The following is a 72089-nucleotide window of genomic DNA, read 5'->3' as shown; positions in this document are numbered from 1 at the left end:
AAGGGTGAATAAAGACAGTTTTGGTTTTCATACAACGGAGTGGACCATAACCGGCCGAAACCGTTGAGAACAATAAATTCGTGAATTAAAGTAGTGTCCAAAAATTGCAAAGTGGCAGGCATCTTTTACATATTTATGTTTATCTGGTATTCTGGCTACTCTTGCCAGCTTAATCGGTTGGGATGAAGAAATAAGACGATCACGAGGACGAATGTAAAGGTTGTAGGTTTACAGTACAGCTTGAATGCACCATATATACCACCTCCCTCCACATACAAAGCAACTCAACCTCGTAATAGTAATAAAATTCCCTTCCAAAGCCATTTGCAGCTAGCTCACCAAATCATGGCTTCTAAACCAGGAATTCTCACTGACTGGCCATGGACACCTCTTGGAAGCTTTAAGGTAAGATGATCTCCTTCCTCTTGCTTTTGATTATTTTGTATATTAATTTTCTCATGCATTTCCATGCACTTATATATGTATTGCTGTTGGATGGATTTTTATAGTACATAATCCTGGGTCCTTGGGTTATGGAGACCATACACTCGATTATGGTTAAGGATCCACAGGAATGGGACCTGACCAACTTTACGGTAATCCCATTCATGTTATGGAGAATGTTGCACAACCAGCTATGGATTAGTTTTTCTCGTTATCGAACTGCCAAAGGCACTAACAGAATTGTGGACAAGGGTATCGAATTTGACCAAGTCGACAGGGAAAAGAATTGGTAATATGAGTTACATTTGTTTCTGAAAATTAATTAATTTTAAAAAGTGGTTATTAACTATTAATCATGAATATTGCAGGGATGATCAAATATTGTTCAATGGAATCCTGTTTTTCTTGGCTAACAAATACGTCCCCGGGGCTTCACACTTACCACTATGGAGAACGGATGGTGTGATTATAACCATGTTGCTCCATGTCGGTCCTGTGGAGTTCCTTTACTACTGGTTTCATAGAGCTCTGCACCATCATTATCTTTACTCTCGTTACCATTCTCATCACCATTCCTCCATTGTCACTGAGCCTATCACTTGTAAGCACCTTTGACTCTTCTCTGCTCCATCCACTTCTTTATTATTAGTTTAACATGATACTGAAAGGCATAAATAGTAATGGACAGTCTGTGCTGTGTTGTTATTTTTTATTTAATTAATTTCTAAGTAGGAAGAACAGGATTACAAAATAATCCGATTAGAAAGGAGGGCACTGTCTTGTTGTCCCATTGGCGTTTGCTATATCATGTTTACTTATATCAAATAGAAATGCATTATTTAATGGCAGTGGGACCGACGAAGATTACTTAATTAATTTATTGAACTAGAACTGAAATTTAAAACGACATTTTGTTCAGTTTTGGGGCCAACAAACAGTTTAAACAATAATATACATAGAATCGTCACCAAATTTTATACTGCTTGGGCCATATATCACAAAATTAGTAAGTTGATTATATAATGTATAATTTTTGTTAAGAATAATAAAGAATAATAAGTGTACGTGTTGCAGCTGTGATACATCCATTTGCAGAACACATAGTATACTTTGCACTGTTCGCAATACCAATGTTGACAGTTGTGCTTACTGAAACTGGATCTATCATCGCTATTGCTGGCTACATCACTTACATCGACTTGATGAACAACATGGGGCATTGCAACTTCGAGCTTATCCCCAACTGGGTCTTCTCCATTTTCCCTCCTCTCAAGTACCTAATGTACACTCCATCGTAAGCCCCTCTCTCTCTCTCTCTTAAAAATCAAATTCCTTCTTTGGGATTATGACAACTGCAAGCACATGACATAACTAGTAAAAGAAAGGGACAAATTCACTACTTGCAAACCAACTAAAATAAGGGGCAAAAATTTATGACCCGAAAAGAAAGGTCTGACATGGTTGTGGCACGTGGGCCCTTCTGCTAGATGTATAATTTAACTTTCCTCATTCATTCTCTCGTAGCTTTTGTTCTTGTGTCTCACCCAACAAAGTTTGACTCACATGATATACAATGCGTAGAAAGTAGATATTTTATATTGTCTAATTAAGCCCGTAATTAGGAAATTTTACTACTACCTGGATACGTGTCAGCCATCTTTCCAACCATTTTGCACTTTGTGCAACTTGCACCTTGACAAATTAATTGTTTCAAAAATGATGAAGATGGCTTTCGCTGTAAGAGTATCTGTTCTCGTATTGAAAGCTTGTCTGCTTTTTCCAACAGAGGGTCTCAGTTCTCTACAGATATCTCATCCGCTTTTCGTTCTTGGGCTGCCTTTATTAATATTCCGCCCTCAACTTTTGAAATACGAGAAGAAAACTTAAATCACCAACATTATCTATTTTTCTGAAACAATTATTGTCTAATGATTGCGTTAAATGTTAAAAAATAATTTTTAAGATGTCTGATTGGTGTTATTGTGTTTTTTTTCACCTTGTATCATATTGATATACGCTTGTATCAATATTTTAAAATTTTTAGGTGATCATATTAATAGTCAGTACCCTTTTATTATATTAAAAATATTTTTTGGGTGCTGAAATAATAATAGTTGACATTATTTTTAAAATTTTAAAATTTTTAGATATTAATATATTGATGGCAGACACCTTTATACTAAATTAATTTTTTAAGTGTTAAAACATTGATAGTTGGCATGCTAATATCAGATTAAAATTTTTTTTAGATGTTACGATATGACTGACACCTCAATATTAAATTAAAAAAAAAATTTAGGTGCTTTTGAAAAGCTCAGCCGACCATTTAAAAAGCTAGGCTCGCATCTCAAGGCTTGATGCTGGCCATTTAAAGATTAGGCTCGCATCCTAAGGCCTGTAGGTCCAATCAAGTTTTTAATTTTTATTTGTTTCTTTAAATATTTCTTTATTTAGTTTTATTCTTTAAATATTCTTTTTAATTAAATTCTAATATTTTAAATTTAAATTTATTCCTTTATATTTATATTTTAATTAAATTCTATTGTTTATTTTAATTTTTTTTCTTTAAATATTTCTGTACTTAGTTTATTTCTTTAATTATTTTTAATTAAATTCTATTCTTTTAAACTTAAATTTATTCATTTAAATTATTTTTTAATTAAATTCGATTATCGACTATCAATGTCTCATCACCTAATTTTCTTTTTTTAAAATCTGGTATAAGGTTGTTCACTATCAGTGTCTTAATATAATTTTTTTTTAAATTTTAATAAAGGTGTCGACTATTAGTGTGCCACACCCTCAAAAAAAATATTTTTTTAATTTGATCAAGGGGGTGCTGGCCATCAGTGTGCTGCCATCCAACTTTTTTTATTCAAATACTGATATAAACGTATACTAACATGATACGAGATGAAAAAATACAAGGTTATTAGCCATCTAGTCCTCAGTATTCAAAAAAATATTTTTTTACCACCTGGTACAATCATACAATCAAAAAATTAGCTGATGCTGATTATTTATTACCCACAACTCAATTTTAGTATTCATTTTAAATTATTTAGATGATAATTTTTTAACTAGAATCATTTACATAATTAATTATTTTTTTAGGGTTATTTGAGTAAAAAATCAAATCTTTCAGGAATTCACCTCCGTCTTCCCGATAATAGTACTAATTGCCATTGACGCAGTTACATCATTAGACCCACAGAATGTCTTAAAAAGCTAAGCATGTATCACACAATAGTTTTTAAATATCTACTTGACATTAATAAATAATGAAAATTTAGACAGGTTTCACTCTACATCACACACAATTCATCTTTGGCCAGCCATTAATTAATGTTCCGTAATCAATTTTGTACTTGCCCTAAACTTTTGAAAATCCTGAGGAATTCAACTCCGGTTTGCCCTGATAATAGTACTAATTGCCATAGACGCAGTTACATCATTAGAGCCATAACATGTCTTAAAGCGAAGCATATATAGTATAGTAGTTTTTAAATTTCTACTTATTGCTTATAATTTGACGTTCAAATAAATAATGATAATTTGAACAGGTTTCATTCACTACATCACACACAGTTCAGAACCAACTACTCATTATTCATGCCATTTTATGATTATATCTATGATACAATGGATAAATCTTCGGATATCTTGTACGAAAATTCACTCAAAAGAAAAGAGGAAACGCCCAACGTGGTTCATCTAACGCACTTAACCACACCAGAATCCATCTATCATCTCCGCCTTGGATTTGCCTCCTTGGCCTCTAAACCTTACTCGTCAGCTTGGTACTTGTGGTTGCTCTGGCCTGTTACATTGTGGTCCATGGTGCTTACCAGGATTTATCGTCGAACTCTTGTTGTTGAAAGGAACCGCTTCCATCAGCTTAGATTACAAACATGGGCCATACCCAAGTACGGAATACAGGTAAGGAAGCTTTATTAACGCAACTGCTAGTTGGTGCAACCAAATACAAAACATGTAGACATGTATAGTGTTAATTGTTAACATTGCTGAAATTAATTTTCAGTACCGCTTGAAATGGCAAAAGGAATCCGTCAATAACATGATTGAGGAAGCTGTATTAGAGGCTGAGGAAAAAGGTGCTAGTGTGTTGAGTCTAGGCCTCATGAATCAGGCAAGTTTTTCCCCCTCTTCCCACGAATCAATCACCATGCTTGCGGGAAAATTACATTAAAAATAATTTTTTTAAAAAAGGTAAAAATAATTTTTAACGGAAAAGATAGAAGTATGATGCTAAAATGAACACAATGCAGGGTGAAGAGCTAAACAGGTACGGTGAGGTCTATGTGAAGAAGCATCCTCAGTTGAAAGTGAAGTTAGTGGATGGGAGTAGCTTGGCAGTTGCAGTTCTTCTAAATAGCATACCAAAGGGAACAACCCAAGTACTCCTTAGAGGCCACTTGACTAAAGTTGCTTTTGCAGTTGCCTTTGCCCTATGCCAAAAGGGCATTCAGGTACTATCCCATTCCATTGCTTACTCATTAATTAGCTAGCCACATAAACAGGCAGTGCTTAGCTCTCCAAAGTGTCAACTATGTCTAACTTTCCTCTAAGGAAATTTGAAGCTCTAACTCCATTGGGTTGTTTTCAGAATCATTTTCCTCTTTTACAGTATCATAATTTTTAATTTTAATTCATTGTAGGTCACTATATTGCGTGAGGATGAATATGAGAAGCTTGATAAGTCACTTGGAACCAAATCTGAGGGTAAGTTGGTTACCTCTAAGAGTTATAGCTCTTGCAAGGTAATAAAGTCTCATGCCTCTAGCCTAGTCCTTTGCAAATAAAAATAGTTGAAATGGCTAACAAGTGATGATGAATTATTGATATGTTGCAGGTATGGTTTGTGGGAGATGACTTGACCGAAGAAGAGCAAAGAAAGGCAAATAAAGGAACACTATTTATTCCCTTCTCGCAACTTCCACCAAAAAAATTGCGCAAGGACTGCTTCTATCACACAACACCAGCGATGCAGACTCCGACGGCCCTTGAGAATGTGGATTCTTGCGAGGTTGGCCTTGAAACTTACTTACATGCCCCATTATCTCTGAAATTAATTAAAAGTTCCAATTTTTTTTGTTCTACTTTGTTAAAATATATGTACCAAAGAGTGACAATATGAATGCATGTAATAGAACTGGTTGCCAAGGAGAGTGATGAGTGTATGGCGCATAGCTGGGATACTGCATGCTCTGGAAGGATGGGAAGAGCACGAATGTGGTTACACCATGTCTAACATTGACAAAGTTTGGGAAGCATGTCTCAAGCATGGATTTCAGCCTCTGAAGGTCCCAACTCAATCAAAGTCCTAGAAGATATTTGGCGATTTATCTAATTAATCTACTTGATAACTATGTTTTCTATGTATAAGCATTTACCTAAATAACATTATCCTTATCCTGGATTCATCATGCGACTCTATCGGGTCATAGGTTGCTCTCAGAGTGAAACTATTTACTATATATTATACTCTTTAAAATTTTAGGCTGTTTGTGGATTGTTGATTGTATAATTGCTTGCTTTGATTATGTTGATTTTGTTGGCCTTCCAACACGAATACTCGCCACAACAATACCTTGATTAATCTATATAAATATGATGTTTTAGGCCCTTAACGGGCTGACATAGTCCAATAGGGACAGGTATAAATTTGATGCTAAAATCGATTTACTTCTTTTATATAATATTGGAGTGGAAAATGAGAGTAATATAATTTTAATTCATGTCAAATAAGTATATGATAATTGTTCTATAGAAGTGAAAAAAAAAATCATCTTTGGTATTAACATTACTGCTCCCGAAGTTTAAGAAAGCACTCGTTGACATTTCAAGCTTGCCCTTCAATAAAAGACACACAAAAAGTATTATCATCCTAAAAAAAATTAGCTCACTGATTTCAAATAGAAATATAACTTTATACAGCATTGGAAATGATCTTTTATCGCATGTTATAGACGAAAACTCGAAACTGTATACTACATAAGAAACACAAGGAAAATTTACGTTACATTGGATACGCTGCCAATAAACCACATGCTTTACATTGTAGCCGAAAACAGTACAGGCCCAGATTTCTTCCTCGGCTTCGAAGATGTGCAGCTGCATCAGATGGAGCCTTGCAGGTTACAAACAGTCAAACATATTTGGACCGTTCAGCTTAAGACCAAGTGTGGGCTATCTTTTTGTATGAAATGGAAGTAGGGTTGTCATTGAACAAAAAATAAAAAACCGAAGGTAGAGCTATCGAAAGAAATCAATCCCTTGGAGGTGGAGATGAAATTAATTGTTTGAATCGAATCGGATCGGCTAATTGGACTGAAAATCGATTGGGATATCAGTTCAATTAGAGGGATTAGACCAATTGACCTATGAATCAGTACAAACCACCAATTGAATCAAGTCATAAAAATCAATTGAATAGACGATTGAATTGATCCTCTTTTTATTTTTATTTTATATTTATGATTTTTAATGATTTATTTAGTTAAACTAGGTGAACCGGTTGAATAAAAAATTGATGATTTGATCGATTTAACTATCGATCTGATTTTGGAAACATTGAGGAGAACAAACACCACACCTATTTGAAAATATTGCAATGGCAATTTTCCATTACTCAACCTTTGTATGGTATAAATAAATAAGGGGATAAATTTTAAAATTAGAAGTAAACTTTGATTCAATTTGTTATTCAATATTTAAACTTTGATTTGGTGAAATTTAACATATTAAATTTTGGTTGCGTTTTAAATGTATACATGAAACTTTGATTTTGATTTTATTTTACAAATTTAAAGAAATAAGTACATCAATTTATTTTTATATTAGATAAATATAATTATTTGCGTATGCAACATTTAAACTTAAATTGACATTATATGAATAATTTTGTCACTAATTTGTGAAAAGTTGAATCAAATCAAAGTTTTATGTATAAAATTGAACAAACCAAAGTGCATGTATGATATTGCATTTTAGATCAAAGTTAATGTGTAGTTTTGAGATTTATCTCATAAATAAAATATGGGTTGGGCTTTTATTTTATCATTTATACACAAATGAGACAAATATACATATATAGATAAAGACTCGTGGAAAAATGATAGGTGCTAAAAGTAACATGTTTTAGTCTCATGCTTAATGCATTTTTGGGTGATTATTCGATGTTAATGGTGAATTTTATGTTCATAATCCTTTAAATCCATGTTTTTATACTTAGGAGAGCATTTGGGAGCAAAAGGAGTAAAAAAGAGTGAAAACCGAAAAATCAGAGCAAGATATATGAGCCACACGGGTTGACCACTTCCACACTACCATGTAACAGGTCATGTCAATTTCACAAATTTGGACTCTAAACTACGAGAAAATGCGATTTTTAAGTTTTCTGGTAATTTTAAGACGTATATATGACAAAAATAAGAAGATATGAGAGGGTTGTCACAGAATAGTCAAGAAAATAACTCGAAAAACACCATTAAAGCTGATTTTGAAGCAGATTTCCATCGAGATTGAAGATTCCCAGTTGATTTCTCAAGAGATTATAATGAGTTTCTTTATTTCTTTCGAATATACTGCATCTTAGATGTTTTTACTTTCAAGCATGAACTAATTTTCTAAATACCTAAGGGAGACAAACCCTATGATGGATACTTGGATATTGTTCTCAATTATGTGTTTGATAAGTCGTAATTTATACATATTTTTATCCTATGCTTAGCGCATTTTTGGATGAATTATCATTAGATTTATGGAATTTGATGCTCTTGATCCTTTAATTTCATGTTTTATACTTAAATGAGCATACGAGAGTAAAAAGAGTGAGAAACGGGCCAAAAACGGAGAAAATGGGTTAACATGGGAAATCAACACGGCCTGGACTTCCTTACATGGGTAGACCACATGCCTGTGTCCTTTTAGCAGACTTTAACACGACCTGGACTTCCTCACACGGGTATACCACACGCTCGTGCCTATTTAACAGACTTTAACACTGTTTGAAGCACTTACACACGGGCGTGGCACACGGCCGTGTCCCTGTCTAGCCCAAGTCTAGTTCTATTCAGAAAAGGGCACTTTTGAGGGTTTGGAAACATTCTAAAGCCTATATTAACACCCTAGGAGAGGAGGAGAAAAACACACAGAGTAGGAGGCAAGAAATTACTCGAAGAAAGCCGATTGTTCCATCTCAGAAGTCGGATTCTCCTTCAAGACTGAAGATCTCCCTTCAATTTCCTTCAGGGGTTTTTGGGTTTTCTTTATGTTTTGTTATCATTATTCTTCTGAGATGTTTTCTTTTACACATATGAACTAAATCCCCTAAATACCTCAGGGGAATGAAACCTAAGACGGATCTTGTTACTATTTTCTGAATTGTATGATAAATACTTGATTTGTTCTTAATTATGTGTTCTTAATTCTTGTTTTAATATTCCAGGATATTGATTCAAGTATTGATATGCTTATTCAGAGGAGCAAAAGTCCCTGTCTAAGAGTAGATCTAGCATAATTAAGGAGAGTTGATTGCACCCCTAGACATAGGGCAACATAAATCTACCAGATTAGGGTCAAACCTAATAAGGGAATCCATAGATCAAGTTAATGTAACATTAGGGGTTTTAATTAGAAAGAGATTTCAATTAATCAACCTAGGTTTAGACGTTGTTAGTCTCGAGAGAGATAATAATATAAATTAGGGATTTCTACGGATCGAGTCAAGTGAATAAATCATCTGATTCAGAGTCAAATAACAAGTGAAGTCTAGTGGATTTTTCCTTGGGTATTGTCTAAATCAATCAGTTTTCCCTAAAGTATTTCCCCAATTTACTTCCGTGCATTCTTAGTTTAGTTAATTAGTTTAGATAAAGCAAATTCCCTTATTTTTAGGCTAGATAATAAAAAGAAGGTTAATACTAGTACTTTTAGTTCCTGTGGGTTCGACATTCCGGTCTTGCTATAAGTTATACTACTATTCGATAGGTATGCTTGCCTTTATCGTGATAATAGTTAGTTTTTAAATACGATCAATCATAAATATAAAACTTATCACGCACATCAGTGTTTTTAATTCTTAGTTTGATATTTCTAAATTATTGATCCATGTTTGATGTGCTGTTGTAACGTCCCAAAATTTGAGTTTTATTTTTCTAAGTCATGTCGTTGAATTTGTGTTTGCTTCTGTGGTTCTGTGTTCTATATGTTCACTTGAGATCTAAAGTTCGAGCTGCTTAAATTTTGGAGTTTTGTTAAGTTCCTTATTTGAACCCTTAGTTTAAATTCATTGTTTAAATTTAATTCGGTGACTTTTTGTGACAAGAATGAGTCTGTTGGTTAATTGGTTAAGCATATGCCTATTCTTTGATTCCATGTTCAAGTCATGGTGTATGCGACAAGGATTATATTTTTGCACTCTTCTACAAAAAAAAAAAGAAGAATTTAAATGCTCATTCCATTTACTGTTAACTTAGAAGTTTTTCCTTTTCCTTTTTCTTTTTCTTTTTATTTCTTATTCCTTTTCAAAGACTTGTTTTTCTTTTTGTGATTACGTTCTTAGTAAATTTTCTTTTTGGTTATGTCTGTCTTGTACAATTGCTGCATCAGATTGTGTCTTGCTTGTTCTGGTATGCTTTAAGGTAAGTTGCATTGTTAGTCTTTGTCGTACTGCATTATTGTGCGATTTAGGATTTTCCCAAAATCTCAAAGATTGTTAATCTTGTTATGCGTTGTATTCTGGTTTGCCAGAGGAGACTTAAGAGACATCTGATGCCTCCCGTTTTACTTAGGAATTGAGTGTGCATTGGGATTCCGTGGTAAGTAGACTCTCACTCGTTTCGTGTAGAGAGTTGAAGGTTTTGACAAAATTTGATCGTCAATGCTTGTGTGTTTTGCAAATGTAATGTTGAAGTGAGTGTTTGGAACTTATTTTAGGTTTGGAATTGCAATTGAGTGCTTCTACAATATCAAGAAACAAGTAGGTATCGAAACCTATTCTTTTTTTTGTGTTTTCCTCTATTAGAAATGGGGCTGTCGATGGTACATGGGTTACCACATGGGCTTGTGTGTAGCCCGTGTGGATCACACGATCATGTAAGAGCTTGTGTAGTGAACTATGTAACTCTTTGAATTCAAATTTGAGGTCACACGAGTACATCACACAGGTGTGTATTTGACCGTGTGTAAGAAGTAAGGTGCAAGGGTCACATCAGCCAGATACACGAGCGTGTATTGAGGTAATGTAACTCATTAAGTTAAGATTCAGAGTCACACGGGCAAGCCACACGGGCGTGTGTCCATACTGTGTGACTCACTAAGTTAGGATTGGAGTCATACGGGCAAGCCCCATGGGCATATGTCCAAGTCATGTAACTCCCTGAATTCAGATTTGGATTCACATCGGTAGGGGACACGGGCATGTGCCGAGCTGTGTGTAGTACATAAGCTAGTACAGGGCATGTGCCCAAGTCGTGTGACTTATTGATTTGTTAAATAGGGCACACAGGTGACCACACGGCCGTGTGTCAGGCCGTGTGGAGTGAGACAGGCCATCGTTCGGGCGTGTGAGCCCAAATCACCATTTTCGATAATGTTGTAATTATTATTTAGGGCGAGTTTAGATTACCAGTAAGATAGGTATCACTGTCTTGAACTGTATGATCTACTTTTTTGTGATTATAGACTGATTTCACTTATCAAACCACCAAAGATATTGTCTGATTTGGAAGTAAAACTGTAAACACTGCGATGTGTTACATCGACAATATGAGGTGTGTAGAGATGGATGAGTATTATATACCTATTGGTGTGTAGGGTGGGTAGAGATGGTGTGTAGTGGATGGAATAGGAAATTGCATTTGAATTTGTACTGTATGACATATGCACCTAATTGTATCTGTGTTGTACGTGTATGTAACAGCCCGTTTTTAGGGTTAATTAGAATAGTGATTTCGGGACCACAATCTAAAGTCAAAACATTTATTTTATTATTTTATTAAAGTTTACAATATGATAGAATGTTTGTGTGAAAATTTTGTAAAGAAATTTTAACGTTTGAATGCTTAATTTGAGAAAAATGACTAAATCGCGTAAAATACAAAGGTGCATTCTATATGTTAAATATGTTTAATTGCTATGGTTTATTAAACCAAAGGTCCTTATGTTGATATTAGACCATTGATAATGGATTTTGTCATAAATGGACATTTATTAAAGTGTTTTAATGAATTAATAGTAAGTTTAAAATAGTAATTTGGTTATTAATGAATAAATAAACAAAACAAAAGCCATTTCATCTTTAATTTCTCTTCATCTTAACCAAATAAAAAAAGAGAATAAAGCCATTGGAGAACATTAGGGTTCAGCACACTTTTGGCTTGATTAAGGTACGGTTTGAGCTCGATTTTTAATGATTTTTATGTTTTTGAGATTGTTGCTTTGTGTTCTAGCTAGCCCATGCCTAAATTTTTGAATTCGTCAATGATTTTGTGAAGTGACATTGATGATTTCTTGAGATTTTGAATGTTTGATAATGGAAAATGATTATTTGTTGATAGATTTAAATGTTTTGTAAAGTGATTTTTGACAAAAATCTCAAAAAGGGATTTAATTATGAAAAGTGTAAATTGAGTGGTTGAAATGTGACATAAATGTGAAATATGGGCTGCTATGGGTACTATGGTAATTCGGCTAAGCATGTGTTTTGTTAAATTTTGTAAATTTGGTGTATTTGTGAAATAGGGACTAAATTGTAAAAATGTGGAACTTTAGGAGCTAAAGTGTAAAAATGCCCAAATATGTGTTTGTGGACCGAATTGGATTTGATGAATAAATGAGTTAATTTTGAATGTATATAGATCAATAATGAAAAAAATCGAATTTAGATTGGGGAAAATCAAAGGTTATCAAATAGTCGATTCAATCCGTTTATCCCGAATACCAAGTAAGTTCATATGCAAATAAATGTCTTTAAATTGAATTATACATGTTTAATTGTCATTGAATTGCTATGAATGTTTAACGAATACTCACACACAAGCATCGATAGAGTTACGGCATCTGAAAGTCCTGTATAAACCTTAAGAATAGTATAGGGTACGAATGTCATGACATTAGGTTACCAAGATGTGATTACATGTAAGACCATGTCTGGGACATTGGCATTGTATTGTGATTACGTGTAAGACCATGTTTGTGACATTGGCATCGTTGATCGATTACGTGTAAGACCTTTTCTAGGATAGTGGCAACGATATGTGATGACATGTAAAACCATATCTGGGATATGGCATTGTACGAGCTATATGTGATTGCTGAGTATCTTTAATGATTTTGAAAGGTTCAACGGGCAAAGTCAAGTCGAGAAAGAATGTGTGAATGAGTTAACTGACTCAGGTACGTACGAGATTCATATGAGTATTAAAAAGGGAAGTATTTGATGACTTTACTTATGACATTAAATATGTGTACAAAGGGAAAGGCTTATGAAATTATATATGCATACTTAAAGTTTACCTATTGATAGAAATGATGTTGATTAATATGGTAACTTTATTTGTATATGATTTACTAAGCTTTATAGCTTACTTTGTGTTATTTTTCTATATTTATAGTGATTCGGAGGCTTGCTTGGGTTGGAAGTCATTGGAGATCTTATCACACTATCCAAATATGGTTTGGTGCTTATAAGCTTTGTGATAATGGTTATAAGCATGTATAGGTTTTTTGGTAAATTATTGAGTATAAGTTATGTTGGTGATTAATGCATATGTGCTTGAAATGTATTTAGCCATAAGATTTGACATGATGTATAAGTTGCCTTATGTTTTGGTATGGTTATATGGTTGCTTAATGTAACTAATTGCCATTTGGTAAACTAATGCTTAGAAGATGATATGTTGTGGCTTGATTTTGATATGATCAAAATGTGTGTTTTGCGACATGAAATAGATGATAATGTGATGAGTAAATGCATTTAGAAGTAATGTAAGATTTGATGATTTTGGCATAATGGATTGGTATGTTTTGAATATGAAATTTAGTAGTTGAAATGGTGGAGATTAGATGGCATGAATTGGTATATGAATTGACATGATTTAGCTGCCTATAAATGTATTAAAATGGTACCATTTTGATTTCTAGGTGAGCATGTGAAAAGGGTGACAAATTGTTTTTGCAAATAGCTTTTTTTTGTCCACACGGGCGTGTGTCTTAGCCGTGTGCGACACACGGTCATGTTACACGGCTGTGTGTCCCTTGGAGAATAATTAGAAATTCAAGTTAGTCTTGTGCACGGCCTAGACACACGGGCGTGTTTGGTGGCCGTGTGAGGCACACAGCCTTGGCACATAGGTGTGTGTGGCCATTTCAAAGGGTACACAGGCTAGACACACGAGCGTGTGGTCGACCGTGTGTCCCAAGTCATTAACCCCTCTAGATTTCACACGGCCTGGGACATGGGCGTGTACTTGGCCGTTCAGTGCAAGTTAGTATGTATGCCCTATTTTCACACGGGCGTGTCTGGTAATCGTGTAAGGCACACAAACTATTCACACGGGAGTGTGACCCATGAATGTATGAAAATTTTCTATGTTTTTGGAAAATTTTATATGTGATCAGTTTAGTCCCGAACCTCTTGTAAGCATGTTTAAAGGTCCCGTAGCCCTATTTAAGGGACATTGTGTATGTGAATGAATGTTATTTGATAATGAATGTTTATTGAGTTTTGAAATGTTAGTCAAATGTTGTGTTTGATCGGTAATACCTCTTAACCCTAATCCAGCGACAGACACGGGTTAGGGGTGTTACCGTGTATGTGTACTCATCTATTACATATCAGTACTGAGTGTATGGATCCATTTCAGGTTGTAGATCTGACTGAGGAAATTGAATTGTTAACTGAATAATCAATGATATCTGAGTTCTTACACATAGGCTAATTTGTTTATGTTAAGTTCTACAATGTAACACACTAACTACTTGAATGAATTTCAGGGAACTCTCAGGATTAAGCGGCCGACTGAAGTGGGACTTGATCATCTATCGTAACTAAATATGTGTGTGGACATATGGTTTAATTTAGTTTTTTTTTTAAACTTCTAAGATTTAACTATGTTTCAGATATTGGATACTTTTATAACTTAACAATGATGTAAGACTTATTTTAATTACAACTGTGTTCTGGTTAGATAATGTGGCATTCGAAGCTTAGCCTTCTTGTCTAAGTTGGGTTTAGGGTGTTACATTTAGTGGTATCAAAACCAGATGAATCAACATTCAAACAGTAAAATTGTATCTCTATTTAATACAAGATGTTTAAAATAAAGTATTTTATGGCATGAGCTAAATAACTAAGCCTAGTGAATGACCGAGTTTCCAACACCGTCTGTAAGTATTCCTTCTGATGTGTTGTGTGTATATTGTACAGTGATAACTGGTTTTTTGATTAATTTTTCAACCTGAAATAATCTTTTATTGTAACAGCCCGATTTTGGGCCTAGTCAGAACAGTGGTTTCGAAACCATAAATCAGAGGTTAATAAATTATTTTAATATTAGTTTATGTGTTATAGCATGATTATATGACTGCATGAAAATTTTGGTGAATTAATTTTAGCGTTTGTGAGCTTAATTGCGAAAAATGACTAAATCGCATAAAGGGCAAAAGTTTTGTTTTACTACCCAAATATGTTAAATAGCTAGAGAACCAAAATTGGAGGTCTTTAAAGTGCAAATAAGCCATTTGGTGAGTGATGGCCGGCCATAGGGAAAAAAAATTGAAAAGTCAAAGGTTGGCGGCATTAGGTGACTTTTTTGGTAATAAAATAAAATAAGGAAAACAATTGTCATCTTTTTCATTTCTTCTTCTTCAACCACCGAAAATGGCAGCAAACATGGGGGTTTTGAAGCTCAAATTTTCAGCAACTTAAATCCTTTGCTTGTAAGTGAAATTTGTGTTTGATTTTGTTGATTTTTGTATTTTTGGAACCCTTGTAGCTTAGTCTAGCTAATGGGGGATTATTTTGTAAAAGGGTTGAAAGTCTAGGGTTTTGCCATGTGAATATTTATGTTGTTTGTTGAATTTTTATGGAAGAAAATAAGTCATGGTTTTGTAATAAACAACTTTTGTGAAAGGATTTTCATGAAAAACACTTAAATGGACCTTTTTGTAAAGGTTGATAAAAATGTGATAAATATGTGAAATGAATGAAATCGTGGGCTACTATAGGCCTAAAATAAATTTGGCTAGGCTTGATTAATGAGGAAATTCAATAAAAATCGATTTACGAGCCTAGTGGTAAAATTGTAATTTTTGTGAAAGTCTAGGGGCAAAATGGTCATTTTGCCAAAGTATAAATTATGGAATGTATTGGTTAATATGATGATTAAAGTAGTGAATTTTATCACTATAGATCAATAAAACTGAGATTTGGGCTTAAATCGAAAAGTACGAGGTTATAGACTAAAATGAAGTAATTAGCCGAAATTGCATTTGAGGTAAGTTCATGTGATTAAATAAGCATGATATCCATGCTATTGTTAATATACTTGAAATCTATCTTGCTATGATTTGTATTGAATTATATGATAAAGTGATGCCTAATGTTAATAACATTTATGTGATGATTGAATACATTGGAAATTTGATGGAATCTGATATTCCATTGAAACGAGTAAGTTGCGCATAAATATTAATAACTTTATTGTTATTATGCATTGAATGATTAATTTTGCATAAAATGCTTGAATGGGGATATGAGACATGTATGATGAGACTTAATGAGATAAACTCTCGGTTGAACCGTAAGAATAGATTGAATATTCATGCCATGACATTTAGGTGACATGTGTGCTAGTGTAAGACCATGTCTGGGACATATTATCGGCATTGAGATGAGAGCTAGTGTAAGACCATGTCTGGAACATGGCATCGGCCTTGAGTTGTGAGCCAGTGTAAGACCATGCCTGGGACATGGCATCAGCTATGGGATGTGTCAGTGTAAGACCATGCCTGGGACATGGCATCGGCCTCGGTTACGGTATTTAGTGTAAGACCATGTTTGGGATATGGCATCAACTTGATGTATGAGCCAGTGTAAGACCATGTTTGGGGCATGGCATCGGTATCCTACCTATGTTTGGGGCCTATCAAAATCCTTTAGTATTTCGAACAGTTCAACGGAGAGATTTACAGTTTAAGCTTAATGAGAGAAGTTATGACCACGTAGTGAGTGGTACAGGTACCTACTTGAAACGTATGAGATGTAAGCTCAATATATGCTATATAAATCATATTGGATAGTGATAAGTAAGTTGTGCTTATGTCCATTTATGTATTATGAATGAACTATGAAATGTTATGAGCACGTTGAAAAGGTGTAGGTATGTACTCGAAGCTCAAATACTATTACGATCATGAAATGAATGCATCTTTGATAAGGATACAAATAAGTAAGCTATGCCTATGAGAATGAAATATTGATGACCTTGTGATTATGGCTCTATGCTTATGATGTACCAATATGTATTTTTTTTACTATGATATTTAAAATGGTTTGTAAAGGTGTTATAAGCTTAGTTACTATTATTTTACACTAAAATAGTTTTTGACAGCAGCAGCAGTCGAACTTTGAAAATACACCAAAAATAGTATAAAGTGAGTTAGAGACTGAATAAAATATTGAATTGAAGCTTATCGAGTCTACTTATAAAGGAAACGGTGTAAGAAAAAGAACTTCATATTATGAGATATTTGAATTTGTGTGAGACAGAGTCAGAATGATTTTGAAATCCCCTGTTCCAATTTGAGAAAATCATTAAAAATTGTACAAAAATAGTTATGGGTTATAATTAATATGATTAGAATTATTAATGAGGGTTATTTTAGGATAAATAGACAAGAACATCATCTGAGTCCCGTACTATGAGATAACTAATTTTTAGTGAAGAGGGGTCGGAACTGTCAAACAGCAAAACAGGAGTGACTTTAAAGAATAAAATGTACTTATTGCTAGACCAAAAATTTTGAAAAATTTTATTGTAAGAAAATATGTAAGTCTAGTTTCAGGGAAAATTAGATTATCTTAATTTGAAGTTCAGTAGCTCAAGATATAAATAATTTAATGGCTATGACTCGATAAAATAGCTTGACCTGAACATAGGTAAAAGTGCTAATATGGTTGTATTACCTTGAGAAGCAAGTTGATAAATTGCTTATTATTTTCATACGGTCTTACTAAGCTGTAAAGATTACTCCCTTCCTTTCCTTTTCTTTAGTGTTGTCAGGTTAGCTCTGGATTGGAGATCATCGGAGGCAGCATCACACTATCAAGCCATCATCTTTGTAATATTGATATATGTTAAACGTTTTAAGTGAGTGGCATGTATAGGGACTTATCTCTATGTGATGTGTTATTATGATGAGCCAAATGTATTGGCTTTTATTGAGTTATTTGTATATGTCCAAGAGGTGTGTCTCATTTTGATTATGGTTTGTGAACCTATCTATCTATACTATGTTCTAATGCTTGTGATGAGGTGGTGTGATTATGCTTGTTGGCCATATATGGTTGGCGTTAATGTTATGAATATGTCTTAATATGAGATGCTAAATCATTAAAATGATGTCATGATATGTGTCCTTAGTGTGTATAAAGATTTGAAGGATTAAGGTTAACATAAAGGCTTGGAAATAGCCTAACTGTTGAGCACACGAGTAGAGACACGGCCATGTAACTCAATCGTGTGGGGGAAACGACCTTAGCACATGGGTGAGTGACTTGGCCGTGTAACTCTAAATGTTTCCTGACGTCATAAACAGAGAGTTACACAGGTTGAAGACAGGGGCGTGTCCAAGCCACACGGCCAACCCACACGGGCATGTGACTCTCTAAAGTGTGAAAATTTTTTTTAGGTGTTGCAAAAGTTTCATAAGTTTACGGTTTGGTCCCGAACCACCCCAAATGCATTTTTTGGGCCCCATAGGCCCATATAAGGGACAGTAAGCATATGTATGAAAGTTTTTAAATAGAACTAAATTTTATGGTCGATTTTTACATTATTAATTGTATTGAAGTCAGGTAATGCCTCGTACCCTGTGCCGGCGTAAGACACGGGTAAGGGGTGTTACATTTATGCGAATATGGAATTGATTTGTGCGTTCTGACCTTACAGACACTAAAAAGTATGAGTTCATGAGGAAGTTGTGGACGAGGATCACGTGGGCGATAAGGGTGTTGTGAGAGAGCTCCAGTTGAGTCATCCTCATAGGTAGTATACCCAGTTTGGAGGCTAGCGAGATCATTAGTACTCCTACCACTGAGACAAGGTCTCAGACTACACCAATTGAGGATGACCCCATATTAAGGCAATGCTACAAGTTTTGGAGAGGGTCGCTGGGACCCATACTGTGCTTGGAGTTCGAGGGTCAGTTACTGAACAGCTCTGATTGAACGTCACTGAGTTGTTCAAGGGTTTTACTGGTGTTGCTCCTATGGTGGCTGAGTACTAGCTCGAAGCTACTGAGCGCATCATGGATGACATTGATTGTTCACCTGCACAAAAATTGAAAGGTGCAGTATCACTCTTTCGAGATGAGGCTTACCAGTGGTGGTTGATAGTCGAACAGGGTATTTAGTCCAAATTGATTACGTGGGATTACTTTAAGAATGCCTTTCAGGGTAAGTAAATCAGGACTAGTTACACTGAGGCTCGTAGATGTGAGTTTATGATTCTAGTTTAGGGGGAGAGGCTCGTAGCTGAATTCGAGTCTGAGTTTCTAAGGTTGAGTAGGCATGCACGAGCACTGGTTGTAATTGAGAAGGAAAAGTGCGTGCGGTTTGAGGATGGACTGCAATATGATCTACGTGTTCTGATAGCACTTCAGAGAGAGCGAGTGTTTGCGGTCTTAGTTGATAAAGCCAAAATTGTAGAGAAAGTCAAGCACATTGAGCGCGAGAGAAAAAATCGAGAGAGAACTCAGAGTAAGATAAAGAAAGATTCTGGTCCTTCAGGTTCTGTTCTGCGCCCCAAGAAATAGGCTAGAGTTGACGAACCTTTTAGGAATGAGGTGTCTATTTCCTCTAACGTGATTCCACATTGTACTGATTGCAGGAGACGCCATTTGGGTGAGTGCTGGAAAAATTTTGGGGCCTATTTCCGTTGTGGGCTGATAAAGCGCCGTGTTTGAGATTGTCCTCGTCTACCTGATCAAGTGCCAGCTTTGGCACCAGTTATGATTACGAGTTTTTTTAGCCTCCGAGGGGAACCCTACAACCATCTAGAGGTCGAGGTATTGGTAGGGGTGGTATTAGTTCTAGTAAGGGTCGGCAAGCACTAGACAGAGGTGCGACTCAGACTAAGGTTAGACAGCCAACACTTGTGTACGTAGCTAGACGCCATGAGGATAAGGGTGATGCCGATGTTATTGTGGGCACGTTCTTCATTTATTCTACACCATACTTTTCCTTAATTGATATATGTTCTGCTCATTCTTGCATAGTTAGTATTGTATCTATGAAACTGAACATCCTTGTTGAGTAAACTACTAGTAGAATTTCTGTTGTTAGTCCTCTAGGACAGCTTGTCTAGGTTAACAAGGTTTACCAATGGGAGCCGTTAGAGATTTAGGGGCTTATACTTTCAGCTAATTTAATGGAACTACCTTTTGGGGAGTTTAACCTGGTTCTGGGGACGGATTGGCTCGTTGAGCGTTGAGTCAGTCTTGATTGTGCTTCTAAGAGGGTAACTTTGAGGATAGAAGAGAATTGTGAGATAGTTGTGATAGGGGAACAATGAGATTACCTTACCAACATAATCTTAGCTCTTGAAGCTGAAAAATTGGTTCGAAAGGGGTGCGAGGCTTACCTTGTCTTTATCTCCAACTCTAATTTAGCTAAAGTATTTTTTGAAAAAATTCGGACGGTCTGGGACTTTCCGGATGTTTTTCTCGACGAGTTACTTGGTGTACCATTGAACCAAAAAGTCGAGTTTGGTATCGATTTGATACCTGAAACAATTTTGGTGTCGATTGAACCCTATCGTATGACACCAAATGAGCTTGCTGCTGAAAGCTTAACTTCAGGAGCTTCTCGATCGAGGATTTATTAGACCAAATGTGTCCTCGTGGGGAGCACTAGTGTTGTTTGTTAAAAATAAGGATGATACGATGCGAATGTGTATTAATTATCATCGGCTAAATAAGTTGACCTTCAAAAATAAGTATTCACTATCGAGAATCGATAATTTATTTAATCAATTCCATAGAGCTTCTGTGTTTTCCAAAATTGATCTCCATACGAGTTACCATCAACTTAAAGTTAAAGAGACAGATGTGTTGAAGACTTCTTTCAGGACTCGTTACAGATGTGTTATGTCTTTTGGGTTAACTAATGCTCTAGTGGCATTTATGGACTTAATGAATCGAGTATTGTAGCAGTATCTGGATAGATTTGTAGTTGTCTTCATCGAAAACATTTTGATATACTTTAAGATTGAAACTGAACATGACAAGCATCTTTGTATCGTACTTTAGATCCTCCGTGATAAGCAGCTTTATGCCAAGTTTGGTAAGTGTGAATTCTGGTTGTTTGAGGTTGTTTTTCTGGGGCATATTGTGATCGCTGGTGTAACAACCCGTTTCCAGTTAAATCAAAATAGTAGTTTTAGGACCACAAATCCGGAGTCAAAAAATTTAGTTCAATATTGTTTTATGGTTTATAGTATGAAGAAATATCGTATAAAAATTTCATTAAGAAATCTTACCGTTTACATGCCTAATTTGATAAAAAAGACTAAATTGCATAAAGTGTAAAGGTTGTGTTTTAATAGCTAAAGGTATTAAATAGCTATAGAATTTTAAATTGGGGGTCTTTATATAGTAAAAGAGAGACATGCATAAAAAATCATGCATATTTGGTAACATGTTAATTTGCATGACATTTTGTGTTTAATTCAGTTTATTTCTGAATTAATCCATGCTAAATTAGTGCTTTTATGTTTTAATCTTGTTAGGGACGCAATTGAGACACTAAAAGACAAATGCAAGCAGAAATGGACCAAATTGAAACACAATCAATGAAATGAGGCCAAATAAAAAATATGGAGAAAGCCAAGGACTCATCAGAATTTTTGACTATGTAAAAGCCAAAAAATAGAAAAAACTCTTATTTTATTTTTTATTTATTTTATTTAATTTTATGTTAAATTAGTTAAGGTTAAAATTAGTAAATTCTATGTATATAAAGAGGGCCTTAATGCATTTAGAAAAGACACCCCTTAATTCTACATTTTGACTTTAATTTGGAATTGAATAGAATTATTTTCTTTTTTCTTTCAATTTGGCATGAGAATTCTATTACTTTCATTTCAATTTCTTTGTTTTTTCAAAATTCGCCCAATTGTCTTCCAAGTCCTTTCATTCCTCAATTTCCTCCAGTATCATCAAACCACCTTTCATAACCTAAAAAGCATGATTAAATCCATGCTTCACTAAATTCCATTTTAGCTTTAGGCCGGTGTTCTTTCTAGTCGGGAATCATGAGATACGTATTCGTGTTAAAAATCCTTCCAATCGGTATTCATATGTTTCCTAAGTATCGGGATTGACAACTCATCCCTTAAGGTTAACTCGATCTCAAGTAAAAAAGTGCATGTTGGGTTAAAGTTGTGTTGTTGACAGTTGGAGAAACAAGTCGGCCGTGCTGTATTCGGATCTCCGAGAACAAATCAAGGAGGAAGTGATCGGGTTTAAATGAACCACGCAATTGAGGTTGTTAATTCGAGTTGGGTTCTTCAAAGCGTAAGGCTGTCGGAATCTTGAATCGGGAACACGTGTATCTCGGTTAGATAATCAGTAAGAGTTGGTTTGCAGGTTGTACTGAGACCAGCTACGAGAGGAAGAATTGGTGGTTAAGACGTTCTTAACTGCTATAACCAACTTATCATTTGGAGAAGAAGATTAATTTTCGAGGATTGATTCAAAAACCCAGGATCCACTGAATCTAGGGTTAAGGCTTATTATCTTTGATTACAAAATCCAAATTTAATTTCCAATTTAATTTCTAATTTATTTAATTATTTATTTATGTTGTTTCAATTATTTAGTTTCTAAACATTTCAAAACTCCCCTGATCTATTCGTTTATTTTTTCAATAGGTTCGTTTGGAGTTGTAACATCCCAAAATTAGGCCTAGTTGGAACAGTGGTTTCGGGACCACAAATCTGATGTCAAAATATTTATTTTATGATTATTATGAGGCCTAGAATATGAAATTAAGCATGTGTTAAAGTTTCATGAAGAAATTCTTAGTGTAAGGTGTCCAATTGGAAACTAGGGACCAAATTGAATAAATTGAAAAACTTCGATTTTAGAAGCAATTTATGTAAAATTTATTTAAGATTATTAATTAGAAGGTCTTAAAGAGTATTTTTCCCAATTTCTAAGTTTTTGGACAAAAATGGGCATGCATGAAAAATTTTGGAAGTTTAGTAAAGAATAACATTTTGGTCATTTGGTAATAAAATCAATAAAAAGGGGAAATGAAGGCAAAAATCAGCCATTCTTCTCCCTCTTGCTGCCGAAATTCCAAGGGACACCATATTTAGGGTTTCTTGACTTTCCAAGCTCAATAGTAAGTGACTCCTAGCCCCGTTTTTAATGTTCTTTGTATTTTTGAGATCCTTGAAACATGTTCTCTCCATTTCTACCTATATTTTAAGCTAGGGTTCATGTATGCAAAATGACCCATGTGTGAAATGTTTGTTCTTTGATGATTTATGGGGGAATATAAAAGTTAGATGTGTGTTAAATATCTTTTCCTAAGTGATTTTCATGAAAAGCCCCTAAAAGGACCTTTTCGTAAAAGGTACAAAATATGTGGTAGAAATGTGAAATAGAGGAAAATATGGGCTAGTATGAGTTTATAATACATTCGGCTAGGCTTGGGTAACTGAGGAATTGCATGTATTTCATTTTACGAGCCTAGGGACTAAGTTGTAAAATTTTAATATGTTAGGGGCAAAATGGTCATTTTCCTTGGGGGTGAATTTTAGGTTCGAAATAAATAGTATGAGGTTTTAATAATTTATTTTTACTGATACAGACCCTAAGAAACCGATTCCGAAGATCAATTGTAGAAAACGAAAGGTTTCGGAATAACTGAAATACGAAACCTAAGCAATTACTAAGTAAGTTCGAGTAACTCGAATGTAAACTATCTTTAAATACATTAAAGATGTATGTACATGTATGAATTATAATAGTAATATTTATTGTATGAAAATTCATGAATTATTAATGTTATGATGAAATGTCCCGGTTGAATAAAAAAGGATGTCTGATGGATTAATCAAAAATGAAATAATGGTATAAAGAATCTAGCCTGGACGAGTGATCCTATAGTGATCTAGCATCCCGAAGAATATGTGTGCTTTGACAGATTTAGCCCAGACAGGTAATCCAAATAGAATTTGGATTTAGCCTGGACTGGTAATTCAGACCTGAACTCGTAGGAGTATATGTCATTGTAGGGGATTTAGTTTGGACTGGTAATCCCGACATTACTCTGTGAGTTACGTTGTAGGGGATTTAGCCTGGACTGGTAATCCCACCATAAAAGTGAGGTTCATGGGAGTGCGTATTTAAAAGATCACTTGCATGATTTGATGGTAAATGAGATATCCATCGAGATTCCAAGAAATTCGACGGGATTAAAATGTTAAATGGGAATAGACATGTTTGAATTGATGAGCTCATCCATAAAGGCTGTTACATTGTACTGGCATGAGACTAACTTGATAGTTGAGTACATGTGATAGGAAATTTTACTATGAATGTTTGGCCTAAATGTCTTATGTGGTTGCATGCTAAATAACCGGTAAGTTTACTTTCCCGTTATCCTGACTTACTAAGCATGTTAATGCTAACCCCCTCTCTTTTCCCTATTTATAGAGCTCGTGGACTTGTGAAGATTGGAAGATGATCAGAGCATTATCAACACTATCAACTTGTCTTGCGTTGGTATATAGATACTTTATTTTGTTTCAATGGCACGTATAGGTTTTGGTTATTTTGTGATATATGTCATTGGTTGGCCTGTGTAAAGGCTTAAATATTAAACTTATTCTTTTTGTATATGGCCAAAAGACATGGCTCATTTTGTTGTAGGATATGACCTACTAAATATGCTTGTTTGTGGTTAAATGTTCTTTTGATGATTAAATGTGGTATATTATAAATAGACATATGAAATGTGGCCAAATCACTTGGGATGGTTAGGTCATAATTTGCAATGAGTTATAACAATGAGCCAAGTCTAAATGTGTTTTTGGATAAGATGGAAATCCTAAATACAAAGAGGATAAATTAGTATGTACATAACTGATGAGATGAGGTTAACATGCAATAGACCATTTATGGTAGTACTCGGACATATTTAGGCCATGTTAAACATCATTGAGGTTCACGAATATGAGTGGTTATAGAGGGTGACCATTGGCTTAGATTTGTAGCCTCCAAAGGGTCCACACGGATAGACACATGGGCGTGTGTCTAGGCTGCGTATGACACACGGTCAGCCCTATGGGCGTGTGGTATAGCCATGTATCCCCTGCACCTAAAATTTTTAGGGCAGAATGTATGGTAGTAAAAACACGGGTAGAGACACGGCCGTGTGTCTCAACCGTGTGAAGGACACGGCCTAGCACGCGGGCGCGTGTCTTGGCCGTGTTTCCCTAAACACATGATGATGTTATAAATAGAATACTCGATTTTTTGGGCACGGGCGACAACACGGGAGTGTCTAAGCCGTATGAAGGAAACGGGCCAGGGATACGGGCGTGTGCTTGGCCGTGTCAGAACCCTTGTAGGTTCAAAATAAGAAATAAATTCAATTAATTCCACACGGATAAGGGACACAGGTGTGTCCCAAAGCACACGGGCGTGTTCATTGTCTCCACACGGACGTGTAAGGCTTAACCTAGAAAATTTTCCAAAAACTTTCTTAAGTTCTCAGTTTAGTCCCAGACCATTCTCAATGTATGTCTTAGGCCTCGTAGGTCCATAATAGGGACATTATGAATATGATTGATTGGTTTTAATTTGGAACAAAATTTTATAGCCCGAAATTTTCCCGGAAATGTCATGTTCGTGTACAGTAATGCCTTGTACCTTGTTCCGGTCTCGGCTATGGGTAAGGGGCATTATAGGAGTCATGGGCACGACCTTTGGCACAGCCTTTGACACGACAAACATACTATTCACAAGATAAATGCATAAGTTAATTATAACATCCAATCCCTGTGTACTCGACCCTACTACCACTCTTTACTACTATTTAGAGTTATTTTGTAGGAATCATTTTTGGTGGTTTCGACGCCTATCAGAATTATATAAAAATGAGTTAAATTCATTCATATAGATCCTATCAGACCTCGTACAGATTTAGGTGGATGCAGAGAGAAAATATCTGATTATTCCCCTTCATATCAACGTAACTTTTCGAGGTAAGTTTGTGTAATTAAATTAAGTATTTATATGTTTTAAATTGAATTAATTGTTTTTATTTGTATAATTGCCATGTATAAATACCGATTGCATATTTGACGATTACCGAGTCCCGTTTGAACCTTAGGAATAGGATACAAATGACATGTCGTTAGGGTTATTGATTTAGTTTGGGTCCTGCATGTGTTGCAGGCACACCACAGCTCACATGAGCTTCTCGTTATTCAACTCGCATGAGCTTCCTGTTTATAGCTCATATGAGTATACAAGTACATGAATTGACGTATTACAGTTAAGTACACTTCGTGTGCTACTCGTGTATCCAACGATATTCTAAATGGTTCAATTGGCACAGTTCTGTTACGAGATTATATGAGTTTGATATGAACTATTACTGGTATTTACATGAAATACATGGAATATGATTATTTGATGAATTCAACCATGTGTGTTGGATTTTATATGTGATTTTCATGGCTAATATATTGTTGATAATATATTTAGGCTTTTGGCCAAATTGGTTGAGATATGCTTTGTTTACTTACCTATTTTTGTGGATAGACGATAAGTTAAATTCTGTGTTATACGAACTTACTGAGCTTAATGCTTACTCTGTGTCATTTTCCATGTTTTATAGTAATTCAAAAGCTCGTACAGGGTGAAAGCTGGTTGGAGCTATTTTGTACTATCCATCGGTCCTTTTTGGTACTTTGAGTAAATTAATTCTGGTTATAATGACATGTATAGATTAATTTGGCCAATGTGGGCATATAATTGTTTTGTTGAGATTAGCCACTTATATGACTTGTGTTTGGTATATTTTGATGTATATATATGTGTGGCTTACCATATTTGATGTGTGGTTAATATGGTAGAATGATGAAAAGTAAAATGTAACTTGAATATGCATATATGTATGTGGTTATTTAGGTAAGTTTGGATATTTGGTTGTATGTGATGATATTTCTTGTTTAAGACTTGATTAGGGCTTGTTTTGAATGTCTTGTTATGGCTTGTTGATGTGCAATTTGTTGTGTTTAGGTTGGTACCAAATTGGGTGAGAAATGTGGCTTGGAAAATGACCTATTCTTATCCATATGGACAGAGAAACAGGCGTGTGTCTCAATCGTGTGCAACACACGGCCAGGTCACACGGCCAGGTGACACGGCCGTGTGTCCCCTGTATCTTTTAAATTGCGCAAGTCAGTATGCTCAGACGGCCTAGCACATGGGTGTGTGGCTTTGCCGTATGGCCCAAGTTAGAGAGTTACACAAGCTGAGACACAGCCTTATGTCCTTATTTCGAATGCCTACACGGTCTGAGACAGGGGCGTGTCTCCTAACCGTGTGAGTTACACAGCTGTTTGACCACTATAGCTTTGAAAAATTTTAATGTTTTCTGAAAAATTATTTGAGTACCTGGTTTAGTCCCGACTTGTTTTTAATTCATATTTTGGGCCTCGAGGGCTCATACAAGGGACAAAATGTTTGATTTCGGTTGGTTTCTGACATGAATATTATGTGATGTGAAATATTTGAAATTTCTGTCTATTTGTTCTGTAAACTCCGGTAATGCTTCGAAACCTTATTCCAGGGATGGATACGGGTTAGGGGCGTTACAGCCAGTAGAATTCGGGTCAATCCCAAGAAAGTTGAAGCTTTAGTTAAGTGAAAATAATCGAAGAATGTATCTAAACTTCGGAGTTTCCTCGGTTTAGTAGGTTATTATCGAAGGTTTGTCGAGGGGTTGTCCCTGATAGTATCTCCCCTAACTAAGTTGCTGCGTAAGAATACACTGTTTAAGTGGTTTGAGGAGCATCAGTCGAGCTTTGAGAAGCTTAAGTCTATTCTAACCCAAGCTTCTATTTTAGTTTAGCCCGAGCCAGGTAAAGAGTTTGTGGTTTACAGTGATGTGTCACACGTCAGTTTGGGATGTGTACTGATGCAAGATGGTAAGGTAGTAGCTTATGCCTCTCGACAACTTAAGACACATGGGGGAAATCACCCTACTCACGATCTCGAGTTGGCCACAGTCGTGTTTGTTTTAAAGATCTGGAGACATTATCTATACGGTGAAAGGTGTATCATATACACTGATCACAAGAGTCTCAAATATCTGTTAACTCAGAAGGAGTTGAATCTTAGACAGTGTAGATGGGTTAAGTTGCTTAAGGACTATGACTGTACTATAAAGTACCATCCTGGCAAGGCTTAGGTGGTGGCCGACGCCTTAGCCAACGAACGATGTTTGAGTTACGAGTGTTGTTTGCCCGATTGAACTTGTTTGACGACGGGAGTCTACTACCTGAGTTACAAGTTAAACCAACTTGGATTGAAAAGATTCGAGTTAAACAGTTGGCTGACGAGTTTCTAACTCAGCGTTTACGTTAGGTTGAGTCTAGGGAAGCGTCTGGATTTGGTTTTAACAGTGACAGGGTTCTGTGCTTCAGAGGTCGGGTTTGTGTGCCTAAGGACCGCGGGTTACAATAGTCGATTCTGCAAGAAACGCATAATAGCCATTATGCTATGCATCCTGGTGGGAACAAATATACCATGATTTTTGAGAACTGTACTAGTGGCTTAGGTTGAAATGGGAAGTGACTACTTTCGTTTCTCATTGTCTGACATGTCAGAAAATTAAGGCTGAACATTAGTTACCTTCGGGGAACTATTCTGAAAAGACTAAAACCTCGAGCTCGAGGACGGAGTTATCTGATAAAAAGACCCATTTTTCATATAACTATTGCATTGAAACATCTTGAGTTTGAACCACTTGACAGATATATGCTGCACCAAAAACCAAAAAACACCGGATGGATAAAATGCTCGGGGATGAAAATGGGGAAATGTATACAATACTTGGGTTGAATTAGATACAATTTGAAGGATTTTGCGGGTTCATGGATCGGGGCTTAACAAAAGAACTTTATAAGTTTCCAAAAATTGAAGGATTAATATCAGCAATGCAGTTCATCCGACAATAAACCTAATTCGAATTAATTATAGAGCTATGACACAATCAAACCTGAACGAGCAAAATGTTGTATTGAATCATATAGTCTCTACTGGGGGTTATTACTCATTTTTGTACTTGCTGTTTTATTTTCCAATTAATTCTTCAATTAAGATAAAAAATTAATAGAATACTAAATAATAGTGGGGATTCTCTTATCCCATTCGAAAGGATTGTATCTCATAATTATCTATGACTATTCATGTCTTTAGTATGACCACTTGATAAAATGCAAAGGTTAAGATTCCCCTATGGAAGTGAGAGTGTGGGACAATGGTTTTGTTAACGAGTTGCTTCCGACGACCACCAAGAAAGATTCGCTATAGAAGCTAGCCAAAATTTATGTTCCGAGATTGTGATGTTACATGTAGTTCTAGTTTTGATTATATTAGATAGGGATCCACGTTTTACCTCCCAGTTCTAGAAGAAATTGCATGAGGTTTTGGGTACTAGACTGGACTTCAGTACTACATATCATCCTCAGTCCGATGGACAATTTGAGCTAGTTATTTAGATATTAGAGGATATGCTTCGGAGTTGTGTGATTGACTTCAGCGGCAGTTGGGAGGATCACCTGCCTCTAGCGGAATTTGCGTACAACAACAGTTACCAGTCTAGCATTCAGGTGGCACCTTACAAGGCCCTGTATGGCTGTAAGTGTTGTACCCCCTTGTGTTGGACTGAGTTAGGTGAACGACAGGTTTTGGGTCCTGAGTTGGTGTCTGAAACTGAGAATACGGTTAAACTAATCCAAGATCATTTGAAAGCTACTTCAGATTGATGGAAGTCATATGCTTACTTAAAAAGAAAGGATATTGAGTACTCTGTGGGCAAACAAGTGTTTTTGAAGGTGTCTTCGTGGAGAAAGGTCCTTCGGTTCGAATGGAAAGGCAAGTTAAGTCCGAGATTCATCGGACCTTATCGTATTTTGAAACGGGTGGGACTGGTTACATATCAACTTGAGCTACCCCCTGAACTTGATCGGATCTAAGACGTGTTTCATGTCTCAATGTTATAGAAATATCGATCCAACCCTTCTTGCATAGTTCCTATAATGGAAATAGAGGTGAGACCTGATCTGACTTTCGAGGAGGAACCGGTTCAGATTCTAGAGCGGGACATTAAAGTCATGTGAAGGAAGACTGTACCTCTGGTAAAAGTTTTATAGAGGAATCATGGTATCGATTAAGCCACCTAAGAACTTGAAGATTCAATACGCCAGCAATATCCGCATCTATTTGAATCAGGTAAAAATTTTGAGGCTAAAATTTTCTCTTAGGGGGAAAGAGTTGTAACGTCCCAAAATTTGAGTTTTATTTCTAATTCTCTTCATTGAATCAATATATTCATTACAAACATTTATTTCGTACCTTTATAAATCTTTACTTATCATAAGTAATTCCCTTTTTTCTATCAAATACTCAAATATCACTTTCATCACTGTCGGAACTAGCTCGGTTGCGGGCATCTCTATCTATTAGTAAAATAATTCTCATCAAGGTTTAGAGATATCACACTATTACAGGTTTTATATTGACATGTATTTTTAAACTTCACATATGCTACGTCCGGCCCGAGAACCGACTAAATCGTAGCTCTGATACCACTAAATATAACACCCCTACTCGTATCCGTCGCTAGAATAGAGTGCAAGGTATTATCGAGGAGTACAGAATATTTACAGATAATTTAAATCATTTATCATTCAAATACTGAGATTGATTACAAAAGTTCTTTTAATGGACCCTCGAGCTCCAAATCATGCATTAGGTTCGGGTCAAGACTAAATCAGAGTTGTATGAAATTTTTCACAAAATCCCGAAATTTGGCATGTGGCTCACATAGCCGTTTCTCTGGGGCGTGTTACTCTCTTACTTGCATCTATGAAGAAACTCGGGTCACACGGCCTTAGTACATGCCCGTGTTGCCAGGCCGTGTGTCACACACAGTTATGACACACACTCGTGTGTCTACCCGTGTGAACAAAAATTAGGCTATTTTCCAGCCATATTTCTCACTCAATTGATCCTTTATCTTCACTCACATTTAATACATACGAAAATCAATTAAGGATATTCAACTGAGCCTTACACTTAATGCCATTTGTTAGTCGTACACTTCATTTAAATAACAAGAAACGTATGTGGGCTCAATTCCCATTAAATTTCTTTTGTACTTATACTTTTTCACATTATATATTTGTATAACATATAACAATCATACCTCTGTATTTCATATACAGTTTCATAATAATTTGTCTTTGTTTCGAACTACTTCATATTTGAGTTTTACTCATCAAATCATTTGAAACATTATCTTTAGACATATAGTGTGTTTAAGGTGCACAATTCTATAATTATAAATGAACACATTTATCAAACATATTCCATGTTTTTATATATATCATAGTTTCATATTTTCATATATCAATTACCATCACTTCCTCGTATTTCAAACAAATACGTGTAACAATTCATAAATATGCAATTCACTAACTCTTCCTGCCAATCACGATTTAAATTGACAAATCACTTATTGAGCCCAATTTCAATATTCACTAAAATCTATCATATAAATTTGGATGTACTTATTCATCAATAAATTCCATGTACAAATATCATCATCTCATATTTCCACATACATTTACTTTCCACATTTATGAATTCAAATAACATATACAAGACATACCAATGTATTTCAAGTATGTTTTCATGATATTTCATTTCAAATTCAAATTATTCCATATTAGAACTTTTCTCATTAACTCATTTGGAATACCAATTCATACGGATAATACACTCAAGGTGTAGAAATATATAATCACAAATGAACTCATTCATCAACCAAGTTTTATGTTCATGTCTCATCAACTCGTATTTCCTTATGTCACATAATTCCATGTAATACTTACCAAACTTTGTCAAATTAGTGAACATCTTACGGAATTGGTCTGCACCGGTATGCACTAAATTTCACTGATAATCACTGATGCCATAGCATAGCTATGGTCTTTTCACTAGAATGCCATAGCTCAGCTATGGTCTTACCTCTTCACTATCATTATGCCATGGTGTAACCATGGACTTATCCGTCAATTCATCACTTTTTACTAAAACTCCATAGCCCAGCTATGGTTTTACATCTTATACACATATCACACCAATGCCATATCCCAGATATGGTCTTACATAGAAATCACTTGTCACTTGTAGCCGAAGCTACCATTATTCACTGATCAGGTAGCTGGAGCTACCATTTTTCACTGGTCAGGTAGCCGAAGCTACCACTTTTCACTGATCAGGTAGCCGAAGCTATCACTTTTAACTTGTCATTTGTCCTTGATTAGATAAGTGTAGTCGAAACTATCACTTATCACTTTCACTTGTTCTTGATCAGATAAGTGTAACCGAAGCTATCACTTATCACTTTCACTTATCCTTGATCAGATAAGTATAGCCGAAGCTATCTCTTATCACTTGTTGCCATGGTCCAACCATGGTCTTTTCCTTTAATTCATCTTGTCACTGAACTGAAGTGCTCAATTTGATCATTTATTCAATTTTCATGCTTTTACATTATTCACGATTTTATCATCAATACATATGAAATAACACATCATGAAATTCATAAAATTAACAAATGATCACTAAAATTTAGGCATATAAACTCACAAGTTCTATTTTTGTATTATAACGATAATCATAATTTCATAATAAATATTTCAAATAAAACATTATATCATTCAACACTTATCGTTTTTAATCGGGCATGTGATCAATTTATATACGAGTCATTCATATATTTTTCCTCCTCCTCCTCTCCGTCCACATCCTTAGTATAAATAACACACTTGTAAGTAACATTATCCATAATTTTCACTATTTACTTATGTGAATATTCAAGCTATCCATCTGTGTCATAGTCACTAAATTATTTTTATCTCGAATTACAGAACTCCAAATCAAGCTCCACTAATTTTCCTTGAAACTAGAGTCACATATCTTCTTACCATAAAATTTTTAGAATTTTTGGTTTAACCAATAAGTATAGTTTATTCTTTAAAGTCACCCATGTTCTGCTGTCTAACAGTTCTGACCCTTCTTCACTAAAAATTAATTATCTCCTTGTAAAGGATTTGAATGATGTTCTCATTTATTTATCTTGAAAATAGACTCATCTAGGATTCTAAACATATAAATTTAAGCCCCTAATTATTTTTATCCAATTTTTTTATGATTTTACAAAGTCAAAATAAGGGAACCCAAAATCATTCTGACCTTGTCTCAAAAATTTTATTGTATCGCATGATTTACAATTTCATTGCTTTCATCGTTTCTTTTATAAGAAACTAGACTCAATAATCTTTAATTTAATATTTTATTCATCCTCTAATTCGATTTCTAAAATTTTTGGTGATTTTTTAAATTTAGACTACTGCTGCTGTCCAAAACAGTTTTAGTGCAAAATGTTGATTTCCATTTTGCCCCAAATTTCACAGTTCATACAATTCAGTCCTTGCTCAATTAACCCCTTAATTGAGCTAATTTTTTCTCAATTAATACTTTATTCTATCATTTTAAAATACTTCATAACCCTTGAAAATTAGAACTTTAGCACTAGACCTTATCTCCAAACTCTTTCACAATTAAGTTCTAAAATCAATTTCCGTTAATTTTACTTGATAAAATCATCATATATCAAAATTAAAGCTTCAATTCTATGTTTATTCATCATATGCTTCCAGCACTCATCCATAAAAACTTTAAAAATTAGCCATGGAATCAAAAACTAATGAAATAGTAAGTTGGACCCAATTGTAAAAGTCCAAAAACATAGAAATTTCAAGGAGAAAATAAGAATTAAACTTACATGAAGCTAGAGTATGAAAACTAGCTTGAACCATCTTCCATGGCTATTTTTCAGCTGATGAATATGAAGAGAAATGAAGAGAATTCTAGATATTCTAATTTAAATGAAGAGAATTCTAGATATTCTAATTTAGTCCCATTTTTATTTAGCTAATTTTGGAAATTTTCTAATTTTGCCCTTATTTCACCAATTTCCTGATTTTTCTCAGCCATTGCCGCCCAAAATATCTCCTTTGGGCTTATTTTCAATTTAGGTCCTTCCTCATTTGATAATTGAGCTATTTAATTCTTTTAGCAACTTTTACACATTTTCCAATTTAGTCATTTTTATTTAATTAACCACCCAAACGTCAAAATTTTCTAACAAAATTTTAATACTACCTTATTGACACTCCGTAAATATTCATAAAAATATTTATGGCTCGTTTTATAATACCGAGATCTCGATACCTCTTTTTCTCAATTTTTTGACCAAATAAATCTTTATAAAACACAATTTACTATCTCAAAAATCTTTTAAAAACTACATTTGGCTCGTAAATATTAAATAATATAATATACGAGTTCATTTTTCAAATTTGATGGTCTCGAACCATTATTTCCGACATCGCTGAAATTCGGGCTATTACAAGTATTAATACCTATTGGTGTGTAGGGTGGTTGGAGATTTTGTGTAGTGGATAGAATAAGAAATTGCATATGAATCTGTATTGTATTACATGTGCACCTAATCATATCTGTGTTATACGTGTATCTATACTCATATGTTACATATCAGTACTAAGTGTATAGATCCATTTGAGGTTGTAGATCTGATTGAGGAAACTGAATTGTTATCTGAATAATCAATGATATCTAAATTGCTACTACTTGAATGAATTTTAGGGAACTCTCAGGATTAAGTGGCCAGCTGATGTGGGACTCGATCATCTATCAGAATTAAATATGTATGTGAACATATGGTTTAATTTAGTATTTTTAAACTTCTAGGATTTAACTATGTTTCAGATATTGGATACTTTTATAACTTAACAATAATGTAATACTCGCTTTAATTACGACTGTGTTCTGGTAAGATAGCACGATATTCTAAGCTTAGCCTTCCTGTCTAGGTTGGGTTTAGTGTGTTACAACTTAAATTAGAGAAGGAATAGACCCTGTTTAAGAGTAGATCTAGTGTAATTGAGTGGAGTTGCATGCAATCTTAGAAATAGGACGACATAAATCTATCGGATTAGAGTCAAATCTAATAGGGGAATCCATAGGTCGAGTTATTGCAATAATAAGAGTTTGAATTAGAAAGAAATTTCAATTAATCAACCTAAAATCAGTTGCTCTTACTCTCGAAAGAGTTATTAGCATAAATTAGAGATTTCTACAAATCAAGATACTAAGTGAATAAATTGCATAACTTAGATTGATAGTTACAAATGAAGTCTAAGTGAATTCTTTCTTGGGTATCGTTTCGCTTCTTAGTCATTATATGATCATTTTCCTGAATCGTTCTTTGTCGTGTTCGTTAGCAAGTAATTTAGTTAATTTTAGTTTGCAATCAATCTTTCAAATTTATCGGTTAAATAATCGAAAGATAGTAATTATTAGTACTTTTAGTCTTCGTGTGAATGATATCCTTGCTCATTGTAGTTGTACTATTAATTGATAGGTGCACTTGGATTAGTCAGATTTTTAGTTAGTTTCGTAGACATCAAGTTTTTGGCGCGCAGCTGGGTATTAAAATATTAGAAAAAACTTTATTTCTATTAATTTAGCCATTTTTATTTTTATTTTAAATTTAATCGTTACATATTATTTTTTTGTTTTATTCTTAAAGATTCTTTTATTTTATGACTAGAAGCAACCCGTCAGAACTAATAATTTTTTACAGTGAGATTGAAAGAACTACTCACAGAAATAGTAGAGAGGTTAGAGAAGCAAGCCCAGGTCAACAAATTTTAATAGACAATTAAGAGGAAAATGATATTACTATGGAGATGGAAGATAATCAAAATAACCAGGAACCTCCTACAGTTCCTACTCCTCGAACTATGTATGATTATGTTAAGCCTACTTTGATTGGGGCTGAATCGAGTATCGTCAGACTGACTATTGCTGCAAATAATTTTGACTTAGTAGTATGTTCAGTTTGATAGGTTATGCTCATTTGGCTAACTTTTTAGAGATTTACGACACATTCAAGATTAATGGCGTTACTGATGATGTCATACACTTATGGTTGTTCCTATTCTCTTTGAGAATCAAGGCAAAACAGTGGTTGAATTTATTTCCACAGGGTTCTATCACGACTTGGGATCAGATGACTGAGAAGTTTCTATTGAAGTAATTCCCTCCGGATAAAACAACTAAGTTGAGGAACGATATATCTTCTTTTTTCTCAAATTGAGTTGAAGACATTATATGATGCATGATGGAGATATAAAAATCTTTTGAGAAGGTGCCTTAATCATGGGTTACCTTTATGGTTACAAGTTTAAACCTTTTACAAGGGTTTGAATCCCTCGACTAGGTAACTAGTTGATGCAACAATAGGAGAAATATATTAAATAATAAAACACCTGAGGTAGCTTAAGAGTTTATTGAGGAGATGACACTAAATAACTATCAATAGAAAGTCATGAGAACAAAACTGATTAAAGCAATTGGTGTTTTTAATATAGATGCAGTTGTTATGTTGGCGAGTCAGGTGGAAGAACTAAGTAAATAGATTGATGGTTTAAGTTGCAATAACACGATGAATCCAATAATGCAATGTGATGCAATTAGAGCGGGGATAATCAATCCGGAATGTTTACCCTTCGGTTCTAACATGGAGCATGAGCAAGCCAACTTTATAGGTAATAATTCTAGACCTCAAAATAACACTTATAACAATAACTATAATCCGGGATGAATGAATCATCCAAATTTATCTTGGGGTGGTCAAGGTAATTAAAGGTTACAACCCCCTTCAAGTTTTCAACAACCTTATCAGCAAGAAAATAAGAAGCCAAGCCTTGAGGAGATGTTAGCTAAATTTATTTCGGTGTCCAAAACTAGATTCCAGAATACTAAGATAGCTCTAAAAAATCAACAAGCATCGATTCAAAGGCTTGAAAATTAGATGGGACAGCGTGCTAAACTAGTTTTGGAGAGACATCAAGGAAGCTTACCTAGCAACACTTAAACCAACCCAAAAGAGAAAATCCACACAATCACTGTTCGAAGTGTGGAAGGGATAGTCAAGTTAGAAAAGAAGCTGAATTTAAAAGCTGTTAAGAAAAATGATAGGGTTGAGGAAAGTAAAAAAGAGCATAATCTGGTGGTTAGAGAATACAAACCACAAATTTAATATCTAACAGCATTGAAGAAGGATCACATAAATAAACAATATGGTAAATTTCTTAAACTTTTGAAAAAATTGCATATTAACTTACCTTTTGTTAAAGCCCTTTCGCAGATGTCAAAGTATGCAAAATTTTTAAAGGAGCTGTTAAAAAATAAAAGGAAGTTAGACTACTTGTCAACTGTGGAGCTCAATGAGAATTGCTCGGCCATTCTCTGAAACAAACTACCTGATTGCAATCGTAACCAACTAAAAATTTGACAAAGGCAAATGCACCTATCATTTAATATTATAGCTACAGTGAGCAAAGATATCGTCCCTATGAAGACTAAAAGTACTAGTAATTATCATCTTCCTATTATTTAACTGATAAGTTGGAGTGATTGATTAAAACTAAAATTAATTAAGGTAATTAACTAAACAACACAACAAAGAACAAATTGGAAAATAATCGAGTAAACAAACAAGAAGCGAAACAATACCAAGAAAAGAAATCCCTAAATTATGCAATTATTCACCTAGTCTTCATCTGTCATTATCAATCTATATTAAGCAATTTCTCCACATAGTATCTTGATCCGTAGAAATTGCTAAATTATGCTAATATCTCTTTTCAAGACTAAGAGCAACTGACTCTAGGTTGATTAATTGAAATTTCTTTCTAATTAAAATCTATACTATCACATTAACTTGATCTATGGATTCCCCTATCAGATTTGATTCTAATCTGGTAGATTTATGTTGTCCTATTTCTAAGATTGCGTGCAACCCCACTCAATTATGTTAGATCTACTCTTAAATAGGGTATATTCCTCTGATTCAAGCACATCAAACATAGATTAATAATCTAGAAATACCAAACCAAAAATTAAGCACACATAATTGAGAACATGATCCAAGTTTTTATTGCATAAAACATAAATCAAAAGCCAGAATTTATCATAGGGTTCATCTCCCCTAGGTATTTTGAAAATTAGTTCATAATTGCAAATAAAGGCATCATAAAGACAATATAGCCACAAGAAATAAAGAACTCATAATAAACTTCAAAGAAATCAAAAGGAGGTCTTTAATATTGATGGAAATCTACTTTAGAGTTGGCTTTAATGGTGTTTTCTGAGTTGATTTCTTGAATATTCGTTGACGGCTTACTCCCTTCTTCTTATATTAGGTATATATAGGTCTTAGAATGCTAGAAAAACCTAAAAATTGTGTTTTTTTTTGCGTGTTTGGAGTGTGATTCGTGAAATCCACACGATCTGGCACATAGCCGTGTGGCAGCCTATATGGCTTACACGATGGTGTGCCCAGCCCGTATGCCTCCTGAAACTTGCTTCGATTTTTTTATTTTCACTCATTTTTCTCCCAAATGCTATCCTTAGTATACAAACATGCATTTAAAGGACTAGGAGCATAAAATTCACCATTTTACATAGAATAAACATCCAAAAACGCATTAAGAATGAGGCTAAAACATGTTACTTTTGATATTTATCAAATATCCCCACACTTAAGCAAATTCTTGTTCTTAAGCAAAATTCTCAACCACATTCAAGTTAACTTTCTCAATTTTTCATTTTCATCAACAATGCTTCAAGATAATTCGTAAAATCAAGCATTCGAAATTCAACTGAAAGGGCACTAAAGACTCAAGCAGTCTAAGCTAAAATTTTTAAAGCACAAAAGCATAGGTGTCTCCCCTTATCTAAATAATTACCTTAAATTCAAAATCAACAGGAATTGATATCCTCACTAAATATTCACTCAAAGCACTCAAAGTGTTTGATTTTCAAATAATATGCACTCAACAGTCGAATGAGAAATGCTAATACCATAAGCTTGCTTGAAAATCAAATCCCTACCACTGTAAAATGAGATGGCACACTAATCAAGAGGTTTTTAAAGGGTTGTAACGGGGTTTAGGTTAAGGATATGAAAAAGTCCAGAAAATTCGGTTATAATCGAGATCGAATTAATAAGTTACCAAACTAAAAAAAATCAGTTGCTAAATTAAAAGAAATATCAAACTAACTATTCAAGCTCAATCAAATATTTTTTTTTCATTTTTCAATTTTTTCCATTTCATTTTTTTAGAGAACAAAAATAAAAGTTAGCAATTCAACTAATGAAACATAGTTGGGAAACGAACCAAATCAAATATCAACAAAAAATGAGTCAATAAAAAAGATGATTTTACAACATACATATGGGTTACGGGTTAATAAAAGTGGGATAGTCAAAAAAATGTGTTAGGATCAAAGGAATTTATTAGGGGTTAATTCAATAGATAAACTTTTTACAGGTTAAATGGGTTAAATCCTAAGTGCCTCTATCATCTCAGTATATCAAATCAATAATGTGGTCTCGACATGCATAATCAAAGCAAGTTCTAGAATAACAAATCAAGTTGACATCTAGAATAACAAATCAAGTTGACATACTCATAACCAAAAATAAAATGAGCACGGAATAAAATATATGCTCTATAGGCTCAAAAGCTCACAAAAAGTTATGGTTTTGATGTCAAACTTGCAATTTCAAAATTTCAAGATAATAATTCAATCTGGGGAGACAACATAAAATATTTATTTTTGAAAAACAACTTATCATCCTTGACTCTCTTGTGTCTTAAAGTATAAATCAACTAATGCACAAATATCCACAAATAAATCCAAAACAACATCAACAAAAACTCCAAATTAAAAAAAATTAACTCTAATAGAGGCTATGAGAAAATTACTTAAACACAAGAAATAATTTAGAGATTTTATGAAAAATATACAAACAACCTCCCCACACTTAAGATGTACATTATCTCCAATGTACAAATAGATAAAATCATAGAATAAACACAATATCAAAAGAGAGGGAGAGAATTGAAACTGCCCTAAATTTGGATGAAATCGCCAAAATAGTGAAATCGATACATTCACATCGCATTGCATCACTAGATTCACTTGCTTAGAAAATTTTAAACCATCAATTTTCTTACAAAGAGCTTCAACCTGATTTGCCAACATAGAAACTGCATCAATTTCAAAAACCCGGGCTACCTTGACTGGTTTTACTCTCATAACTTGCCACTGATAATTATTCAGTGTAATCTCCTCAATGAATTCTGAGTTGCCTCAGGTGTTTTGTTGTTCAATGTTCCTCCAGCTGTTGCATCAATCATCTGTCTAGTCGAGGGATTCAAACCATTGTAAAAAGTTTGAACTTGGAGCCACAAAGGTAGTCCATGGTGAGGGCACCTTCTCAACAAATCTTTAAATCTCTCTCATCTATCATAAAGAGTTTTAATATAAAACTGATCAAAAGAAGAGATTTCATTCCTCAACTTAGCTATTTTTGTTGGTGGAAAATATTTTAACAAAAAAATTTTTAGTCATTTGCGCCCAAGTAATGATAGAACCTTGTGGTAATGAATTTAACCACTATTTTGCCTTGCTCCTTAATGAGAATGGTAACAACTGTAAGCGTATGGCATCATCAGTAACACCATTGATCTTGAAAGTGTCACAAGTCTCTAGAAAGTTGGCCAAATGAGCATTCAAATCTTCATCTTGTAAACCATTAAACTAAACATATTGTTGCACCATCTGAATTGTATTCAGCTTGATTTCAAAATTGTTTGCATTAATAGTTGGTCTTACAATACTCGATTCAGCCCCAATCAGAGTGGGCTTAGCATAATCATACATAGTTTGAGGGGCAAGATGTGCAGGAGGTAGCTAATTATTTTGATTATCACCTATCTCTGCAGTAATATCCTTTTCCTCTTGATCGTCTACTACATTCTATTGACTTTGCATTACTTCTCTAACCTCTCTTTAATTTTTGCGAACATTCTTTTCAATCTCTACGAAAAAATAAAATAAAATAAAAATAAGCACAGATTTTTACGTGGAAACCCTTTCGGTAAAAAACCACGAGTAGAAGAGAAGAAAATTCACTATGTCGAATTCGAATGATTACAAGAGGAATAGACTATGTTTATTTATAGGCTTGTAAAGCTATATTCTAGTAAGACTAAAACACTTTATTCTAATCAATATCAAATAGATAGAATTTAATAAGGTTTAAAAACATTATTCTAAAATAAAATAAAAGAAGTGTAATTCTATATGGATTCTTTTTTATTTTATTTTACCACTATATTTTATTTAAATAAAGATTCGGTCACTTAATTCTAACAATCTCCACCTTAACACAAATTCTCAATGAACAAGTTCTCCATCGTGAACTCTCAATGAATAAGTTCTCTACCTCTTCCATAAAACCCCTTAAGGGTTTAACTTCAACAATAAACACCAACCAAGTCTAAGCAATGCTCAAACTTGGTTATAGGAAGTGACTTAGTTATCATATCTGCAGGATTTTCATGAGTACTAATTTTTCTCACAACAATATCACCACGAGCAATAATATCACGAACAAAATGATACCGAACATCAATGTGTTTTGTTCTATCATGAAACATTTGATCTTTTGTAAGAAAGATGGCACTCTGACTATCACAAAATACTGTGCTGATTTGAAAGTCTTCATTGAGTTCACTAAAGAGTCCCTTCAACCAAATAGCTTCTTTACAAGCCTCAGTAATCGCCATGTACTCAGCTTCAGTGGTAGACAAAGCGACTGTAGATTGCAAAGTGGCTTTCCAACTAATTGCACAACCTTCGATTGTAAAGACATAACCTGTAAGAGATCTTCTTCTATCAAGGTCTCCAGCAAAATCAGCATCAACATACCCAAGGACTTCATCTCTAGTTCTTCCAAACTGTAAGCAAACATCAGTAGTACCTCGTAAGTATCTTAGAATCCACTAAACTGTTTTCCAGTGTTCTTTATTGGGATTCATCATGTATCTACTAACTGCACTGGCTGCATATGATAAATTTGGACATGAACAAACCATAGCATACATGAGAAATCCCATTGCACTAGAGTATAGAACATGTGACATGTACTCAATCTCATCATCTGATTGTGGAGACAAAACCGATGAAAGTCTGAAATGGGCTGCTAAAGGAGTACTAACAGGCTTAGCACTCTGCATATTGAACCTGCAAAGAACTTTTTTAGTGTACCCCTTCTAACTTAGGTACAATTTACTTGTTTTTCTATCTCTGAGAATCTCCATTCCAAGTATCTTCTTTGCTGGTCCTAAATCTTTCATATCAAATTCTTTACTTAGTTGGGTTTTGACCTTTCTTATCTCTTCTTTTATCTTTTGCTGCTATCAACATGTCATCAACATACAGAAGTAGATACACAAAAGAACCATCACTGTTTTTCTTAAAGTAAACACAACTGTCAAAACTACTTCTTTTAAAATCATGAGAAGTCATAAAGGAATCAAACCTCTTGTACCACTGTCTTGGTGACTGTTTCAAACCGTAAAGGGACTTTTTCAGAAAGCAAACATAGTCCTCTTTTTTTGAGACTATAAAACCCTCTGGTTGTTGCACGTAAATATCCTCCTCAAGTTCTCCATGTAGAAATGCAGTTTTTACATCTAACTGATCAAGCTCCAAATCATGCATGGCAATAATACCAAGCAAAGCTCGAATTGAACTATGCTTAACAACTAGGGAGAACACATATGTAAAGTCCACTCCTGGAATTTGACTGTAACCCTTTGCAACAAGCCTTGCTTTATATCTGGGTTCTTCAACTACTGGAGTCTCTTCTTTCTTTTTAAACACCCCTTTACAACGAACAACCTTTTTACCTTTAGGAAGTTTCACAAGATCCTATGTTCTATTTTTGTGGAGTGATTCCATCTCCTCTTGCATAGCAAACATCCACTTTTCTGAGTCTTCACAGCTAACCACCTCAGAATAATTAGATGACTCTTGATTCACATCTAAATCTTCACCTCACTCTGCTTGGTAAGGCAAAGCCCTATGTTAGTTACATAGGCAACCCCCAATGGATTTCTTAGTGAAACTCATCAAGGTAAGTTTTGGTGGGCTAGCTTATAGCTATTCTATCACTCAGGGATCCAGAATAGAGCAACTGGGGATGACACGGAAGCCACTCAGGTGGGGTTGGTAAGATATGATATCAGCCACGTTTAAAGCATAAGCAACTAGATCAGCCTCGGCATACTTCTTTGCAGGTTTAATTTCTCTTCTAGTTTTGTTTTTGGCGATAGAGTATTACAGTGAAGAAGCAACTCTATTCTCAATTTTTGTACTAGCTTGAGGAGTTGACTCTGTATTAATCTGATGCTCTACCTGCTTTTGATTTTCTTTATTGGAAGAGTCTTTAAAAGATAAGTTAGGTAGCATAGCAGTTTCATCAAAAACAACATATCTGCTAATCACAACTTTTCTATTTTCAGGACACCATAACTTATACCCTTTTACACCAGCTTTATAACCAAGAAAAACACATTTAATTGTTCTTGGTTCCAATTTTCCATTATTAACATGAGCATACGTAGGACACCCAAAGATCTTTAAATCAGAATAATTAGCAGGATTACCAGACCATACCTCTTGTGGAGTCTTTTTCTCAATGGTAACGGATGGAGATCGGTTGATCAAAAAACATGCAGTAGAGGCTGCTTCTACCCAAAATGACTTCAGTAAGTTGGCATTTCACAACATACATCGAACCTTCTCCATGATCGTTCTGTTCGTTCATTCTGCAACACTGTTTTGCTCTGGAGTATGACGAACTGTCAAGTGTCTCACGATCCCTTCTGACTTGCACAATCTATTAAACTCATCAGAACAAAACTCTAAGCCATTGTTTGTGCGGAGGTATTTTATCTGTTTTCCTGTTTGTTTTTCAATCATAATTTTCCAAGACTTAAATGCGAAAAACAAATCACTTTTTTGCTTCAGGAAGAATGCCCAAACTTTTTTGGAAAAATCATCAATAAAAGTTAGCATATAATTAGCTCCTCCTCTCGAAGGCACTCTAGGTGGCCCCCACAGATCAGAATGAATATACTCCAACGTTCCTTTCGTGTTATAGATTCCTCTAGTGAATTGAACTCTCTTTTGCTTCCTAAAAACACAGTGCTTATAGAAATTTAGTTTGCAAATTCCTTACCCATCAAGAAGTCCTCTTTTGCTCAATTCTGTCATGCCATTCTCACCCATATGCCCTAGGCTCATATGCCAAAGTTTAGTAATATCATCATCTGATAAGGAAGAGGAAGCGATAGCTGCATCACCAGTAACAGTAGAACCCTGCAAAACATATAACTTGACAATCTTTCTTTGCCCTTTCATCACATCAAGGGAACCTTTGGAAATCTTTAACACCCCACTTTCAACTGTGTATATGTACCCTTTTTAATCCAGAGTACTCAATGAAATTAAATTTCTTTTCAATTTTGGAACATGTCGTACGTCACTAAGTGTTCTGACAACTCCATCAAACATCTTAACTTTAATTGTTCTAACACCTGTGATTTTACACGAAGCATTATTTCCCATCAAAACAACACCTTCAGACATTGTTTCGTATGTTGTAAACCAATCCCAATTGGGACTCATGTGGAAGGTGCAGCCTGAATCAAGTATCCACTCCTCGCTTACTTTAGAATCATTGACAGAAGCGACTAGAAGTTCACCATCGCTGTAGTCTTCTACAATATCAGCTTCACCAGAATTTTCTGGTTGTTTTCCCTTTTGATTCGCAGCCTCCTTTTTAATCTTATTATGTAGCTTATAGTACTTATATTTAATGTACCCTTTCTTCTTGCAGAAGTTTCAAGTTTTACCTCTATTTGAAGACTTTGATCTACCCTTAGATTTACCGTGAGGATTCCGTTCCTGTGTCCTTCCACGATTATCATCAACATTCCGATCTTGTCTTCTACAAACAATGAGACCCTCTCCCTGAGAGTCGGGTTTACCACAAGATGCTTCATCTTATCATATGAGGTCAAAGGATCATAAACCTCATCAACTGTGAGAGACTCACAGCTATATAAAATCGTGTCTCTAAAAGTTGAATAAGACGGGGGCAATGAACAAAGTAGAATCAACCATAGATCTTCCTTATCATGCTGAACCTCCATGGCCTCCAAGTTTGAGAGAATTTCTTTAAACACTATTAAGTGTTCTGTACAAACGCCCCTTCCTCCAAACGATGAGCATAAAGACGCTGCTTCATATGCAACTTGCTTGTTAGAGTTTTCGACATACATATTTGTTCTAGCCTCTTCCATAATGCAGCAGTTGTCTTCTCTTTCATCACATCCTGGAAAATTTCGTTAGACAAATGCAAATGTAATTGCGTTAATGCCTTTCAATCCTTACGCTTCTTCTCTTCATCTATTAATGTCGTAGGCATCTTATCTATCCCTAGCATGGCATCCTCTAGATCCAGCTGCGTAAGAACTGCTTGCATCTTAATCTGCCACAACTCAAATCTGGTGTTACGATCCAACAGCAAAATTTCATACTTCAAAGACGCCATTACCGTGATCGAGTTGAACAACCCGGAAGCTCGGATACCAATTTGTGAAAAAATAAAATAAAATAAAATAAAATAAAAATAAGCACAGATTTTTACGCGGAAACCCTTTCGGGAAAGACCACGGGTAGAGGATAAGAAAATTCACTATGTCGAATTCAAATAATTACAAGAGGAATAGACTATGTCTATTTATAGGCTTGTAAAGCCATATTCTAGTAAGACTGAAACACCTTATTCTAATCAATATCAAATAGATAGAATTTAATAAGATTTAAAAAATATTATTCTAAAATAAAATAAAAGAAGTGTAATTCTATATTGATTCTTCTTTTATTTTATTTTACCACTATATTTTATTTAAATAAGAATTCGGGTCACTTAATTCTAATAATCTCGCTATTAAAAATTAATGGATCCAATGGGTTTCTTCTAGTCATAAACCAAAAGAACCTGCCAAAAGAAAACTCACGAAAAATTAGAATGTAAAAATGAAATTGAAAACAAAAATATTAAAATAAAAAATGGCTAAATTAATAGAAATAAAGTTTTCCTAATATTTTAGTCCCCGAAAATGGCGCTAAAAACTTGATTGCACTCGTAAACCAACTAAAAAATTGACAAAAGCAGGTCCACCTATAAATTAATAGTATAGCTACAGTGAGCAAAGATATCATTCCTATGAAGACTAAAAGTACTAGCAATTATCGTTTTTCTATTATTTAACCGATAAATTGAAATAATTAGTTAAAACTAAAATTAATTAAATTAATTAACTAAAGAACACGACAAAGAACAAATCGAAAAATAATCGAGTAAACAACCAAGAAGCTAAACAATACCGAGGAAATAATTTACCTAGTCTGCATCTGTTATTATCAATCTATATTACACAATTTCTCCACTTAGTATCTTGATCCGTAGAAATCCCTAAATTATGCTAATATCTCTCTTCAAGACTAAGAGCAACTAACGCTAGTTGAAATTTCTTTCTAATCAAAATCCCTATTATCACATTAACTTGATCTATGGATCCCCCTATTAGATTTGACTCTAGTCCGGTAGATATATGCCGTCTATTTCTAGGATTGCATGCAATTCCACTCAATTATGCTAGACATACTCATAAACAAGGTTTATTCTTCTGATTCAAGCACATCAAACATGAATTAATAATCTAGAAATACCAAACCAAAAATTAAGTACACATAATTGAGAATAAGATCCAAGTATTTATTGCGTAAAACAGAAATTAGAAGACAAAATTCACCATAGGGTTCATCTTCCTTAGGTATTTAGAAAATTAGTTCATAATCTCAAATAAAGATATCTCAAACCACAAGATATAAAGAACTCATAATAAACTGCAAAGAAATCAAAAGGAAGTCTTCAATATTGATGGAAATATGCTTTAGAATCGACTTCAATGGTGTTTTCCGAGTTGATTTCTTGAATATTCTCTGACTGTTTACTTCCCTCTTCTTATATTTGGTATATATAGGTCTTAGAATGCTTGAAAAACCTAAAAATTACTTTTTTTGTACGTGTTTGGAGTGTGATTCGCGAAATCTACACAGTTTGGCATATGGTCGTGTGGCAGCCCATCTAGCTCACACGGCCATATGCCCAGCTTGTGTGGGAGGGTTCAGTTGTATGGTTCATAAAACTTGCTCTGATTTTCGCTCGTTTTTCACTCCTTTTGCTCTCAAATGCTCTCCTAAGTATAGAACATGATTTTAAAGGATGCTCTACTTTCTATTTATACTGAAATTTTACAAAAAAGTTACATTTTATTCACTTTAGTCCTTAAGTGTACAACAAACAATTAAACGTTACAATTTAGTCCTTTTATAATCTAAGCTTAAAATCTATCAATTTCTCACCAACTTCTTCAAGAAATCAACAGTGACAACTTTCAAAAACTTTAACAGTGTTATAAATTGATACATGAGCTAGCTAAACCAAGCTCTCATGATCTCAAAAACATAAAAAAAAATACAAGGAAAGGACTAAGATTTACCAACTAAATTGTGATCAAATGCTAACAAGCTTCCAAGGGTTTTCTTCCTTTCAATTTCGACAAGATGAAGAAGATGAAATAATGGTTGTTCAAGCTTTCCCACTAACTTAGTATATATAGTTTAATTAGTATTTAATTAACCTTAGTTTATTAACTTAACTAATTACTATCACATTTTAGTGCATAACCTATCCTTATCCACTATCACATATTATAAAATGGTTTAATTACCATTTTGGACTTTTGGCTAATTGCAATTTAAATCCCTAAGTGTTTGGCCAATTAAAAACCTATAGCAATTGGACTTCTATAATTTAGTCTCTGTACCTTAATTAAGTAATTAATAGACAAAATTGATGAGCCAATCATTAATAAAATTTTATACTAATATCGTAAATATTCATATTTAATATTTACTGAATCCATTTATAAAAATGAGGTTTCGAAACTGCATTTTTCGATACTATTGAAAATGGGGTTGTTACATCATGATTACTTGAGGAAAACTAAGATCATCTCCATTATGGACATTGAATTGGGTTGCACTGCTCGTATCACTTCCATTGTTAGCAAACAACAATGCCATGAATCACACTAGATACATTAAGTGTGAAAGTTTATTACTAAATAATAAAACATTTAATGAAAGTGCTTGACTGTAGTGGCCATTACGACTTAGCACTACAAAAATTGTGCAAACAAAAACACAAAGAACACTAATATTTGTTTACATGGTTTGGTTTCCCTATATTTGCAGAGCTTAGCTCGATAAGTAATTCCACTATATTTAATCCATATTAAAACAAGTGAATCACACTCTACCACTCCTTAAGTATAGAGATCTCACTTTTGTACCTAAACATTAGAACACTCACCTCCAAATCCTTCCATTAATAACTTGGGTAGTAAACACTCAATGTTTACAAATCAGACTGCACTCTTACACAAAATATTGCCACAATGAACGAATACAAGTGCTCTCAATATGCTCTATTACATAACCTAGACAAACCTCATCGCATATATCAATTTTGGCTTACTAACAAAGAATCTAATTGAATACAATGCGACTCATTGAAAATAACTATTACAATATAAACATTTAAAGCACAATATGTTGAAGATATGATCACATAAAATCAACAACACAATCCCGATAAAATATTCACATAAAAAGGGTTGTCTTAATTCACTCCAATCCAATCCTATCTTCAATAACCACAGATTGGATTCCATAAATGGATTATAATATCTCTAAAATATCAGCACATTCACTGGTCTAAAATTTTTCTTTATTAAATTTTCAACTCAAATATGGCAAGTAACTTCATTACCTCAATAGTAGTTTGCAGTGAACACTACCAAGTGCCACTCAACTTGTTCAACACAACTTGCCTCAACAAAAACCATAATATTTCCTAAACCCGAAATATTTGTTACATATCTAATTATATATACTAACAAATTTCTTGCTTAAATTCCAAATAATTTGTGATCTAACATATTTACAACACATGTATTAACTAAAGATAATATTTTTAAAACATCATACCCAAAAATCTTTACAACCATAAAATCTTCTACTTGAGTTTAAATCACTCCACGAAATGTCTCGTGGTTCTAATTTCTTGTAATGATATTGTAATGGGCCAATTTTGGCCTAGCTCTAGTTAAAATGAAAACCAAATAATAAAACAAGTCCAAAGAAGTATGTGAAGAGAAATTAAACAACCACGAAGGAGCCGCGCATTTTGACCGAATGGTTTATTTGCGCATTGGATCCCTCCGCTTTCTTAGCGCGTTTCAATGTGGTCCCATGTTACCTTTTTATTTCGATGTCTCCCCCAGAATTTTCTCTCTGTTTCAACTTGGTCCTCGGGCCATTTGAAGAGGCAGGCCCTTGAAACGCTGCGCATAAAGGGGTTGGGAATATTTCCCAATCAGTCCCTCAAGGTTTCAACACATTTTAAATCGGTCCATTGCTTCATTTTTTGCCCGAATTCTCCCTTTAATTTTATTTAGATTTTGATTTAGTCCTTTTTAAATACTTGCATTTATTTTATTTGGATTTGGACCCTAAATTTTTATTTTATTTGTAATCTAACCCTTTTACATATAAATTTGGACTCTTTTTATTATTATTTATTTTAGACTATTTTATTTATCTTAAATTTCATATATTAAACTGTTTTAAATTGTTTTAGATATATTATTTTAAATTATTTCATATACTATACACTTTAAATTGTTTTGTACATTATTTATTTTAAATTTGTTTTATGTATTATTCATTTTAATTTATTTTATTATTTACTTTAAATTTTTCATATATTATTATTTCAAATTTTTATATGTATTATCTATTTTTTATATACCATTTATTTTTTTTAAAAATGTTTTGTATATTACTTATTTTAAATTTCTTTTTACATAATATTTACTTTAAACTCATTCATATATTATTTATCTTAAATTAGTTTACATATCATTTGTTTTAAAAAATTTTCTCATGTATTATTTATTTCAAACTTTCACCTATATTGCCTATTTTAATAAAAAATTATACTCATAATCTATTTTTAAATTGTTTTATATATTGTTGATATTAAATTTCTTTTTCACATTATTTATTTTAAATTCATTTATTATCATTTTAATTTTTTTACATTTTATTTATTTTAAGTTGCTTTATATTTTTTTAAATTGTTATATATATTATTTAATTTATTGGGCTTAATTTATTAATGTTCTTATTTAAATGATAAATGTTGTGTGATTGTTGTCCTCGTATATACTATGATTCATTTACTTGGTAATTTCATATTATTGTCATTCATAGCATTTGTATGTTATTACTTCATGATCCGCATCGTTTTTTAGTTATTTCATTCAAATCGCATCGTGAATTAAGCTGCAACGTTTTATCCAATATGGATTGTTCTATTTTTACTCCAAACAAATAATGCATGTCGTTTAAATATCGTATTCACTATTATTCAAAAATAAAAGTTTCAAAATAAGGTAATGTTTTGCGTTTTAGAACATCAAGGAATTGTGCCCTAACTTACAGGGTTTCGATTTTTTCGTTGATTCTAAATAGCCAAATATCCTTTTGAGTTTTAAAATACACAGAATTCCAATCAAAATTAAAGACAAACTTGCACTCGGGAGTTCATGGTATCGTGTCCTAACTTACGGGATGTGATACTCCAATATCTCGAGACGAGGAAATCTTTAACAATCATTTTGAGCTAATTCAAGCGTGTTTTTTTTTAAATCGACATTGATAAAAAAAGGTCATATCTTAAATCCGTTCCCGATTTTCAACTTTCGACATTAAGACACTAATTAATCAATTCGGTACCAATTTTGGGCATGACGAGGGTGCTAATCCTTCCTCACACGTAACTGACTCCTGAACCCGTTCTCTCGAGCATAGACCAAAAACACCGTTTTAGTAAACTAAAATGTTTTATTAAAACAAAGGCGATCCGATCACTCCTAATAAAGATCGGTGACGACTCCCGTTTTAATCTTCGCTTCCAAACAAAGTCGATTCCCGTTTTCAAAAAAATAGTTTCTACAGCTTGGCAACTCCACTGGGGACATTGAGAGTCGAGCCATAAATTGATTAATTTTTGTCCTTTGTAGAAATTTGAAAATTTGTTTTAAATTTACGATCCCTTCATTGCATTTCATTTGTGTGGTTTTGTATGATTGGATTATGGTTCGAGTTTCTTAGTATACTTTTGCGCATCATATTGCATAATTGGATGATTTTACCCTTTTTAAGTGGGAGTGAGAAGCTATTCATTCGTGAGGTCTTCACCTCCGTATAGGATAGTGGATCACTTTCGGGATACATCCGTACATACGTCTTCGTGAGATTTTCACCTCTGTATAGCCATGGGGAAATGTGTTCCCTTGAATTGAACTCGGTCCGTATGAGTTTATAACGGGTGAGGATCGAGAAATCTACTGGTTCAGGTACCCTTACTCTAGAACCAAACCACATATAGTGAGACCTAGGAGCCTATCCTAGGTAGGGCCACGCCAAACCCTAGTGGTCACCCAAATAGGTGTTCTATTTTGTTGTTTATTTCTTCTGTACTGAGGTATTTTGTTTTGTCTATGATTGCATTACTTTACATCATCATAGAAATGAGGTGTTGATTCATAGTCAATTGCTAAATAGAAGAGCTTGTTATGGGAAAATGGATTTCTTGATAAAGTGGATTATAATACGGCCATGGTCCAAGTAAGCACAACGAGAGAAGGGTGAGAGTCCGCGAAGGAGTACACGACTTTGCTTTAGGATCCAAGCCAACAAATATTATTCAAGAGCTGTTAATGTCCCGATTTCCTTAAAGAAGCTAACAAGCATCACGGGGATGAGTGAGCAATGGCTCGTAGCCCGGATCAAGCAAAAAGGAGCTAGTAGAGGCATCTATTGGAATTCGCGAGATTTGATCTTAACATCTGGATATGAAGAAAAGATCGATGTCTTCACTTTGAGTATTGGGGCAAGGCCACATATGTAATCCATTTTATGTAAAGAAATTTGTTTTCTAGTAAAGTTGTTCTAACATAATTGAATTAGAATCAATGTCTCTTTTTGCATTCATTCCATACATCTGCATTACATTGCATCATATGCATTAAAATTCACAAAGGGATCCTGATTAATCAAAATTATGACAGTTTACCTGGAAACCAACGAGAGTTTACCAACTAAATATCGCTATAGTACTCGCCGCAAAACCAAGGCAATGGATCAGAGATTGGAAAGATTGGAACAAATGCAAAGAGATATGAAAGATCATTTACAAGTACAGATGCAAGAGCAATTAACCAGAATCCAACAAGATATGAGGGAACAAATGCAAGAATCCCAAAATAGTATGATAAGCCAGTTGGCGTAATTGCTGGCTAGAGAACGCGAAAAAGGGAATAGTACTGCAGTTAACTCGGGGAACGATAATGAAAACCCTGCCTACCCTCCAGGTTTTACCCTAATAAACGTCCAAACTCAACCAGACGCGCATCCACAAGAGGCACCCATTACTATCAGACCCCAACAATACCAGACAGATACCTCGGCTCCAATGAACTACCCAACAGGCTCAGGTTCCAATTCGGGGGACAATCCAACTAATCACGTAGTTCCTAATCTAGACGAAATGGTAGGAATAGAAAAAGTAAGGGTGGAATTGCCAAAGCAACTCAAAGATCGGTACAGGTGGTTGGAGGAAGAACTCAAAGCAATGGAGAATACTGATTACCATTGTGGGGTTGACGCCAAGGATCTGAGTTTGGTCCAAAATCTAGTACTCCCGCCGAAATTCAAGACTCTAGAATTTGAAAAGTATAATGGGACTAGTTGTCCAGAAGCTCACATCACTATGTTCTGTCGAAGGATGATAGGATACATCAATAATGATCAACTGTTAATCCACTGCTTCCAAGACAGTCTGATTGGGTCAACTGCCAAATGGTACAACCAACTGATCCGTGCCAAGATTCACTCATCGAAGGACTTGGCACAGGCCTTTATGAAGCAATATGGCCACGTAACAGACATGGCACTCGACAAAATCACAAAGTAGAATATTGAAAAGAAGCAAAGTGAGAGCTTCAGGTAATATTCCCAAAGATGGAGAGAGGTGGCAACACAAGTCCAGCCACCTCTTTTGGAGAAAGAAACCACGATGCTTTTCATTAACACTCTGAAAGCCCTATTCATTACTCATATGTTAGGAAACGCTACCATGAGCATCTCAGATATAGTAATGTCTGGTGAGATGATTGAAAATACAATAAGAAGCGGGAAGATAGACGCGGGAGAAAGTGCTAAGAGGTCAACCCCAAAGAAAAATAAAAATGAAGTGAATAATATGAGCAAAGGGTATTCCAAATCGTTTATTGTAGGCCAACCAAGGGTCGTGACTGCTAGTTATCAAGGACCCTCTAAGCAAGAATTTAACCTGAGGCCAAATACAGAAAAACTCCAATTCACACCCATCCCGATAATGTATACAGAGCTGTATCAGAATCTGCTCGATGCGCATGTGGTATCCCCATTCTACTTGGAACCCATGCAACCTCCATTCTCGAAATGGTATGATACGAATGCTTAATACGAATACCATGCGGAAATAACAAGACACTCAATTGAGAACTGCACCACATTTAAAAAGTTAATTGAAAGATTCATCAAGATGGGCATCGTAAAATTTGACGACCCATCAGTATCTAATGTGGCAGGGAATCTGTTACCTAGACATTCAAACCTAAGGGTAAATACGATAATTCAGAGCAGGGGAAAAAGCCAAAAGGGATGAGGAGCTACTGTGAGTTCCACGCCAAAGAAGGTCATAAAATACAAGAGTGCACTAAATTCAAAACTTTGGTACAGAGCCTAATGGATAGTAAAGAGTTGGAATTCTTTGAAGAAGTCAAGGGCCCGAAAGAAATGTAGGGGAATTTGAACATTAACCCCGTACCCGAAGAGAGAGCCAAGGAAGAGAAATTATTGGGCATTTGCCCTTACATACTTGGAAGTGTTTTGAACAATAGGAATGTGGAAGAGATCCCTGTATTTTTTAGAGCTAATTCAGAGTAATGTCCAAAACACGCTTGTTACTCTAAGCCTAGGAGCAATAAGCTTCATTTTGTGAGATAGGCTTATGTCCAACATCTTTATTTCAATAAAATGCATTTTTGTTTCTCACTTCAAGCAAATATTCTTTGATTATTTTCATTTCGTTCATGATCATACTATACAAATAAATATTCTTGGATTCTTTTGACCTTTTGATCTTTCTTCGCCCTTATAACAGATCTCCAGATATCAATGATATAAGCGACGCTGCTATTGACTCAGAACCTCCTTTTGAGCAAGATACGTGTCCAGAGAAACCTCAGGACTTTGAAGATGATCGAGGTTGTAGTTTATCTCCTGGTTTGTTAATGATGGTAAAACAAGATGAGTAACAGATCTCACCTTACCAAGAATCGGTGGAATCCATAGCTTTTCTCTATATGGGGCATGGATATCATTAGGCCGATCTCACCAAAAGCTTCTAGTGGGTATCGATTTATCTGTGTAGTTGTCCATTACTTCACTAAGCGAGTGGAAGCTGCTTCATACACTAAAAGTAAGCATTCAAAATAAAAAAGAAAAAAAGGATCATATGTCGATATGGAAAGCCAGAAAAGATTGTATCGGACAATACACTGGACATAAACCATAATGCGATATCAGAAGTTTACAGCCAGTTCAAGATCAAACATCACAACTCGTCACTGTTTCGCCCAAAAAGTGAATGGCGCAGTCAAGGCAGCCATTAAGAACAATAAGAAGATCGTGGGGAAAATGTCTAACCTACAAAGATTGGCATGATAAGTCGAACATCGATCAAAACCTTTACCTAGGCAAATTACCCAAAAAAAGAAAAAGAAAAAGATGACACGAGCTTACCAAAAAGGGTTCACCCTAGAGAAATCCATGATGGGGACCTGATATCAAAGAAGATCCTTCCCATACAAATGGACTTCAAAAGAAAGTGGATGCCAAATTAGGAAGGACCCTGTGTGGTAAAGAAGGCCTTATTTGGAAAGGTATTAATTATCGACCAGGTAGGATAACAAGGACTTGCCTAATCCTATGAGTTCAAATCAAGAAATATTTCATAAAAAAAATAATGAAGGAAAAAAAAGGAGAGGCCAAGGCGAAAACCCGCAAGGGGCGCCTTGTGACCAAAGGGATTTTGAGTTGAAAACCCAGGAATGGACAATTCAAACTTTGATCAAAGGTGGGGCATGCAGTAGTCTTGCTATGCCTAAATTAACAATGAAGAGGGATGCTACATCTTGAGGCATCAACAAAGCATTCTGGATCTTTGAAACACATATCAAGTTCAAAAGGGTCCTCAAGAAGTTTTGTGCAGAGAAACTCATGCTGCAATATCTGGGGCACCTATTTTTATCTTATTCATTTTGTATCTTAGCAAAATTTTCTATCTTGATTAATTTATTCGTTTCAAGCTTTGCTCTCAATAAATACCAGTCTTGTTCATTGTTATAATCTTTTTCAAGCATTTTTACATTGAAATAACGATTAATGGACTAGTAATATTCAAACAAAAGGAGTTTTGCATATTGTTCTGAAAGGTTTTCTAAATAGTATGAGGACTTGAAACAGGACCACTATTCCAAACTAACCAAATTCAAGAGTTGGAAACATTTGGGAAAGAATAGCCCAATTTGTGATTATTTCTTCGGGTTTTCTGTCAAATATGCCAGTGAACAAGAAGGCAGCATAGTACGTCAATGATAAAAACTCGATGAACAATGAGCAATGTCGACCCAAGCATTAAAAGGGGATCATTCTTAAAAAAAATGACTTTCTGCATTCATGCAAATATCATTCATACATATCTAGTTAGGGGCATTTGATTCATTCTTATCATGACATCCTAATCATTCAGTATAAATAGAGATCCATGAAATGGATCCTACAGGTCATGTTACCCAGAGATTAGTGCAATAGATCAATGATACAAATCCTATACCCCTGAGTTGCAGCGGGATAGATGGAAGAAATCACAAATTTTATCTCCCTAAAGTTGCAGTGGAGCATATCAAATCTATCATGGCAAATCTTATATCCCTGAAGTTGTAGTGGAGTAGATCAAAGCCACTACCCTTATTTCTTTGAAGTTGCAGTGGAGCAGGTTGAAGTTACAAGTCTTATCTCCTTGAAGTTGCAGTGGAGCATGTAGAAGATAGAGAATCTTATTTCTCTGAAGTTGCAGTAGAGCAGATTAAAGAAATAAATCCTATACCTTTGAAGTTGCAGTAGGTCGAACTGAATCTACCTTGGCGAATCTTATCTCCCTGAAGAAGCAGTAGAGCGAATTGAAGCCATTAATCCTATACCCCTGAAATTGCGGTGGGACTAATTAAAGTTACCTTAGAAAATCTTATCTTCCTGAAGTTGCAGTAGAGTAGATTGAAGCCACAAACCTTATCTCCCTGAAGTTGCGGTAGAGCAAGTTGAAGTTACATGTCTTATCTCCCTAAAGTTGCAGTGGAGCAGGTTGAAGTTACAAGTCTTATCTCCTTGAAGTTGTAGTGGAACAGATTGAAGCTACAAATCACAAACCTTATCCCCCTGAAGTTGTAGCGGAGTAGGTTGAACTTACAAGTCTTATCTCCCTGAAATTGCAATGGAGCAGACTAAATATAGTAAATCTTATCTCCCTAAAGTTGCAGTGGAGCAGATTGAAGCTTCAAATCACAAACCTTATCTCCCTGAAGTTGCAGTGGAGTAGGTTGAAGTTACAAGTCTTATCTCCCTGAAGTTGCAGTGGAGTAGACTGAAGGTAGGAATCTTATCTCCCTGAAGTTGTAGTGGAGCAGATTGAAGCTACAAATCACAAATCTTATTTCCCTGAAGGTGCAGTGGAACATATTAAAGCTACAAGTCTAGTCTCATTGAAGCTATAGTAGAGTGGAGCGAAGCACTAATTCCTATACCCCAGAAGTTACAGGAGGATGGAATGAAACTCTTTGAGAAAGAGAAGTCCCAAAGAAGTCAAGTTTCGGCAAGACTAGGAAAAATTAGCCCTTCTTGAAGTCTTTACTCCATTCTCATTACATGACAATGAGCAAAGAGGGGCAGCTGTAATGGGCCAATTTTGGCCTAGCCCTAGTTAAAATAAAAACCAAATAATAAAACAAGTCCAATTAATAGTCTATTACATATGACCCAAAACCCAAATGAGCCTAAAATTTAAAACCCAATTAAAACCCCCATCAGCCTACTACCTAAACTAACCCTAGCCCAATTAACATAGAAACTAAACAGCAAGCAAAACCCTAGTCCCCAAGGTGCAGTCGCCACATGCCCCTCTGCCCTTGACCAACGCCGCACATCACCACGCCTCCTCACGCGTTTGGCACCACCTGCAAAATGAAGATCACACGCAAGCAGCAGCAACAAACAACAAAGAAGCAGACAATAGAAACAAACAAAAATAATAGAATCAAACAACTCTCTATTCGGCTATAAAGCCCAAAACTACATCTTTGTAATTTTTTACGCACTATCAAGAAATAAAAGAACAAAAACAGAAGTTAAGAAGAGGTTGATTTCACTTTTCTTCTTTTTTTCTTTTCGATTTCCTTTTTTTTATTATTTATATTTCAAATCGGTTTTAAATAAAAAGATAAGATAAGAGAGAAAGAGAAGATTTACCCGAACCTTGAGTCGTGTCGTCGAGGCTCCTTTTCCGTCGTCGTAACCACGTCTAAAAGGGAGGGGAGAGCCCCTTTTCCTTCGCACTTTTCGGGTTTGGAGGGTATGGTCTTCGAGGTTGTTTTAAACAAGGGCTAGAAAGCTCATTTCGCACCGCCTTGACCACCGTCCATGGTGGAGCCACGGCGATCGTGACGGCAGCGATGAGGGGTTTACAAAACCCTAGCCGAAAAGAGAAAGGGAGAGGGAGAGAGGGCAAAAGACTCTCTGATTTTTTTCAAAAAATGGGGATGAAATGAAAAGAAAATAAAAAAATTTGGTTTAAATAGCCTAGCAAAATGTCACCATTTTGCAAAACCCCCCGCCTCAAAACGACGTCATTTAGGGTGGAAACCGCGCGACCCGACCGGTACCCACAGAGGATCCGCGCATTTTGACCGAATGGTCTATTTGCGCATTGGATCCCTCTGCTTTCTTAGCGCATTTCAATGTGGTCCCGTGTTACCTTTTTATTTCGATTTTTCCCCCAGAATTTTCTCTCTGTTTCAACTTGGTCCTCGAGCCATTTGAAGAGGCAGGCCCTTGAAACGCTGCGCATAAAGAGGTCGGGAATATTTCCCAATCAGTCCCTCAAGGTTTCAGCACGTTTTAAATCGGTCCGTTGCTTCATTTTTTGCCCGAATTCTCCCTTTAATTTTATTTAGATTTTGATTTAGTCCTTTTTAAATACTTGCATTTATTTTATTTGAATTTGGACCCTAAATTTTTATTTTATTTGTAATCTAACCCTTTTTCATATAAATTTGGACTCTTTTTATTATTATTTATTTAAGATTATTTTATTTATCTTAAATTACATATATTAAACTATTTTAAATTGTTTTAGATATATTATTTTAAATTATTTCATATACTATACACTTTAAATTGTTTTGTACATTATTTATTTTAAATTTGTTTTATGTATTATTCATTTTAATTTGTTTTATTATTTACTTTAAAAGTTTTCATATATTATTAATTTCAAATTTTATATGTATTATCTTTTTTTTATATACCATTTATTTCTTTAAAATTTTTTGTATATTACTTATTTTAAATTTCTTTTTACATAATATTTACTTTAAACTCATTTATATATTATTTATCTTAAATTAGTTTATATATCATTTGTTTCAAATTTTTTTCTCATATATTATTTATTTCAAACTTTCGCTTATATTGCCTATTTTAAAAAAAATTATACACATAATCTATTTTTAAATTGTTTTATATATTGTTGATATTAAATTTCTTTTTCACATTATTTATTTTAAATTCATTTATTATCATTTTAATTTTTTATATTTTATTTATTTTAAGTTGTTTTATATTTTTTTAAATTGTTATATATATTATTTAATTTATTGGGCTTTATTTATTAATGTTCTTATTTAAATGATAAATGTTGTGTGATTGTTGTCCTCGTATATCCATGATTCATTTACTTGTAATTTCATATTATTGTCATTCATAGCATTTGTATGTTATTACTTCATGTTCCACATCGTTTTTTAGTTATTTCATTCAAATCGCATCGTGAATTAAGCTACAACGTTTTATCCAATATGGATCGTTCTATTTTTACTCCAAACAAATAACGCATGTCGTTTAAATATCGTATTTGCTATTATTCAAAAATAATATTAGATAAAACATTTAAATATCGTATTCACTATTATTCAAAAACAAAAATTTCAAAATAAGGTAATGTTTCGCGTTTTGGAACATCAGGGAATTGTGCCCTAACTTACGAGGTTTCGATTTTCTTGTTGATTCTAAATAGCCAAATATCCTTTTGAGTTTTAAAATACACGGAATTTCAATCAAAATTAAAGACAAACTTGCACTCGGGAGTTCATGGTATCGTGTCCTAACTTACGGGATGTGATACTCCGATATCTCGAGACGAGGAAATCTTTAACAATCGTTTTGAGCTAATTCAAGCGTTTTGTTTTTTAAATCGACATTGATAAAAAAGGTTGTATATTAAATCCGTTCCCGATTTTTAACTTTCGACATTAAGACACTAATTAATCAATTTGGTACCAATTTTGGGCGTAACGAGAGTGCTAATCCTTCCTCGCATGTAACCGACTCCCTAACCCGTTCTCTCTAGCTTCGTAGACCAAAAATATCGTTTTAGTAAACTAAAATGTTTTATTAAAACAAAGGTGATCCGATCACACCTAATAAAGATCGGTGGCGACTCCCGTTTTAATCTTCACTTTCAAACAAAGTTGATTCCCGTTTTCAAAAAAATGGTTTGGACAGATATCTTATTTCTTTCCCATCAAATATGCATCCCTTCACAATTTTGTCACAAGAATTCCCTTTCAATAAATGTCCATACAACTAAAGAGGTTAGAGAATTCAAAAACTAAAAAAGAAAGAACTCTAGTTCAAGGCTAGGGTTTTTAAACACTAAAGACATTGTTTGAATTTTGGGTTTTTCAATTTAGGGGATGGGGATTTCAAATACTTAACGCTAAATAATTTGGGAAAATTGGGATATTAGATTTTTATTTTGGGAAAGTTGTTTATTTTTTTCTTTTTTCTTATTTACACGTGGAATAAAACACTTGGTGTGCCACATCGGTAAGTTAAAAAGAGGTTAATTCTTTTCGTTCATTTTAGGGCACTTTAGCAAACATCAATTGAAGAGTTAAAAGATGAAAATTAAATGAAAAATAATATATATTTTTCAAAACGGAAGAACTAAAAACATCATTAAAAAATTCAATCTGAAAATGTTCACAACTTGAAAAATAATTAAAATAATTTTAATTTAAAAAATATTCAGTCAACTGTAAAAATAACTAAGTTAAAATTTTTTTGAAATAACTACATTAATTATTAAATCTAAGAAAAATATAATTTTATAAAAGGCTCAATTCCGTAATAGTAAAAATTATAAAACCAATTATCTAGTAGAAAAATATCAATTTATATATAACACCTAAATGTTTTATAATTTTAATTGTAACATAACTCCCCACATGTAATTCTTAAATATAAATTTTATTTTCTTTAAAAATTAATTTTATTTTGATTGCACTAAATTAAAACAAAAATAAATATTAAAATTCTAATTTACTCTTAATTTTCTTTTTAATAAATTATAATAATAAGATAAAACTCGAATAAAAACATGCAATTAATGTGACTTGAACCTTTTATTCAACTTAGCATACACTTTTTTTTTTTAGAATTCCTTGTTTACTTGATAGGGAGTTAAGAGGAGAAGTAAATATTATGTAGACCATGTTATGCGGAAAAATGAGTTATACCATATTCATAATATAAGTAAAAAAAAATTGATGAAACAGTTAATTATTATTTTATTTGAATTGGTAAACTTAAAATATTAAAGATTATAATGATTTGAGTTTGAATTTCATTAGGGACAAATATTTTCTAAAATTTTAAAAGACAAAATTACTATTAAAATAATATATATTACTTTGCAAATATAAAGGGTTTTAGTAACTTTATGATTGAGTTGAGATTAGATTGATGAGTGATGCCAACTTAACTCAATCCTTACACGTTGCATTTTTAGTTTTTTATTTAAACATTGCATATAAAAATAGTAAGAGACAAAAAACACTAATAAATTTTTTTATTAAAAGAGGACTTTAAAATAAATTTCTAACTAAATTGATATTAAGTTGACTTGTGATATTATCTCAACAAAACATTTTAAGGCAAGACAGCGAACTCTGTTTTAGCTAGTTTATTTGCAAAGCCAGTTGAAGTATAAACATATTTTGATTGAATTGCAGGAACAAAATTAAAAAATCATTTTATAGAGATAAAAAATGAATCATAAATTATTTAGAAACAACGAAATACAATTTTACCAATTTTATAAAAAGAAAAGGTCAATAACTAAATGATAAATCAACCAATTTTATTAACTCCAAAATCACTACCTACCCTCCCTGCTAAATTGGTATGACTGTATAGAATAATTACAATCCAAGAGTTGATATGAAAAGTTTTGAAGAAGTCAATATCTAGTTAATTAGTAGGATGTCCACTATCCCATCTCCAATCAAACTCATTCATGCATCCTACCATACATTGTAGTTAATTATTACAGTGTCACTATCCTATCTCCCATCCAACGAATTCATGCATCCTATGGTACAGCGCAGGCAAATATGAAATCTTCAGTTCTTCCTCATTTCATTAAGACTTCTAACTGCTTTGACAATGATCGCTATCCATCGTTTAACATTCTGCACCGTTTTCAATCCAGGTTCGTAGTTTTCGGTGGAGCTCAATCATTGAATTTGAATTTAGAAGAAAAAAATATGAAATTGAGTTATAAAACCTACGTTTAATAATGAAAATATTTTCATTCACATTCAGAGGTGAAATTAGGGGTTGAGAAGGACTCCAATTCTCTTTAAAATGGAAACTTTTTATTTAGATTTAAAATTTTAAAAATTTAAATTAATAAAGGTAAAATTATACTTTACCCTAAAAATGATAAAATATGATTTAGTTCTTTAAAATTATAAGGATATAAGTTATTAAATTGATAAAATTATAATTTTACAATCATAAAATTACAATTTAATTTCAACCTCCTTTAAAAATAATTTATGACTTCACTCTAATTCACATCATCTTTAAAAATTTTAACAATTCATTTTAATGAAATATTCTAACACCTAGAGACTGAACTTTTACCAAGTTTCGCTATATTGTTATAGTCAATTGACCTTTATGAAACTATTTTGATTTTTAAAGTTTAATTACTTAAATTTTGATTACAAATTTAGATACATTTAAATTATTTTTAATTAGGATGGTTTGTAATTTTGCTATGGTTTGGGCCGGTCCGTTCAAAAAATGAAAGGATTTGGAAAAAAAAAATAAGCTTAAAAAATGGATTTAGAAAAAAAAAGACATGTTTTCTAAATAGGACAAGGCTCGGGTAAGTTTTTTTTTTTTTACCTAAGCTCGGCCCAACCCGAATTTGTAAAAAAATTGTTTCTATATTTTTATTGTTTGCCACTTTCCCCCATTGTTTTTCTATCATTTCGCTATTATATTGCTATTATTTGTTGTTATTGTTTGGATATTGTATAGTGATTGTTTTATTATTAATTTTGCTACTATTTTAGAGGTATTTGCTTGTTAAGTTGTATTTATTTTAGTATTATTTAAGTATTTTTTATTTTTTATTTGTTAGGAAACATTTATTTTGATATTTTACTGTATTATATTTTTAAATTTAATTTTATATAAAAATAATATAAAAATTTTAGTACTAGCAGGCCAGTTGGACTCAATTTTAAGATTTGTATATAGGTTGAGTTTCAATAAAATTTTAAGCTCATGTTTGGACCAAACTGAACCTAGAAAATAGACCTATTTTTTTACTTGGCCTAGTCCGAATCCAACCCATGAACAACTTTATTTGCAACCAAATATTGCAAAGTTATAAATAAAGATTTAATTGCAGTTTAAAAGTCTTTTAAAATTATATTAAAATATGAATATTTTTAATGCTAATAAATTATGATACCATTATATTTTGATGATAAAAATCTAATAATTATAAATATTTACTTAATTTTAAAAATATATTTGAAATTCAATTTTTGAGGTCATATATAATAATATTTTAATATTTTTACTGTTAAATAAATTAAAATAATAATGTAATATTTTGCAAAACAATAATAATTATAAATATATACTTAAGCTTTTTAGAAAAATTGTTAATCGGAATTTTATTCTTTTACAAGTTTATTGAATATTAATGCAGAAACTCGTGAATCGCAAACAATTAAAGAAATTACTTAGGCGACATAATTATTTTTATGACTGTGACAAGTAGGTAAATTTATTGCTTGATGCATCATCAACATTTATATTAAAATGGACCTTATTGTTAAAAATAATGGATAAATTATTTGATTTATTATACTTCAAATATTTTAATATTTTACAATTATAATATTAATTCACCTTAAATGTCTAAGCTTAAAAAAAGAACTTTACAAGATTAATAACACATAGCTATAGAAAATATTTTATTTTTGAAATATTATGTATAAATTTCTTTACCATGTTTTACAGCAAAAGTATAAAAATTATAAAATGATTTAATATATTTTAATCAATACCTATTAATAAGTATTAATTGTAGTAATAAAATATAATATATTCCAAAAAAATTTATGTTTAAATCTTGAAAATAAATTTATTATGCTTCAAAAAAAGTTAATTTACATGAAGGGTGAAAAAACGATGGACTATAATAAAGAAAAAAGGACAAATTCTTGTTTGTGTTGTAGGTATCAAAAGATTTTTGATTTACATGGCTACAGTGGAACTTGAATGCACCTTATATATACTACCACCCCCTACACATGCAAAGCATCTCTGCCTCGTACTAGTAAAAAGATCCCGTTCCAAAGCCATTTGCAGCTAGCCATCCAAACTAGTTCACCAAACGATGGCTTCTAAACCAGGAATTCTCACCGATTGGCCATGGAAGCCTCTTGGAAGCTTTAAGGTAAGATGGTTTCCTTCCTTCACTTTTTTATTATTCTAAACCAGGGATTCTCCCATGCGCTTATACATTGTGTTGTTGGATGGATATATTTACAGTACATAATCCTGGCTCCTTGGATTACGGGGAGCATATACTCAATTATAGTTAAGGATGCAAAGCAGTGGGATGTTTTCAACCTTGCAATACTCCCACTCATGTTATGGAGAATATTGCACAGCCAGCTTTGGATTAGCCTTTCTCGTTATCGAACTGCCAAAGGCACCAACAGGATTGTGGACAAGGGTATTGAATTTGACCAAGTTGACAGGGAAAGAAATTGGTAATTGATATTCCCAAGTAACAAATAAAACTAAATTTTTATTTTCGAAAATAGATTAATTTTTAAAGTGGGTATACTTGTTTGGATTGGGGTTGAACCATGAACATTGCAGGGATGATCAAATATTGTTCAATGCAATCCTTTTTTACTTGGGCAACAAATACTTTCCAGGAGGTTCACACATACCCATATGGAGAGCGGATGGTGTGATTATAACCATGCTGCTCCATGTCGGTCCAGTGGAGTTCCTTTACTACTGGTTTCATAGAGCTCTACACCATCATTATCTTTACTCTCGCTACCATTCTCATCATCATTCCTCCATTGTCACTGAGCCTATTACTTGTAAGCAGCTTTGTTGTGCTCCATCCACTTGTTAATTAATATTTTCCAAAACTACTTCTCAAACTTAATCTTCAAAATGATAGTGAAAAGCATAAATAGTAATGGTTTGTCTGTAGCTAGAGGTGTGCATGGGCCGGGTCGGGCCAGGTTTGAGCTGGGCCCAGACAAAATTTTAGGCCTGTTTTCTAGGCCCGAGCCCGAAATATGGGCCTAAAAATTTGTCCAAGCCCGACCCGACATAAAATTGTTAAGCCAGAGCCCGGCCCGGCCCGTATTAATTTTTTTAGCTTATTTCATTAAATAAAAAAATAAAAAATATAATAAATCAAATACATTTAAAACAAATATTAAAACAAGAAACAAATAAAAAATGATACTAAAACAATTCTTAAAACAATACACAAATTGAAAATATAATAAAAAGTGATTATATTAAAATTGAAAATAAAATGTAAATATGATTAAAAATAAAAAATATATATATTTAGTATATAATTCGGGCCGGGCCGGGCAAAAAAAGTTTACCCGAGTCAGACCCATTTTCTAAACGGGCCTCATTTTTTTACCCAAACTCATATTTCGGGCCTATATTTTGACCCAAACCCTCTCGTTTTTCAGGCAGGCCTGCGGGCCAGACTAGGTAGCCCGGCCCATCACACCTCTATTTGTAGTGCTGTGTTGCTATTTTTGGTTTCAGTACTGCTGGACACCCTCATATTGGCACCATATCAACCTTTTTTACGTTCTAAGATGAGTTCAAGTGTTGTATAAATATATAATATCAATATAGTAATTTGGTGGGGTGGAGGCAATTATATTTAGTAATAATTAGCATTTGATTATATATAATATAGTTTTTGTTAAGAGAAAGAAATAATTAAGAATGATAAGTGTGCGTTTTGCAGCTGTGACACATCCATTTGCAGAACACATAGTATACTTTGCACTATTTTCATTACCAGTGTTGACAGTTGTGTTTTTTGGAACTGGATCCATCATCGCCATTGTTGGTTACATCACTTACATCGACTTGATGAACAACATGGGACATTGCAACTTTGAGCTCATCCCCAACTGGGTCTTCTCCATTTTCCCTCCTCTCAAGTATATAATGTATACTCCATCGTATGTTCTCTCTCTCTCTTCTCATAATCAATTTCATTATCTACTATTTAACTCTTTTGGGATAATGAAAATTACAAGCACGTGACACGACGAGTAAATTGTTTCTTCTTAAGGAGATGCATTGTCAAAAAAATGCATTATCTACTATTTTGCCCCTAGTTTATCAACTTGTATTTAGTTTGTATCATTTTTTTATCTAGTTGGTATCTAAATTTACATTCTTTTATACAATATAATACCTTTGCATGAACATCATTGATTTGTGTTGATATGGCACTTATAGCCAATTCGGTGGTGACATATAACAGCCTCTTAGAATATTATGTGTCAAACATAAATAAAACATAAAAATATATAAATTAATAAAAAAATTTAACATCAAGAATGGAGAATGAACCTGAAATCATTCTTGATGTTGAAAACATTTATACTTTTTTATTAATAAATTAATAAATGTTGTTCAAATTCATTCGAAAAATATCTTTTATTTTTTATTAATTTATATCATTTTAAAGATTTTTATTTATGTTTGATCGTAATATTTTAAGAAGTTGTCATCTGTCACCATCGATTGACTATTAATGTTACATCAATACAAATTAACAATGTTAGTCTGGAGATTCTAATTTTAATTATTTTTAATCTTTGTATTTTTTGAATTTTAGATTTTTAGTCCTCACTTAACATACCCTGCTAAATTTATCAAGTTATATTCTATTATTTTTAAAACCTTGTGCGACAAAATATATTACCACATATGTAATGTCATATCACCTTATTATTTTCATATAATACTCACATAAGAACCACATCATTTTAGTTAATGGATTTCTTGACTACCATTTAAGCCATGACTAAAAGTTTAAAATCGAAAAATATAGATACTAAAATGATAAATTGAATAATATAGATTAAATCTACAACTTGCACATAGTACAAGATTAATAACACAATTTCACCTAATAGGTGTAATTTAGATTTTATAATTAATACAATATATTGTATTTTTATATTTTATATTTTATATTTTATATATTTTATATTATACAATAATTTATTTACTTTTTAATTTTATTTCGGTATATCATATATTTTCTTTTTTTTATTAACTTATGTTCCTATTTTTCCAAATCTTTCGTATAATTTTAAGTTAAAATGATTATCACAATTAACTTCTACTGTTAACCAAAAACATTAATTTCCACTATTATGGTTTTACAAAGTTTGAATGATTTTTTAATACTTAAAACACCTTTTAAAATTGCAAAAAATCCATTTAACATTGAATTTAATTTAAAATATTTTAAAGAAAAAAATTATCATAAACATGAAAGCTAAAAAATATATAACATACATATAAATTTATTAAAATCATTTTTACAAAAGATTTTAAGTTTGGTTGATTTTAAGTTGACTTCTCATGAATATGATTTTATTCTCTCTTTTAGTGACGAATTAAGATTCAAATTATTACAACACAAGCGAATTAAGTCCAACTTTCCCAACTATACCAAGACCTTACGAGAAATTATTGTATAAAACAATTACATAACATCAACATACCAATTTCATTTAAAAAATGCCACCTTAATTAAATCATGCTACATATTCACATTTATATAGAAAGTCTATTATTTATTACACTATCATATGTGATAATTAAATAACACATGAAGTAACTGGTTCATGCAAACCTTTTCTTAAATTGATAACTTATTTTAAAGCAAAACATATATAATATAACATTTCTTAAATGTATACATATGATTTGACATACATAAAAATAATATTAAAATTTTGAGCAGGTTTCACTCGTTGCACCACACACAGTTCAGGACCAACTATTCATTGTTTATGCCAATCTATGATTACATCTATGGTACAATGGACAAATCTTCGGATACCTTATATGAAATTTCACTCCAAAGAAAAGAGGAAACTCCCAACGTGGTGCATCTAATGCACCTAACCACACCTGAGTCAATCTATCATCTCCGCGTTGGATTTCCCTACTTGGCCTCTAAACCATACTCATCAGCTTGGTACTTGTGGTTGCTCTGGCCTGTTACATTGTGGTTCATGATGCTTACCAGGATTTATCGTCGCACTTTTGTTGTTGAAAGGAACCGATTCCATCAACTTAGATTACAGACATGGGCCATACCAAATTTCAGAGAACAGGTAAGGAAGCTTTATTAGTGCAGCTGTGAGTTGGTGCAACCAAATACTGAAAATGAATATATGCATACATGCATAGTCTTAGTAGTTAACAGTGCTGCAATTAATTTTCAGTACCACTTGAAATGGCAAAAGGAATCCATCAATAACATGATTGAGGAAGCCGTATTAGAGGCTGAGGAAAAAGGTGCTAGTGTGTTGAGTCTAGGCCTCATGAATCAGGCAAGTTTGTGCCCTTCTTCCCACAAATCAATCACCATGCTTGCGGAAAAATTACATTAAAAATATTTTTTTAAAGAAAAGGTAAAAATAATTTTTAACAGAAAATACGAAGTATGATGGTAAAATGAACACTATGTAGGGTAAAGAGCTAAACAGATATGGTGAGGTGTATGTGAAGAAACATCCCCAGCTTAAAGTGAAATTAGTGGATGGGAGCAGCTTGGCAGTCGCAGTTCTTCTAAATAGCATACCAAAGGGAACAACCCAAGTACTTCTTAGAGGCAACTTAACTAAAGTTGCTTTTGCAGTCGCCTTTTCCCTCTGCCAAAAGGGTATTCAGGTACCATCCCATCCCATTGCTTACTCATTAACTAGATAGCCACATAAATAAGCAGTGCCTAGCTTGCCAAATTCTCAACTGTCTAAATTTTTCTAAGGAAATTTGAAGCTCTAACTCCATAATGCATTGTTTTCGTAATCATTTTCCTCTTTTATGATATCATAATCTTTAATTTTAATTCATTTTAGGTCACTGTATTGCGTGAGGATGAATATGAGAAGCTTGATAAATCACTAGGCACCAAGTCTGAGGGTAAATTGGTTATCTCAAAGGGTTATAGCTCTTGCAAGGTAATTAAGTCTCATGCCTCAAACCTAGGCCTTTCTAGATAAAAATAGTTGAAATGGCTAGCAAGTGATGATGAATTATTGATATGTTGCAGGTATGGTTAGTGGGAGATGACTTGACCGAAAAAGAGCAAAGAAAGGCAAATAAAGGAACACTATTTATTCCCTTTTCGCAATTTCCACTGAAAAATTTGCGCAAAGACTGCTTCTATCACACAACACCAGCAATGCAGACTCCAAAGGCCCTTGAGAATGTGGATTCTTGCGAGGTTGGCCTTGAAACTTATTCCATATGTCCCGTTATCTCTAAAATTAATTAAAAGTTTCAAAAGCTTTTGTTCTACTTTGTTAAAATATATGTACTAAAGAGTAACAACATGAATGCATGTGGCAGAATTGGTTGCCAAGGAGAGTGATGAGCGTATGGCGCATAGCTGGGATATTGCATGCTCTGGAAGGATGGGAGGAGCATGAATGTGGTTACACCATCTCTAACATTGACAAAGTTTGGGAAGCATGCCTCAAGCACGGATTTCAGCCTTTGACTGTCCCAACTCAATCAAAATCCTAGAACACATTTGGCAATTTATGGTCCAAACTCAATCAAAATCGTAGAACACATTTGACAATTTATCTATCTACTTGGCGCTATATTTTCTATGTATAAGCAATTTACCTATATACTATTATCCTTATCTTGGACTCATCATGCGAGTCTCTAGCAAATTATATGTTCCTCTACAATGCCTCCATAATTCGTATTAGGAGATCTCAAAGTTAAAACTCTTTATATATATCATCTATGAATTTCAATTTAACTACTAAATGAAACATCTAAATACCCTTTAAATATTTAAAATTAATAAAATTATATTATCTAATTTTAGTTAAACTTAAATTAATTAATATTTTAAAATAGAAATTAACTTCAACGTTAATAAATTTAATTATAAAATTTTATTTAAATTTAAATTAATAATTTTATCTATTTAAATATGTCATAAAATAAAATAATTCAATCTAATTAAAATATAATTTGTTAACTTACCATTAAAACATTAAGTTCTAAAGTTTTAAAGTTTTAAATTTTTTTATAAATTTTGTTGCAAGAAAGTTTTCTAACATAATTTATGGATAAAGTTATTCTAAATTAATGTATGAAAGAATAATTGTATAATTTTAAAATTTTATAAAATTTATTAATATAAATTGTTAAAGATATGTGACCCAAATTCTTGTTAAAATAAATTACAAGTGGCAAGATAGGGGGATCTACAAGGGCAATGGTCGGTAAATAAAATACAGGCTGCACAAGTGAAATCCGTGTAGAAGTATACTACCTCTATTTGATGTTGATTAAAATGAGGTGTTTTAACCTTCCTGCATTACTTCTATTTGACTTTGATTAGAATATGGTTTTACAAACCTATAAATAGACGTAGTCGTCTCTCCTCTTGTATCATTCGAATTTGATATAGTAAATTTTCTTCTCTCTACTCGTGGTTTTTTCCCGAAAATGTTTCCACATAAAATTTGTGTGTTCTATTTTTCATTCTTTTCTTTGAGATACATTGCCATTATTGACATTCTATTATCACATAAATGATAAGATTTTTTTTCTTAGATGTAAATTAGTGAACACAATTCAGTTTACTTACAATTTTTGCACTAAAAAAACAATTCCTAATCGGTGTGCTTTATAGTTTATATCTTTTAACCTAAACAAGTCGTTAGACATATATGCATAAAAGGCTTGTTCTGTAACACCCTGAAATTTTCACTTTCGAATTTCATGTTGAATCGAGATAAATTCAATTAATTTTTTTTAATATTTTATTATAATGATTCGATTTTCAACGGTGCCAAAAAATTTGGTTTAGGACCAAGTTTATTGAATAGAATTAGTAGATAATTAAATTAGAATAATTATGTGTCAAATACGAATCAGAAAGGTCAAATGAGTGAATGTAATTAAACTGAATTGGTTAATAAAACTAGTATAAGGACTAAATTGATTAATGACTAAAGTGAAAGGAAAGAGATTTTTAAATTTATAAGTTCCTTCAATGGATATTGTCGAAACCATTTTTTTTGAAAACGGGAATCGACTTTGTTTGAAAATGAAAATTAAAACGGGAGTCGCCACCGATCTTTATAATTAGGTGTGATCAGATCACCTTTGTTTTAATAAAATGTCTTAGTTTACTAAAACGGTGTTTTTGGTCTATGAAACTCTAGAGAACGGGTTCAGGAGTCGGTTACGTGTGAGAAAGGATTAACACCCTCGTCACGCCCAAAATTGGTACCGAATTGATTAGTTAGTGTCTTAATGTCGAAAATTAAAAATCGGGAACGGATTTAAGATACGATCCTTTTTTATCAATATCAATTTTTAAAAAACGCTTGAATTAGCTCAAAACGATTGCCAAAGATTTTCTCATCTCAAGATATCGGAGTATCACATCCCGTAAGTTAGGACGCGATACCATGAACTCCTGAGCGCAAGTTTATCTTTAATTTTAATTGAAATTTCATGTGTTTTGGAACTCAGAAAGATATTTGGCCATTTAGGTTAAACGAGAAAATTGAAACCGTGTAAGTTAGGGCACGATTCCTCGAATTTCCTAAAACGCGAAATATTGCCTTATTTAGAAAATTTTCTTTTTGAAATATAGCGAGTATGATATTTAACAACGTACATTTATTTTGTTTGAAATAAAATAAAGCGATCTAAGTTGGATAAATGTGTTGGGGTTTAATTTATGAGGCGATGATATGAAA

General features: G+C 33.5%; 2 protein-coding genes and 1 non-coding gene across 4 annotated transcripts in view; all 3 read left to right on the top strand.

The window, feature by feature from the left end:
* The window catches only part of LOC108484138 (very-long-chain aldehyde decarbonylase CER1-like), a 6363-nt gene extending 311 nt beyond the window's left edge, over nucleotides 1–6052 (top strand). Inside the window, exons 1-10 of one of the 2 annotated variants that reach the window (XM_017787815.2) lie at nucleotides 1–405; nucleotides 510–733; nucleotides 813–1045; nucleotides 1519–1738; nucleotides 4008–4383; nucleotides 4487–4594; nucleotides 4734–4934; nucleotides 5124–5225; nucleotides 5318–5491; nucleotides 5616–6052. The exon at nucleotides 1–405 is cut by the window's left edge and continues 311 nt beyond it. In XM_017787815.2, coding sequence (XP_017643304.1) covers nucleotides 346–405; nucleotides 510–733; nucleotides 813–1045; nucleotides 1519–1738; nucleotides 4008–4383; nucleotides 4487–4594; nucleotides 4734–4934; nucleotides 5124–5225; nucleotides 5318–5491; nucleotides 5616–5792 — 1875 coding nt within the window. In that variant the 5' untranslated portion in view covers nucleotides 1–345 and the 3' untranslated portion in view covers nucleotides 5793–6052. Of the gene's footprint in view, nucleotides 406–509; nucleotides 734–812; nucleotides 1046–1518; nucleotides 1739–4007; nucleotides 4384–4486; nucleotides 4595–4733; nucleotides 4935–5123; nucleotides 5226–5317; nucleotides 5492–5615 lie in introns of those variants that run through there. The other variant, XM_053030115.1, reaches the window with a different exon arrangement.
* A 34373-nt stretch (nucleotides 6053–40425) lies between these two features.
* LOC128295038 (small nucleolar RNA R71) lies at nucleotides 40426–40532 on the top strand. Its single transcript, XR_008285345.1, has one exon. It is a non-coding gene; the product is annotated as a small nucleolar RNA R71 (small nucleolar RNA).
* A 23793-nt stretch (nucleotides 40533–64325) lies between these two features.
* Nucleotides 64326–70052, top strand: LOC108485455 (very-long-chain aldehyde decarbonylase CER1-like). Its single transcript, XM_017789291.2, has 10 exons — nucleotides 64326–64492; nucleotides 64588–64811; nucleotides 64924–65156; nucleotides 66062–66281; nucleotides 68087–68462; nucleotides 68574–68681; nucleotides 68821–69021; nucleotides 69210–69311; nucleotides 69404–69577; nucleotides 69703–70052. The coding sequence occupies exons 1-10, from the start codon at nucleotides 64433–64435 to the stop codon at nucleotides 69877–69879; spliced, it is 1875 nt and encodes a 624-aa protein (XP_017644780.1). The 5' UTR covers nucleotides 64326–64432; the 3' UTR covers nucleotides 69880–70052.
* The last annotated feature ends 2037 nt before the right edge of the window (nucleotides 70053–72089 follow it).

Source organism: Gossypium arboreum, chromosome 6, assembly GCF_025698485.1.
Source record: "Gossypium arboreum isolate Shixiya-1 chromosome 6, ASM2569848v2, whole genome shotgun sequence".
Classification (NCBI taxonomy): Eukaryota; Viridiplantae; Streptophyta; class Magnoliopsida; order Malvales; family Malvaceae; genus Gossypium; species Gossypium arboreum.
The sequence above is the reverse complement of the archived record's forward strand: the minus strand, read 5'-3'. Positions and strand labels throughout refer to the sequence as shown.

Coding starts and splice junctions, on each gene's coding strand:
- LOC108485455 (XM_017789291.2), top strand. CDS start 64,433: ATGGCTTCTAAACCAGGAATTCTCACCGATTGGCCATGGAAGCCTCTT. Junction 65,157..66,061: donor TGTCACTGAGCCTATTACTT/GTAAGCAGCTTT, acceptor TGCGTTTTGCAG/CTGTGACACATCCATTTGCA. Junction 66,282..68,086: donor TATATAATGTATACTCCATC/GTATGTTCTCTC, acceptor AATTTTGAGCAG/GTTTCACTCGTTGCACCACA.